The sequence below is a fragment of the Leucopleurus acutus genome (genome assembly GCF_964270905.1).
Source record: "Leucopleurus acutus genome assembly, chromosome: X".
Lineage (NCBI taxonomy): Eukaryota > Metazoa > Chordata > Mammalia > Artiodactyla > Delphinidae > Leucopleurus > Leucopleurus acutus.
The window spans coordinates 12,235,869-12,307,957 of record NC_139148.1 but is presented as its reverse complement, the minus strand read 5'-3'; the positions used below and the strand labels follow the sequence as shown (position 1 = coordinate 12,307,957).

Sequence of the window (72,089 nt, the reverse complement as noted above, 5' to 3'; positions counted from 1 at the left end):
TAAGTGCCCACCTGTGGGAATTGGAATTTCAGAACAAGGTAAAGCACCAGGGGGCAGAGGCCTGGAGCACAGCAATAAGATGGGAACCCCAAATACGTGCACATCAAAAATTTCATCTCACTAAAAAGAAGAATATTTCATCATTCTTGGACTAGTTTTGCTAGCAATTTCATTGAATACAAGGTAGACAAAAAAATGGGACAGACAATTCTTAACAGCTGAGAACTGGTTAAACAGAAGTGTGAAGAACCTTTGAAGAAAGAGATAGCATTATCTAAAAATCCAAAAGGCGAGGAAGGTAAAACTGGATGTAGACTTTAAAGAAACACATTTCTACTGATTCACAGAAAAGACAGAATCACAGAAGAGATAGTATCAGGGGACTCAAATTCAAGCTAGAAGCTCTAAAAATACAGTTCTGTATATGTAATAAGAATACTGTAATACCACAAGTCTTAAGTGAAGAATTAAAGAAACAAATTTTGCTATGAGCTCAGATGTTTAAAAGGTTAAGAAATGGTCACACAACCTCTTCCAATTCACTGTGACTCCAGCGAGGATTTCGGGCATCGAGAACAAAGTGAAGGTAGCACAGTCCTTGCAGTCAAAGTTCCAAATTGGAGGGCTGAAGGGCTCTCCTGGTTCTCTCTTGTGCTCCCCGCCAGAGTGCCTCAGTCATAGTTTGAGAGATCCCCATGGCAGTTATGAAAAGGTCCAGCAGAAAGAAATGGGAGACGGCAGCTCAGTGGTCACTGGTGTCTAGGTCTTAAGTCAAAAGAGAAAAGGGAGTTCTTGACTTTTCTACATGACCCAACGCAGGTAAGCAGTTAGGGATGCAGAATATGCTAGGGAAAGGACTATGCTTTTACCATCCAGGGTCCTGCTACGAAACAAACGGCGGGGGAGCAGAACAGGCTACCCCACAATGTGCCACTTTGGCGTGTGAACTGTTTTGAGCTGCAGGCAATCAAGACCCAGTAGATTCAAGAAAAACTTTTACCTCTCCCTTAACTACCTAAAAGAATTTAAATAGGGGGCCTGGCCCAGAAAGAGAGCTACTACCAGAGATAACTTTTTATCTGAATGACCTATCTGTATGGCAGAGCAAACATCTGCCCTTCTTATCATCCTGTGAATTACACCCCTCCCCTTTTATCAACTTTTTTTTTTTTTTTTTTTTTTTTGCCATACCTCGTAGCTTGCGGGATCTTAGTTCCCGGCTCAGGGATTGAACACGGGTCCTCCACAATGAAAGCACAGAGTCCTAACCACTGGACTGCCAGGGAATTCCCGGCCCCCCTCCCCTTTGAAGCCTCAGGCTCCTATCCCGTTCCTTAGCTTGGGATGGGCTATAAGCCTCAATTGCCTGACTTACCCTTGGGTCTCATTTTTTATATGGTGCTCCCTTTACGTACAAAATTAAATTTGTTTTTCTCCTGTTAGTCTGTCATATGTCAATTTGATTCTTAGACCAGTCAAAGAACCTAGAAGGGAAGAAAGGAAAATTTTTCCATCCCTACAGCCATGGGGTAAGTGAGAGGGTTTAATGAAGAACTCTCTACGGCAAGGTTAAGGTAAACCAAGAAGAAATGGTGCAGTGTCATGGTGTGAGCAACTCCCTGAAAACTGAGCTCTGGGAGAAGGGCGCCCAGGCACAAAAGCCATCATCAATGCAAGAAGGTAGCTAATGACAATCCATAAGGAGGGAAGGCGTGAGTCAGAATATATCACCCATCTCTCTCTACTACCCTCCTCCAATGTCCTGCTTGTGCTTCCCATTGCCAGAGGGTAAATGAGCCCAGTGATGAGGGCCACATAGCAAGGCAAAGAAGCATGGGGAGTAAACCCAGAGGGGCAAACAGTAGCCAACGCAATCATTCAAAAATTATGAGTATATGCAAAGATTTAGCTACAAGGAAATTCATCACAGCGTTTGTAAAAGCAAAAATATGGAAATGACCTAAATATTACATAGAGAAAATAATTATGTTACCCACATGAGGGCAGAGACAATCTTGCCTATTTTTGTATATAAAGTGCAGCAATTGGAATAATGCCTTGCATAGAAAATATTCCTTAAACATTAAAAATGCTAGTGTAGGGATATATTTATGGACATGGAAAGATGTTCATAATTCAATATTAAAAAACAGGTTACAAAATAATGTGGTAATGATCCCATTTTGTTTGATAGCTAGCTACATAGATAGATACGGGATGCAGGTTTGGAAAAACATACAAGGAGATGGTTATAATAATTAACGATGCTCTGAGGGAGATTGTGTTTCGTTTTGTTTGATTTGTTTTTATGCTTCATTTTCTGATATTCCTGTAATGAATACAAATTGCTTTTATAATAAGAAAATACAGCTTTTTTCAGTTTTATTTATAAAACAGTGTTCATTTTCCTGGTGTTTTCCTTTCTCTTCCCTGTGTCATCTCTTGCTCCATAACCTTGAGAGTGGCAGCAGATGGCTGGGCAGGCATGTAGATCGAGGGGAAGGGAGGGAATCCCACCATATGGGAGTCATGACTCACAGCTTTCCCAGCTTGCGGAGCACCGAGGACCAAAATACAGAAGAGTGGTAGGGGCCTAGGAAAGCCTCCTGTTCCCAAGGCTTAAACCCTAGGAAGCTGAGAATTATAGTACATGCTGAAGATGACTAAAAAGTATTTTTAAGCTGCATTGGAAGCAAGATGAACAAGCTGGGAAGAGCATCACTGCTAAGGAAAGATGTCACATTACCAGAGAGCAGGGAGAGGAAGCAGTCAACTCCAATTTTGCTTTCGTGTCAACCATAAATAAGGCTTTCTTCTCCTTTTCTCTTTCTTGGCCATCGTCATCATCACCGTCACCATCGACACCCCCATTATTCTTGTAACCTCCTCCAAAATCACTACCATTATCATCGTCCCCATTCCAGATAGTAAACTTCCTAAGAGCAGTAAAATATGCCTTATGCTTATATATACACTGGAACATTTGGCACATGATTCTACATAGGATAAACACAAATTGAATTGACAAGGATGAGGGCACTCTTATCAAGTAAGCAGAAAACGTGACACTGGTAGGAAGACTTGATATACTGCATGAAAATCTTACAAACTTTAGTGAGCCAGTATCGCAAAGGGCCAGAACTTTTTAATCACGTACGCTCCCCCCAGTATATTTACATGTGTTTAGTTATAAATTTTATACATGGTCTACCTTATTAAATATTTACATATAAAATAAAAATTTTAATGAAACCGGTAATATTTGTTTTCCACATCCCAGTGGATCATTTTGGGGTTTACACACCCCGCATGGGAGACCACTGTCTTAGACAACAGAATCAGAATCAAAAGTTTCTGAAGCAAATCTATGATGGTGGCTGTAACCAATAACAGGAGATTAAATACAGATGAAGGTCAAATGTTGCATTTGAGTTCCCAAATTGAGCCCAAGTTGAGGAATTTAATATGCAAGGACACTCTTGTAATACTAAGACATCACCACCAGACGACTTCTAGGTCTAGTAATTGAAGATGGGTGGACTGAGCAATAAGCAGCATTTAAAGAAAAGCCAACCTTGACAATTAATCAAATGCACCAGATGGTGCCCCACTCTCGCTACTATCACTATTTAACATTGCTGTATTAAATTAGTGTGTTTTCTTTCTAGGGCTTTCTTGAAACAAAATAAGGTTTCAGAGGATAGGAGCAATATGTGCCTGCTTCCATCACTTTTGGAAACTGCTTTGATACCAAGGCAACCAGAAATTCTCATTTACCTGGGAGAGCCCTGCTTTTCATCCCTTTGGGACCAGCATCCCAGCTCTGGGTTGCTGGTTATTAACTGCAGCAGGAGGAGGCATCCTTACGAGTTCATCAGCGAGCGTGGTTTCCTTGAACAACTCCACCCAAATCTGAACGCTTATGTCATAACTTCAGGTCAAGTTATAGAAACTCTGTAGAAACTGCCACCCCCCAAAAGTGGGGTTGGGGCAACCAGAGTGTGTTCTGGGTAGAATAACCTTTGGGCCACAGTGGCTTTGTATAAGGTTATGGTAGGACAGAGTAGAGAGAACAAAGGCTTTGGAGTCAGACAGATCTGGGATGGAATCCATCCACACTGCCTGTGTGACAATGGGCAATCTACTGAACTTCTCTGTCACAAAAGGCAGTTAGTAAAATGCCGTAAGATTTTCTAGGCTTATTGTGAGCGCTGGAAAGAATATTTATAGAGCATCAGGCACAGGATCCAAGCTCTCCATTCACTCAGCCATGCCTGTGGATGTGAATACCTGAGGCACTTATTTAAAATACAGATACTTCTCCCCTAGAGTTTCAGATGTCACAAGCCCAGAGTGAACAAAGGATAAACCAGGGTGAATATTCCATAATTCCCTGCCTCTAGAGGAAACTTTATGTTTTAAGAAGTCCCCCTCATCCCCCAGGTGATTATTATTGTCAAACAAGCTTAGGAATCCCCTCCCCAACAGTTATTTACCATTGTTGTGCCCACTGCTGTGTCACTGCTATTTTGTTCCTTCCTGCCACCCCGCAGCACTACTCCAGTGTGCCGTCGTTATGGACTCTGCCTACTTTCTTCCACCAAGGAAAATTCCCTGCATTTTCTACTCCACTTCCCTCCTCCCGCCCTCACTCCTCAGTCAACCTACTCTCTGCCATCTGTCGAGTTGGAAAGGTGTGAGTGGATGTATTCACGTGAAGGCTTTGAACTGAAAATGACTGACTTAGTTACGCAGGCCAGGGAGTTTTTCATAATAAGTGGCTTAAACTCGAGAGATTCATCCTAAATAATAGCAGTACTGGCCCGGTGGCAGACGTTTTGAGAAGAAGGATTTCTCAATTCCTGCCATGGCCTACTTGCTGATTCATCTGCATGTATGTAAGAATCACTGGAGAGCTCGTTAAAATGCAGATTCTGTTATTAGATACTGGATCTAAGGTGGGGCCCCAGACTTTGCATTTCTAACAAGCTCCTGGGTAAGCCGATGCTGGTGGTCTAAGGACATTCTGAATGTCAAGGGGTGGGTAATGGTGAAGAAAAGACCTACATCCCCAAAGGCTTGGAAATATACCAACACCTAGAGACTAATGTGATCATGAACGTCTAGAGTCTCTTAACTTAGGTAAGCACCAAGAGATAGGCCTGTTACCCATATACACACACACAACCCACAAACAACAAGTCAGAACTTTTCAACACCTTCAACAACTTAAAAATCATTACTTTCCACGAGGGAATATTTCCGCAGAGAAATGACAACTAAGAGCTCCAAAGTTTATTGTAAAAGCATTTTATGCAGTTATTTTCAAAATTACATCTCAACATTCATAAAAGGTAAGTAGAGGTAAATGTGTTTGTTTTACACATGACAGACAATACAAGAGCACCAAGATAACTGTTGAAAGAGCCAGCCCTCCTGGAACAAAGAAATTTCCATTCACCTGTGTGGCACAGTCAGCTCCACAAACGTTAAGTAAAAGGTTTTCAACATGTTCAGCTGGCTTCTGCTGTTAACCTCCTGGAGGAAGTTAAAGCACAATGTGAAACAATAAAATACTGAATGTGAGAGCTGGGGACAATGGAGCACAGTCCTGGTGTTCTGGAATTTGAGCAGTAACCCATTTGTAAACCTTGAAGGTTTCTGCAAAGCGGCCACAGGCTGATCTAAAAGGTCACACGGTGCAAACTCCTTAACTGCAATCGTCTTTCGAGAAGACAAGCTCCACCTTGGGTGTGTGAGAGTGATGCTTCTAAGGACACTGACATCCATACAAACATATCATTTGACTCTGAAGCTCCATACATTATCTTTTTTTAATTAATTAATTAATTGATTGATTTTTGACTGCGTTGTGTCTTGCTGCTGCACGCGGGCTTTCTCTAGTTGCAGCGAGCAGGAGCTACTCTTCGTTGCGGTGCGCAGGCTTCTCTTGTTGTGGAGCACGGGCTTCAGTAGTTGTGGCGTGTGGGCTCAGTAGTTGTGGCTCACGGGCTCTAGAGCACAGGCTCAGTAGTTGTAGCGCATGCACTTAGTTGCTCCTTGGCATGTGGGATCTTCCCGGAACAGGGCTCAAACCCATGTCCCCTGCATTGGCAGACAGATTCTTAACCACTGCGCCACCAGGGAAGTCCCCATACATTATCTTGAAAAGCCAGCTTTGGCACTTGCGCAGATCCAAAGCCTCTTCCTAGGGCAGCTGGAACTTTCTAGATCAACATGAAAACGTTGGTTTACAACCTGTTTAAAACGGCCACCACTTACAAGAGGACCCCGGCTATGCCCCTGATCTGGAGCCCATATTGCCCCTTCCGCAGAAAGCTTTCCTCCTCCCCGGAAACCTGGATTTTTAGCCTGCAGCTGCTGAGCTACCAGGCGGAGAAAAACAACATCAAGCAATGTCAGGCAGAAATTTTCACTGTGTCTGCAGTTCTGGTGGTACTGGTGGGAAGATAATACTATGTCAACCTTACACAGGGATAATCTTCTTTGTATGCTCCCACTCATTAGATTTTAACCTCTAGTGACTTTCTGAACTAGAAAAGACAAAGGAGGAGTAGCCTCTTTGCTGTTTAGGTTGGGACAAAATGGGATAATTGTATAGTTTACCTCTGGTACTAAATGCATGACTCAGATTTATTTTTCTTTTGTGTTTTAGTTTTTGGTTGACCTATAACACACATACAGATAAGTGCACAAATCATTATGTATGAACAGCTCAGCAAGTATTCACAAACTGATCACATCCTTTGATTCAGCACCCAAACAGGAACTGGAGCACTGGAGCAACCCAGAAGTCCCCTTTGTGCCCTCTTTCGGTCACTATATCCTCCCCCTCCCCAGGAATGGCTATCCTGACTTTTAATACTCTATAGTTTGGTGTATTTTCGAACTTTAAATAAAATTCTAAAAACTAACTTATTTTTGAAACATGAAATTAAAAGGTAATAATATTAATACCAAATTTGTTTAAGTTGGTTGTTTTCATGGTAATTTGAGAGTCCGAAAATTAAAGTGTCTCCTTTAGTCCAATCCAATTGCTATGGACTGGACTGTATCCCCCCAAATTCATATGTTGAAGTCCTAACAACCAAACTGACTGTATTTATAGATAGGGCTTTTAGAAGATAATTACCGTTAAATGAGGTCATAAGGGTAGAGCTCTGTATAGGACTGTGGCCTTATAAGAAGGGGAAGATCTCTTTCCCTTTCCCCTGTTAGAATACAGCAAGAAAACTACAAAAGGCTACCATCAACAAGCCAGGAAGAGAGGGCTCACAGGGATCCGAATCACCCGGCACCTTGATCTTGGACTTCCCACCCTCCAGAACTGTAAGAAATTAATTATTATTGTTTAAGCACCCAGTCTGTGATGTTTTGTTATGGCAGTCTGACCTAATACATCCATTTTTCTAAAAATGTATTTCACTTTTTTGAGTAGTAAGTTTATCATTGAAGACCAGCCTCTACATTTCAAATTAATGCATTTTTTTTTTTTTTTAGTTTTAAAAGAAGTTGGCACACAAAATTAAATTGCTACTGCCCAGTAAGAAAACAAGGATTTATTAGATAAACATAAGGAGATCTACACGCTAAGTGCTGGGGTGCAAAGACAAAAAGGCAAGATCTCTCTCGTCTAGGAAATTCACACTTTACTTGGGAAATTCAATCATTCCAAGCCAACGGCAGATATTAATGGCATCGCTGACATAGGTTTAGGTGCCCTGACTTTGAAGTAATGTAATAAAACCCTGTCCTTGCCACCACCTTTGAAATCAGGGTGGTAGCTGCAGTGCCTCACACTAAAAGTAGACATCCAACACATGTTGTTGATTAAAGAGGTGGCTGGAGGACTCTGAAGTGTAGCTGGAGCAAGAGAGGTGCCAAGAGGTGGCTCTCTTTAATTAACACTCTGTTGGGAAGAATCAGGCTCCCGGTGGAATCACCCATAGTACCCAAAGGGAGTGCAGTGATCCTATTTGCAAGCCAGTGTGACGAGAAGTGTTTCCACTGAGTCATATTTTCAAAAGCCATCGTTTTCCCCTCCTGTAAACAAATGCCAATTAATGTGTAGGATGCGACTTTCTTAGAGTCGAATAAAAGTAACACAGCAACCAGGTGGTATGCAATGTGCCACTTGTGCTTTTTATTTACAAACCTATTGCATGCCACTTGTGTCGTCAAAGAAACAAGAAATAATTAGAAAGGTAGACTAATAGGGAAAATAAGATGTTTGTGATATCTGGGTCCTCCTCATAGCTCAAAAGGCACTGTTTGTTATACTGCATCCAAATATAAAACAAATGATCTGTCTCCAACATAAACTATTTAGACTGAACACCAGCCAAATGAAAGCAGCTGCCACTAGATTAAAAAGTCATTTTCTCAGCCAACTCAGATTAAAAAAGAAATATTTTATGAACATATTTCTTCAACTCAAGCAGATTTTTATTATTCTGTGTTTCAGCTGCACATAAAAATAAAAACAGCATCTCCTGGCATGACCATTTGTCAGAAATTTAATTTCAGATAAACAGATGGTGCTAAACTAAAAATATTAGTAGGGTATCATCTGTAAAATTCAAATCATTTTAGTATGTGTTGTCTTTAGTCTTTTTTTTAAACAAAGAAGTTTCTTTTTCTAAATTGATCACACCAAAATATAGCTCATATTCATTTTCAAGGATCTTGAACAAGGGTCTCTTATGTCCCCATCTCTAGGGGCTCTTGACAAGAAATAAACTTAGAATATACTGTTCCTTCTTCACTTCACTGCCTGGAGATAAATCTGGATAAAATTTTAAAGGCTACAAATTGAAGTTAGAATTCTCTTTACTGGTTGATTTACTTGCTATTCAAGACTTGGGCACATTTTGTGCAGCTGGGGGTCCAAGTTCTACAAGACCAATGTCAGTGAAATGAAAGGAAACAGATAAAGGAGAAAAGGACTGGCACAGCAAACAGCTGAAAGACGACTTTCCCAACTTCCATTAGTTATTAAAACAAAAAATTAAAACAGTCTCTCCAACGGCTCAGTGAAAGTTCTACCCCAGGACCAATAGGCACAGCAACTCTGGGGACCAACCAAAGCTCTCACCGATTCGAAGCACAGATTGGATTAGAGTGCATTTCATTATGTACAGTCTTACTGCACAGCACATATCAGGTCGAACCGCGTGAAATTGCCCATAGTCAACCAGTTTTGACCAACATATATTTCAACCTAATATGGAGACTGCTTCCAAAGACCACTTCATTTCTAACCCTACCCATAGAACAAATCAAGAACATTATTCAATATGTACCAAATCGTATAGGAGGTGCTTGGCCATTTTTGGCTGCTTCCTTGCCCTTAGAAACCAATTCTTTTCCTCACTGGTCTAATCATATCTAATTCTCTAACACAACAGAGCTTTTTCACCAAGGCTGTGGACACCTTTGGAGTTTGTGCATAGGCTTCAGGGTGTCAGTGAAAACTTAGATATCGTATACATAATTGCGTGTGCATTTTGGAGTCGGGATTGGGCAAGAGAAGTGAGTCCACAATATTTACCAGCTTTAAGAGAAGTGAGTCGGTCAAAATTGTTAGGTAGCTGCTCAAAAATCCTGCCTTGTCCCTGAAAACTCTAGCTTATGTTGATCTCACTCTGGAAGCAGTTCTGAAAGACTTAATGTATTTAAACATAAATTGGCTCACATGCTACTTGCTGGTTTGAAAAATAAATGTCTTCTCTTACAGATCAGATAGAAAGTTCCAAGAGGCATAGTTCTTTTATGCCTCTTGTATCTCCCCTTAGTTTCTAGCACAAGGGTTTAATCTTACAGGTTAATTAAGGTTTTTTGTTAACAAGTAACATGTATCATTGCTCCTTAAAATTATTAAAAAATTGAGTTTTCTAGTGAAAATTCATCTACCAACACATACTTCTACATTTCTATAGTTTACATTTGGACTTGCTTATTGTTCACAGGAATTATTTTATTTGTAAAAATAACAATAAAAATATATAAAAAATCATTATTCAGAAAAACATAATTAAGAGTGCAAATCTGATATCAAAAGTCGATTGTAATACATGGTAAAGTATGTAAAAATTTGAGTCTACTCCTGCTGCCACCAGCATCCATAATTATCAGTTAGCTGGTTCACATAAATAAACGGCTGTGATATTGTTTTTCTGAGAAATAGAAGAAGGCCAAGCCCTATTTGGAAATACATTGGTAGCCTTAAAAGGATTTAAAATACATATATATATATATAATTTTCCTGGATTTATACTACCTTAGATGAGTGATTCTTTAAGGCAAGTTTTCTCAAGCTTGGTACTACTGGCATTTTGGACCAGATACTTGTTTGTGGTGGGGCTGTCCTGTGCACTGTAGGGTATTTCACAGCATCCCTGGCCTCTACCCATGAAATGCCAGTGGTAAGCCCTCCTCCAGTTAGGACAACAGAACATATCTCCACTTACTGCTAAATGTTGGGAGGGGGCAAAATCGCCCACAGTTAGGACTTCAGAAGATTTCCTTAAGGTTTTACTCAGTAGCCAACCTACCCCATGTGTTTCTCCTTACCTAATGAAGAGGAGAGCCTCGCTAAAAATAAGGTTTTTCCTCAAAGGTTTTGGGTTAGGGTTGCCGGATTTAGCAATTAAAAATAGAAGATGCCCAGTTAAATCTGAATTTTGGATAACAACGAATAAGTTTTTAGTATACATATGTCCCAAATATTGCATAGTGTTTAATCTGGCAACCTTATTCCCAGTGAAGTACTAATATAAATAAATTGCTAGCTCCTGACAGGGGAAAAACAGTATTAAATAGTTACTGTGACTCTTTTCTACTCCAATGCTGTATTAAAGTGATGGGAACTAGGTTGTGTTGCAAATAAGTCGTTTAGTCGTTGTTTTTGTTGTTGTTGTCCTTTAAAAAAAAAGGATAACATACCTCACAGTCAGCGAGTGACAGTGAAAACAGCCCATACTTTGGAACCAGGCAGCTTTGAGTTGGAAATTGACAATGTCATTTTTGAAGGTGTGACCTTCGACAAGTTAACTTCTGAGTCTTCACTTCCTCTTTTACGAAAAAAGAAGTCCGGGGTGGGTGAGGGGATTATAATTCTGTTACTGAGTAGTTGTGTGAGTGTATGATGAAGTGAGGTAGCTTTTTAAAGCTGAAGTGAATATACATAATGTTGCTGGCACTGGGCACTCCCTGGATGTGTGGGGCTGATGACCTAGGACTCTAGGAGGCTGTGGACAGGATGTTCTTCTGGCGCTGCACCTACCCCAGATGTAACCGCATAGGCTCCAGGCAGCACCTGCCCAGGGCAAAAGAGGAAGCCGAGGTCGCCCCGCATAGCCACCCATCACACCTGACCCATAATAGCTCAACGACCCACTGGAGCGGGGTCCCGTGAATAGGGCCGGGAGCAACACTGAGCAGACAGGTGTGCAAAACCGAGAAAAAGAGAACCACAGCCTGACATTTGTAGGGCTATGGGCTATGGTGTTCAACTCCTAAAATGCTCTCCTCAAAAGAGCGTTTCACTCAAATTTTCCCCCTTGCAATTGGTCTGACAATGTAGAAAATATATTGAGCTTTTTTTTTTTTTTTAAAGATACTTCCCTATATCTCTATTTCTTCATCTGCAAAAGGAAGGGGTGGGGCAAGTGAACTCTAACATTCATTCCAAGTTTGAAAAATTATGTGATTCCTCCCTCCAAAGGCCCAGCTGAAGTCTCGGCTCCTCCTGAAGGGTTCTGCTCTGAGAATCCTGCCAGCACTAACCTCTCTCCCTTAGCTTTTACTGTCTCTACCATTCATTAAAGCAAACAATCTATCACAAGCTACTTCATATTTTAAAAGATTATATTACCTATATAATGTACACAGAATAATAAAACAAATATCTATGTATCCACTGCTCAATCTAAGAAATAATGTTACCAATGTTTTCAAGGCCCCATCTGCATCCCTTTCACTCCCAGCAGTAACCACTACCTTGAATTTTGTTAATTACGTATCCCCTTTTTACTACTCCCTTGCTTTTCTTAATAATATTACAACATATATATCTATCCCTAAAGAATATTTATTTAGAGTTGCTTGCTTCTGAATGTTATATCTGTGTTTTCATACTTTATATTCTATATTCTGTGACTTCTTTTACTCACTAGTATATTTGTGAGACAGCCATGTTGATGGGTGAAATTGTAGTTCAACCATGATCACTGCTCTACCATATTCTATTCTGTGAATATATTACCATTTACTTATTCATTATTCTGTCAGTGGACTATTGGGTTGTTTTCAGTTTGCTGCTGTTTTGAATAATGCTGTGGTGGCCATTTTTTTCATGTTTCTTGGTGCACATAGACCACGGTTTCTTTAGTATAGCAATAAGGCCATGGGGTAGGTGTATCTTGTCTTTTCTAGATGATGCCAAACTGTTTTCCAAAGGGGTTTACCAAGTCACATCCTCACCAGCAGCCTATCAGTTCTCCTTGCTGCATGTCTTCCGCACTGGTTATTGTGAGAGCAAAAAAATTATTTTCTCTGCTTACAGTGGGCAAAGAGACCATTCTCCCACCCACCCCTTTTCTTAGAGTACTTCGGAAAACTTAGGGACAGAGTGAATCTGAGCCCTTACTCTAACCTTTCGAACAGAGATAAATCTCTCTAGGGATTAATCCGAGTCTCCAGGTTTTTTTTTGTTTTTTTTTTTGCGGTACGTGGGCCTCTCACTGTTGTGGCCTCTCCCGTTGCGGAGCACAGGCTCTGGACGCACAGGCTCAGCGGCCATGGCTCACGGGCCCAGCCGCTCCACGGCATATGGGATCCTCCCGGACCGGGGCACGAACCCGTGTCCCCTGCATCAGCAGGTGGACTCTCAACCACTGCACCACCAGGGAAGCCCCGAGTCTCCAGTTTTTACAACAAGAGTTATCTCCAAGGCCAGGACCAAACAGTCTCTAGATGTGTAAATAGGTGTACCTCCGGAATTAGCTAAGGGCTCTCTTGAGGGGTGGGTAGGAGACTTTCAGAAGGCACAGTCCTTTGTCTCTCTCGGAGATAAGAGAAGTCATTGTTCTTTCTTCTGATGTGCTCTTTAAATTACATGAGATTTTGTCCTAACTTGTCGTCTCTTGCCTGGACCACCTGTGTCATGTGTTTTCTCTCTTCTATACTGGTACGGAGGTGATCTTGCTGGCAGGATTGTTTTGCTTCTCCAACATATTATTCTTCCATCCATTATTAAAATAATTAAAAAATTTTTGGAATAAATTTAGATTTGCAGAAAAATTATAAGGATAGCATAGAGAGTTCCCATGCACCCCTGATTTCCACTCATTGGAAATTTTTATTTAGTTTAATATCTAGTATCTTGTATTGCTTGCATATCATGTATATTATACATATATTATATTATATATTTGCTTATATGTATTTTTGTCTCTATAAGGGTCTGGGCAAGGTGTTGCTCTATGTTTCAGTACTTACTATAAGACCTTAGCTATGAGAAGAAAGGCCCTAGCTGAATTTGAAGGCAGAGGTGGGAGAGGGCCAACTGTTCCCCTAAGAAAATGAAAGGAACTTCCAATATTTGTCTCCTGAGAGGAACAAAGCAGAGAAGGGGAAGAAGAGGAGAGCTTAACAAGGACACAAGCTGATACAGAGCTGCAGAGGGGGCCAAGGAATTGTTTTAATAGGATATCGAATGTTAATTTTAAGTTGTGTCCACTGTAAAGCAGGGATGCACAAAATACACATTTCAGTCACATGCCCAATGGCCCGAGCAAGGCCAGAAACAAATATTCTATCCTAGAATGAACTTCCATACATAAAATTTTATTTTAAAATATTACAGGGCTTCCCTGGTGGCGCAGTGGTTGAGAGTCCGCCTGCCAATGCAGGGGACACGGGTTCGTGCCCCGGTCCGGGAAAATCCCACATGCCGCGGAGCGGCTGGGCCCGTGAGCCATGGCCGCTGAGCCTGCGCGTCCGGAGCCTGTGCTCCGCAACGGGAGAGGCCACAACAGTGAGAGGCCCGCGTACCGCAAAAAAATTACAGTTTTATTATTAAAAGCTATCATAGTCATTTTTTAAAGTGTGAGGGTTTACTGTAGCTACAGAAACATCTGGGCTCAGACAGCTGCTGGCCTGCTCTTTCAACCACTGCACCACCGTCTGTAATTTTGTACCAAATGGATATTCACTTTCAAGTGAAGTCAGAACGGGCACACCGTGGTTTTGGCCAGCACCGCCAGCATGGAGTTCTGCCCCTGGTGATGCTGTCACCGATTTAATTAAGTTTCTTTCCTAATAGTAACTGACCAAGGTAAAAATTTACCTCCTGAAGTCCAACGTTAGGTCGATGGTGATAGTGCAATTTCACTGAAGCAGGGTCACCAACCGAGCTTTGTGTGCAGTTTAAATAAGATAAGTTCTGAATATTTTCAGGAGCAGCCTTAAGATTGTTTTTCTTGCTCTGGTTTTTTATTCCTAATATGTGTACAGCACTTACAATGCTTCACATGCTCACAGGAGATAAATTTGTCCTCAAACCTTGGACGTGGAAATGTGGCATTGGAGCAAATAATTGGCTTTCAAGATGACAAAACTATCTCTGAATCTCCACCTGCATCTCAGCTTTCATTGAATTCACACCAATTTCAGCATCTTCACTGGAGAAAAATGATGGAGGTATCTCTCCGTCAGGTCATGGAGAAAATACTTGCAGCTTCAAGGCACATCAGTCTGGTTAACTGCTTCAGTAACTTTCAGCAAATAACTACCTTCTCTGCAAATAACCATTGGCTGCTAATAAGCCCTGCTATGTTGGTAACGTTACCTGCAAAATACAGAATTAAGGTTCCTTTGTCCAAGTAACATTTTTTAAAAATTCGTTAATGCTGCTTTTATATCTTGTTTGGCTCGCAGTTTGGAAAGCACCTTGCACACTGTTAGGGGAGGAGTTCTTATTTATTAAAAGCAACAATGAGTTAAATTAATACTTCCTCAACTTTAGTGATGCCCAAGGATTCTGATTTGGTAATTTGGGGTAGGACCCAAGAATTCACATTTCTATTGAGTTCCCAGGAGATGCAGCTGCTGGTGAGGGGCCCACACTTGGAACAGCTCTGAGTTAAATCACGACCTTGTCCCCACCCACTGTCTTCAGCTGGGGGTCTGGTTTGCTGCAGGGGTGTCCGTCTGCTTTTCTTATTTTGCCAGTTTCTAAACTTCTTTCCAAGGAAACCATTCAGTCCTCTATTTTTTTTAAACAGCTTCATTGACATATAATTCACATACCATATAATTCATCCACTTAAAGTGTACAATCCAACGGTTTTTAGTATATCCACAAAGTTATGCAACCATCATCATAATTTTAGAATATCTGCATCACCTCCAAAAGAAACTCTATATTCTTTAACTCTCATCTCCAACTCCCCCCAGCCCATGGTAACCACTAATCTACCTAATGTCTCTATGAATGTGCCCATTCTAGCCATGCCACAGAAACAGAACCATACAGTCACCCTCTGTACTTAAGTGTTTTCTTGTCAGCAACACAGCAATATTTGTCACGACTAAACATGATTAGAAAAACAACTCCGTCGGGCACCATTCTTTAAGAGATGAGGCCCTGGGGACTTCCCTGGTGGTCCAGTGGTTAAGACTCCATGCTTTCAATGCAGGGGGCCCGGGTTCGATCCCTGGTCAGGGAACTAGATCCCGCACGCATGCCAAAACTAAGATCCCGCATGCCACAACTAAGACCCGGCACAGCCAAATAAATAAATAAATATTTTTTTAAAAAAGAGAGAGAGATGAGGCCCTTGCGTTCAGGCCCTTCTTCCTGAACGGTTATTTGGATTTTGAAGGTTTACTGCTGTGGTGGGATCTACTTATCTTACGTGGCCACCACCCCACCTTGTGAGAACGACTCATTCTTTCTCTTGGAGGATTCATCTTCACTGCTCCAACTGTGTGGTTTTAATGCCACTGCTAGTCATAATACCCTCCTCCCAGCTCCCATCACCCTGCCTCCTTAACCCATGTTATGGACTGAATTGAATGTTTGTGTCTGCCCAAAATTCATATGTTGAAACACTAACCCCCAATGTGAGGGCATTAGGAGGCAGGGGCTTTCAGAGGTGATTAAGCCATGAGGTGGAGCCCTCATGAATGGGATTAGTGCTCTCATAGTAGACGAGAGAGCTTGCTTCCTCTCTCTGCTCTGCACTACGTAAGGACACAGCAAGAAGGTGGCCATCTGTAAAGCAGAAAGAAGGCTCTCACCAGAACCCGACCATGACGGCACCCCAATCTCAGACCTCCCAGCCTTTAGAACTGTGAGGAATAAATGTTGCTTGAGCCACCCAGTATATAATATTGTTATAGCTGCTTGAGCTAAGACAACTCAATTCATAGGAGAGGGTACATGACCCAAGCTTGCTCTGTCAGAGGCCTTCCCTGGACATTTTCAAATCAATCCTAAGGGAAGGGAACTGTGCTGGGAGGGTATGAGCCCTTGGGCTGCCAACAACCAGTTTCAACATCCTGGCTGAGATGGGGAGGGAGTCAGAATCTTGAGGAGGGGGGGATCCAATCTTGTCCCAGAGGTTCCCAGGGCCACCGTGGTTCTTCTTGCTTCCCTAAGACTTGGCTTGTTCGTTCAGCCTCTATTCTAGAAGTATGGAATGGACCCCAGTCAGGCCTGAAGGCTCAGACCTAGAAACTCGTGGTAAATTCACCTTTAATGTCACCAGTCTCATGGCAAATGAGGGATGTACCTACTTCTTATATCTTCTATCCTCTTATATCTCTGTGTCTACTTCTTATATCTGGTGAGCAGGCAAGCAGGTACCCAGGCTCTCTCCAGTATGATTGAAAGGGACTAAGAGAGTAAAAAGACCCCAAGAGAAGAGAAGAGCAAAGTTCTCACTCTGTGCTCACTGTCCTTAAAGGGATCTTGGAGGAATCAGGATGCGAGCTGCGCCGTCTCCTGCTTTGTGAGGCTGTTGGGTGCAGCTCAGTTTCTGTATCTTTTGACATCAGAGGAAACATATTCCCTTAACTGTGTCTATGGGCATCTTTCCACCAATCACATCACTGTCTCACTGAGACTCACTGTGCAATGAATTATCCCAAGATCCTTCCAATAAATCCCTTTTAATCTAAAGTCCTTTTTGTTTGCTTTACCACCTGTTTTGAAAAGTTCCAACTATACAACTACTGATGCTAAGAAATTTAGTCATCACCCTGCTTATCTAAAGATAAGGCATTCATTATACTTTTGTGTAAAACGTGACTGTATGTAACTGTCAAGCTGAACACCAGGTACCAGCTACCAACCCCAGAGGAGGACTCCAAACACTTCTGCCTGTTGCGTGTTGGGGCTGGGGTCGCCAAGTGAAACACAACACAGTCAAGCCCCAGATGGAATGGTGCTTTACCTATGTAGAGAGGGGACAGAGCAAGATCAGCTTCGATGTGGGTGTTGGTCCCTCGTGGCCAGCAGGTCCCCAGGGCGGCCAACACGGTGCAACTGGCCTATGCACACCCCTCTTATGCTGCAAGAGAAGGACCCTGACCCTTCCCTGTGGAGCCTGAAATATTGAAAGCTGGGTGCATGCCTGTGGGCCGTTGACATGCACACGTAAGCAGAATGAAGGAACACTCAGTGAGCATGAAACAGGGAAAGATATTCCACACAATGCAGAAAGCCCAACACAGGCTGTGTGCGCTCTTTACCTCTTGGTGAGGAAGTGTTCCAGGCCCAAGGCCGTTTCTTATCTGGCTGAGCAGAGGGTCAGAAGATTGCCTCTTGACCCTGTCTTTCCCAACAACAACCATGTCCACTTGGAAACTGGCTTGCAAGGTATAGACACCCCAACTCAAATAGAATTGGTTCACAGAACTGATAAAGTCCACTAGTAAGAGTCCCAGCTCCATTTATTTGTGACTCTTTCCTCTGCCTTCCTACACAATACTGTCACCATTTTAAGACTGGCATTCTTTATGGAAGCAAAATGGGTGCACACTTTGTCTCTCCTGACATTCAACTCTTCTCTACTTGGACAAACTCAGCAAAAAGGGGAAGGGATTAAGGCTGCCACTTGTGAGAAACAATCTCAAAGTCTGCCATGTTGATCTGCGCTCTGTTTTGACTTAGATAATGGTTGAACTTCAAATGTACCAAGTATTGTCAATGAATGAACACAGCCCTGCCCCAAAGAAACTCAGTCTTCTAGTCAACACACAAATAGTTACTCTGAATATAATATTGAATGCTAATTTAAAGGTAACCCAGGAAACCCAGAAGAGCGTACTTAGCCTAACCTAGAGTGCCGTAAAGGCTCCCTAGTAAATATTCTACCTGCACTTTGAAGGTATTTCCACTTGGGACTTTAACTCCATGCAGACATTCCATGAGGGTAAGGCCTGACCCCACAGTATCCACTTATCCTGGCAGGGACTAGCTCTCATGCCATCCTAAATCTGTTCCAGAAGAAGCCTTTGCATAATTGTATTTCAACTGGTTAGTGGTTTTCTTGTTTCCATTTTCAGCCAGTTGTTTGTTCTCTTCTTATATTCTCTTTCTTTAACTTCTGACAGTGTAACAATCCTATCCTGCCCTCCTCCATTTGTTCTAACAGCTCTTCACCCTCTCCACCTACATGTGAAAACTTAATTTTCATTTTCCAATGTATGGAGACACAGAAGTACTTTTCAGAGCAAGTCTGACAATACTGGGAAGGTGAGAACTGACATTTATTAAGCACCAACTATGTGCCAGAAACAAGAGTAGGCTTTTTTACACCCATTTAATTCTCAAAGAAGTCTGTGAGACAGATATAGTATCCCTGTTTTACAAATGAGGAAACCGAGGCCCAGAGAAGATATGTTACTCATAGAATGTTATACAGCTGCTTAGTGGAGTGGCCGAAATCTCTACTCAAGGCTATCTGATTCCAAAGTTTTTCCAAAGCTACGTTCTCTTCATTACCCAGTGATTTCAATTTTGGCTGCAAGAAAAATCATCTGGAGAGTTAACACACACACACGCGCGTGCGCACACACACACACACGCACACGCACACCCCAAGACCTTGGACCCACTCCTAGAGATTCTTATTTTAAATGGGGGGGGGGGCTCAGTATTTTCCTTCAAAGTTTCTTGGATGATTCTAATGAAAACCCAAGCTTAGAACAAATTGTACTAGAACGTACTGCCTCCCAAACCATATCAATAAATTTCATGAAACCTAGCAGAGGCTGGACAGCACTTCAATCTCAACAACTAAAAATAGCTAATAGTGGCACCAATACACAGTATTAAAGGAAACTCAGGGTAATCTCACCTAGGATGCTTCACCCATGCAAAGTGCTTATGATAGGCCTGGGACCAAGATAGACAGCACAAATCAGATCCCGGAAGCCTGCTCTTGACTTTGCTTCTGAGACTCTGTATGATGGTTGTGTTCTCAGTACACACTGCAAATGCCCTGCCCCATGTGCCCTTGGCTGGGCCTGGGTTCACCTGCAGCTGCTGGGAAAGACAGCCTTGTACCTGCTGACAGCTCCGTACCTCCAGCAGCCACCCGTCTCTCTCCATCTCTGACCCAAGGCTTCACTAGCACCTTCAGAGCTGGCTCAGCTGTGCAGGGCGTCTAGGAAGTGTCACGGATTTATCATCCCCAGGGAGGAGCCCTTAACCAATGAGGGACAGAAGCCTGTGGCTAAACACCTCTGCTTCCCATCCTCAGTGGGACGATTCAGAGGATGCTCAGTTCCCTTGAGCTTCATGTGCACACAGTTATAATTACTCACAACTCACCCTTTTTGCTGACTTCTCCCTCGCCTGCCTAAAGGTCCCCCACTCCCTCACTTTATGCTTCCTGGTGATCCTGGGATCACCCCCCTAGTTTACTCCCTGTACCTGAATCCTAGTCTCAGGATCTGCTTTGGGAGAATCAGACTAGAATAACCTCTAGGCGCTTCATTTTAGCCTCAGATATAAATAAGCATTAGGCCGACAATGATACTAACTTATATTTGAATATTACTTTATAGCTTACAAAGAGCTTTCACAAACACTCTCATTTTGATCACTAAAGGAGAATATTTCCTAACACCATCACAAGGGGGGTTGGAGATAGATACAATTCTCTTTCATTTCTTAAGAGAAAAGTACGCCATTATCATAATAAAGACAGGCATAGATTAATTTTTCCCTGTATGCATGCACTCTGCTGATTCTGAGTCTGCTAGTGGGTTCTTCATAAGAAAAATGGCCAATTCAAGCAAATATTAGAAAGAATTCTATTGTTTTATACAGCAGATGCTCAAGCAATTAGTGCAACAATGTTAGTGTTTTTTTTAACTTTTATTGTGAATAGTCATTCATGCTCCATCATGTAAAATTATATGTTAAAAATGTGTGTTGTGGAAACATTTTTCACTGAGATAAATACAATTTAACATGGGTCACAGACTAGGGATAATGGAGAAGTTCAACATTTTTTCTGTCTTCCTGTAAGTGAAATAAAAATGAGACAGAAAGGGGGAGATCATTGGGATTGCACCACAAAATGTAATACACCTTTGCCATTTCTTTGCAACATACAAAAGATTCTGCTGGGTATTAGAGCTTACAGCAGTCTTAGCTATAGAAAACTTTAAATAAAATTGACTGGCTCAAGGAAAGGATATTATTATTTTGAGAATAAGAATGAGCAAAAATGCACAGCTCTCTCTCTGAGTCTAAATCCTTAATGAAATGGATAATCCTGCAGTAGAAGAATTCAATTTAAGCTATTATTGTCCCATCTGTGCTGAGTCAGGGCTGGCTACCTTGTACTTTTCTTCACAGAAAGTAGGTCTCCTTTTCAGTAGAACTGCAATCTTTTTCTCTACAATTTGGACCTTTTTACTGCTGGTTGGATTTCTATTATTAGTATTTTAAGGAATTTTAAAGCATTTCCTTAAAAACAAGATTAGAGGTTTTAAGTTTATATGAGAGGTACCACATAAACCATGTAGGTAAGGTTCTTTTAGTTTTATACTTACCTTTACTTTTAGGTTTATATTTACTTTTCAAGAAAATCTAGAAGATTGCTTAAAACGTCTAAGCTCTAACATCCACAACTGAAGCCTTGAACTTACAGAGTTTTTTTTTCTTAATCCATTGGACTCCAAAGAGAAGCTGGATTTGCTAGTGACTGCATATTTGACCTCCTCAGTATAGTCATAGTTCCCCAAATACATAACAATTCCTGTTTTAGCCACCAATCCCTACTGGAACATTCCGTGTCAAAATGGGGAGACCAGTGGGTTGGGCTCAGTCTGTAGTCTAACATTTTTATTTTTGATAATAATAGTAGGGACATGTTCACATATTAATTAAGACAGTAGTAGTGTTCCTGATCATGACGCTAATTATTACTGCATGCTTAGGATAGACTGCAAAATAGTAAAATGTAAAAAGTACATATATTCTTCCGTTTTCCTGTGCTAAATTAATATGACATTTATCTTGGGGAAGTGGGAAGATGTAACGCTTTTGTTTTTGTTTTTTTTTTGGCTGTGCTGTGAAGCATGTGGGATCTTAGTCCCCCGACCAGGGATTGAACCCGCGCCCCCTGCATTGGAAGTATAGAGTCTTAACCACTGGACTACCAGGGAAGTGCCTGTAATGATCTTTTCAACATTTTTGGGGGGGACTTTTCCTCTTTACCATTGGCTTTTGGATTGTAAATGGAAATCAGTTTTCTGGAAAAACTTGAAATGCATTCACATCTTCTTTGAGGCAGATTTTTATCTCAGAGGTGATTATTTATTAGCAGCATTCCAAAAATGCTATCTATTGGGAATGACTGCCCTCATATGCACTTATTTTTATAACTTACCAAACACTAACATGCTAGTCTGCAAGTGACTTCAAGAGAAAAAAAAAAGTGTTTGAAATGGATTGTACTGAAATTAATAGAGACTGCAATTTTGGTGTTTCCTATCTGAGGACTGTCTGAGACTCAGTTTAGTTGTTTTAGAATCATCCAACGGCCCCACACTGACTTGCATTTTATGATTGTTGTTCATGAGGATGTCATCTTATCCAGATGAGGCATTTACATTTTACTCTGGGTTTTGGAACAATTCCTGCTTTTCTCTTTGCTAGGGTAGACATATTTTTGATACATGAATTTGTGAGTCTGAAAAGTTTTGAGTAATCAGTTAACTTAAGTTTAAACACTACCACATAACACAGAATACTTGTTTGTGTTTTCAAACAGCAAATATTACTTTAAAATCACGTCTGCTGTAACGTTCAGATGAGTTTTCTTTCAACACTTGGAAACTATAATATTCTCGGATGTTTTATTTATCAGCTCCCTTTCTCCTACTGCTGTTTGCATGTTGAAGGAACAGTGCAAGACAAAAGATTTAAGTTTAAATCTGGTGAATGTTATAAATGGTGGTGACTGGAACTGGACCGGGGCACGGATATTCCTATGTCACTTCATGTAGTTTTTTCTGCGTCTGGCTAAGAGTTAGGTCCTTCAATATCAGCTAAAACTGTCAAAATTAAGTCAGTTGTGAAAAGTCAAGCCTTAGGAGGCATTCTTTATCTGAAAATCTGTAAGTATTATGCCCAGGCCCCCAGGAGAAAATCTGGTGAACAAGACTTTGCAAGAGTAGATTCGAATTTTCTAATGCATGTTTCCCAGCTGGAAACAAATCACTTTTATTACCTTTTTCTTATTTTTCATCTGCAATTTGTGGACTCATAAATATTATACGCAGTTGAAAATTGAATGGAATTCTATGATTTACTTTTTCATAAATTTTTTAGAAAGTAATTGGCTTGTTCTTTGGTTCTCTCATGATATTGAAGATGAAAAATATTATATAAGCATTTTGATGGATTTTGAGGTTTTAAAAAATTAATGGTGTGGAAGTTGACTCTGGAATAATACGGTTTCTGATTTGGTGTCTAAATTGTACTTTTTCTACCCCCACTCCCACCCTCATGTACTCCGTTCCTTTTTTTTTTTATTTTTTTAATTTTTGGGGTATAATTGCTTTACAATGGTGTGTTAGTTTCTGCTTTATAACAAAGTGAATCAGTTATACATATACATATGTTCCTATATCTCTTCCCTCTTGCGTCTCCCTCCCTCCCACCCTCCCTATCCCACCCCTCCAGGCGGTCACAAAGCTGATCTCCCTGTGCTATGCGGCTGCTTCCCACTAGCTATCTGCCTCACTCCGTTCCTTAACTGCATTATGTGTGGCACCTGGAGGGGAAGGTGCTCAGTGAAAGCTGCTCCTAACAGAGGAGGAGAGAGATCAGTACATCAAGCAAAATATTTGGTAACCAGTGGTTTTTGAGTTTGCCGATTTAAATAGGAGATGTATTATTAAAATTTTAACATTGATCTGTTATGGGATGTTGGAAATACATCCAGGCAATTTTAGTGCATTCCTTAGCAGGCTACCTGGGTAGCCTCTGGTTTCTTGTTAAGAGCACTAGTAGCTATTTTCATGTTGATTTTCCTTAAGCAGGCATTTATTCTTTCTAGCTCTTGTTACTCTTTGAAGGAAAAACTAAATCCTTAAAATTAATCCCGGGTTAAAAAAATATATATATATTAATGTGTTAACCGGCCTAGAAAATCTCTGGTTTTTTTCCACAGGTGACCCATCTGACTCACTGATGTTACTCACACACACACAAAAAAATCACAAATATTATCTGGTTAGGTTTTAACTCATCTTTCTGGTTTGCTTCAATCTTTTAAAACCCTGATTCTAAATTTGGTATCCCTTCCACTTGGGTGTCATCTGAAAATTTGATCAGTTTGCCATCTCAAGAGAGACGGATGGTCTGCTGGACGGGCCTGGGCCTTCCCTCAGGGAGCCTAGCGACAGGCTGTCTCACAGGAAGAACCTCAAGGTATTCAGCTAAGAAAGATTTATGGTGTGCAAATTCCAGGTGCCTCACGTCCTAGATAAGGATGAGCCTCGCTTCAGCAAGGCCATTCCACTGACCATTAATCCAAGTTCTCCTAATTCCTGATGATGTGCTCCCGATCCAGTGCCTCTTGCCCTTCTCAACTTCTCTAGAGGCACAGTGGAGCAGAGTCCTCCTGGAGCCAACCCTTGGTGCTTCCAACTGTACCCTGCCCCCAACACTTCCCATGGAAAGAGCAGCTGCTGTGGAAAACAGTTCAGTAGTTCCTCAAAAGGGTAAGGACAGAATTACCATATGGCCCAGCAATTCCACTCCTAGGTATATACCCAAAAGAATTAAGAACAGGTCTTCAAACAAAAATTGTTCACAAATGTTCAGAGTAGTACTATTCACAATAGCCCAATGGTGGAAACAACCCTAATTTCCATCAACTGATGAATGGGTGAACAAAATCTGGTATATCCATAAAATGAAACATTAGGCAGCTATAAAAAGGAATGAAGAACATTACTGGTGGTCCAGTGGTTAACACTCCACACTTCCACTGCAGGGGGCACAGGTTCGAGCCCTGGTTGGGGAACTAAGATCCTGCATGCCGCATGGTGCAGCCAAAAAGTAGGAAAAAAAGAAAAAAAAAAAAAAAAGGAATGAAGTACTGATACAGGCCACAACATGGATGAACTTTGAAAACATTATGCTAGGTAAAAGAAGGCAGACAAAAAAGGCTGCATATTATATGATTCCATTTATACAAAACAACCAGAATAAGCAAATCCACAGACACAGAAAGCAGATTAGTGATTGCCCAGGAATGGGGGTAGGGTAAAATGGAGAATGAGAATGGGGGTTTCCTTTTGGGGTGATGAAAAAGTTCTGGAACTAGATAGTGGTGACAGTTGCACAAGATTGTGAATGTACTTAATACCCCTGAACTGTATACTTCAAAATGATTAAAATAGTAAATTTTATATGATGTGTATTTTACCACAAAAAATAATAATAAAAAAGAACAAAGTGTATTTTACCACCACAATAAAAAATAATAATAATAAAAAAGAACAAAGCCATCTAACAGGGTGACCATTCAGAGCATGTCCATCCATCTTGTCTAGGAGGGTACAAGACCTTGCCAAATACTTTGCAGAAATCTCTGTACACTATTTGTACCACATTACTTTGATCAACCGGCCTAATATCATTCGTGAAGGTACGAGTAAAAGGAAATCTGATAACTTATGTGATATTCTTTGTGACCCCCACTATCCTAGCTCCTACAGCTCACTAAGTTCCTGTGTGGGTGCTTACAAATCATTCTTTGAGTACTGTAATCACCCGGGAGTAACATCAAGTACACTAGGCTGTTATTTTTGGCACTGTCTCCTTTTTCAGAATTAGGACACCCCCCCCCCACGCCCCTCCATTCCTCTGGTTTTTCTCCTCCTTCCCAACCACAGGCATTCAGGGTCTCATTTGTAAGTTTTCTCTGATGGTTTATCACATTCACCTGGGCCCAAATTCTAGCACTTACAGCCAATCCACGCTGTACCTTGTGTGGTGGTGGTGGTCTTCTTCTTGTTTTTATCTCACCTCTCACTACTCTCCTCTTCACTCACTTTACTCCAGTCACACTAGTCTCCTTCCAATTCCTTACATCAGATATGGCACGCGTCCTCATGCCAAGCTCTAAGATTTGGCACTCTCTGCCCTCTCTGCCTGGAAAGCTTATGCCCCAGGTTCCACTGGTTCATTCCCTCACTTTCTTCAACTCTGTGCTCAAATATCACTTTGTCAGAGAGGCCTCCCCTGACCAGTCTATCTGAAATAGCGACCCCCAAGACCCCTCTCTCATTTTTCTCTCTCACTGTTTACCACCTTCTGACCTATTTGTTTATCTGCTTATTGTGTGTCTCCCACTGTCACTCTCTTCCCCCACCTCGCCACCTGACAGATTTATGTGTTTATATTTGGGTTGTCTGCCTCTCCTGCGATATCATGGGGGCTCAGTATTATTTATTTAATAAATCAAGATTGGCCTTCAACTCTCCCCTGACCTGTTCAGTCCATCAACCAGGAGTTATTGAGCAATCTTTATAAGCCAGGCACTGTGTTAAGTCTCTGAGCTACGTAAAATGAAAAGACATGGTTTCTGCTTGTAAGTGGCCTCCGGACTAGTCAGAGTAGGTCATAGGAGAGGCCACGATCTAGGGAATGTCAAGGAGTCCTCACTGAAGAGGTGAAAAAGGCTGAGGTTTTCTGAAGGCCAAGGAAGGTTTCTACAGGTGTTCGAAGTCATCATTGAGGTGGGAGAGAACACAGCTCATTCAAAGAACTTGAATATTCTGAGGCTGGAGCCCCAGAGGCAGGGGAGACAAGGGTAGCACTTATCATCACCTGATTATTTGTTTATTGTTCATCTGCCCCCACTCTCTTCCCCTTAGTTCTTGGGCTTATCACCTCCTGAGCAAGCCCCAAGGGCCTGACCCTGAAAGGCCACTGCACACAGTTTGACACCTGCAGGTGATGGAGCATGTGGTCAAGAAGACAGAAAGGGGAAAGGAGGCCTGGAGCCCAGCAGCTATGCTGTTTGTACAAAGCCCTCATTATTCCTGCTTGCAGACGGCTGTAGTACTTAAGAAAGCTGCCAAGTCAGATTAAACTCAATCAAGAATGTAGAATACGGGTCTTAGGTTCAACAGACAGCACTACTGGTGAGGGAGTCATTGCTATACAAAAGCCTCCGTGTTTCAGTGTAGGCTGGAGCAGGGCAGTGTTCAGGGAAAGGCTGGGTAACCAACCCAGCAGGTAATTGAGTCTGTTCTTTTCTCTGTTCTACTAATGATTCATTAAGCAGAGTGTACTGCTCACTGTGATCCAGACTCATGACTTCAAATCAAACAGAGGAGGCCAATTTTTCTGCAAAGTACAGGAAGGAAACAATCAGTGCCCTGGGCTTGGTTAGGACAGGCTACAGAGGCAGGAACCCTGCAACTGCTTTGCTCTGGGCAAGGCATTTTGGGAAAACTATAGCTTCTTCCTACAGAATGGGTTGTGGAAAAAGTTGAGGCTAATAATAAAGACATGCCTTGGACTTGGTTACCATCACACAAATTTTTTTTCCACAAACCTATAAATAATTAGGAAGTTAGGACATTTTAGCTATAGTTAAATGATTATGTTAGGGAAAGAAACAGACAACTGGCACTAAATTTTTTAAAATAGAAACATTATAGTGTTAAGAAATTAAATTTGATCATTACTTTAAGGGAAGCTGAGGATTATCGGAAAATTACTGTGTGATGAATTAATAATAATATTCACATTCCATGGTATACCTACTATGAACTAAGCATTATGATAGGTTATTAGCATACTTTATTTCATCTTCAAAATAACTTCCTGAAATATACATATATTAATAACCTCATTTAAGAGATGAGGAAACTACCGTTCTGAAAGATTAAGCAAGCTGACTATGGTACCCAGAAAAGCCAGGATTTAAAGCCTGAGTCTGTCTGGCTTGGAAGGGCAAGTTTTATGGTTTGTATGTTGCCCTGAAAAGCTCTTCCAGCTTTTGTGGCAAACATCAAGTACCTTCCAAATCAAAGTCCTATTGGAGAGAGACTAGGATAAGAATTAGGAAAGTATTTTTACTTAATGTGAATTTGCAATGATGGAAATCATAGTAGGGAGGTGCAGTTTCCTTAGCAGTAAAAACACATGATTCTTCACTCTTAACTTAGGAGATATCCAAAAGCAAAAAGAAAGCACTTGAAGGAGAGAAATCGCCTCAATTCAAGGCTAAATCATGAATATAAATGAGATATAAAATAAGAAAGCATCTTCATGAGAAACACAGAGAAGCTTCAAGAAAAGACCCTCTTCGTTGAGTCCCTGTGTGTTGGGCATTATGGGGTAGATCCAAAGCAAATTCCAGACACTGGCCTTCTAGCCCATTTGTGCCTGACTATTCTAGACTTCTGACATATAAATCAGGAAACATTTCACTTCTGTTTAAGATGGAGAGAAACAACACCAATACGCATACCCACAAATCCCAGAACAACAGCTGCCCTTGAAGTGGAGTTTTCTGGATCCCCAAATTGAAAAAAGCCTTAAGGTTCTGAGTGTCCAGCCCTTCACATAGCAAAGGAGTCCCCACTGCCATGTCATTTGTTTGAACATCTCCAACAACTGGGCGCTCACCTACTTTGATTCGACTCCTAATTATTAGTAGTTACTTGTTTATATTTTATCTGAAATCTACCACCCCAGTAACTTTCATCCGTTGATGCTCATTTTCCTCTTGGAACGAAACAGAATTCTGTCTTATGTCCCATCTCTTTCGATGCTGTAAGAGAGCCATCCTTTTGCCCCTAAATATTTTACTCCCAAGCTAACCATCCTCACTCATTTCAGCTGTTGCTCATATGCCATGATTTATAGCACTCTATGATATGACTCCTTATGAAGGAGTTGAAGTTGGTCTATGTCCCTCATGAAATATATTTCCCAGAATTGAACATAATAAATCAAAGTATAGTAAGATTGATTATCAAAAGCAAAGAACAGTCAGAATACTATGGATATATTTCTAATTAAACAGCCCAAGATTCCTTTGGGTTCTTTTTTCTTCTTTTGTTTTATAGCCTTATCATGCTCTTGGCTCTTATTGCCTTCAGGCTACTAACATCCCCAAGTCTTCTTTTCTACATGCTGCTATTTAGCAAGTTCTCCTTATATCCTTAACTTTGGTTCCAAGGATAGAACACTAAAACTTGTCCTATTTAAATTTCATTTTAACAGAGATGACCACTTCTGCATTTATTTACATATTTATCCTGCCTTTTTGCAAAAGATACTAGCTGATACATCATCCCTGGGCCAATGCCAGTTTGGAATCTGCTTTGTCATCTGATTTATTCACACTCCCTCCCAGACTCTTGTTCTCTATACACCGATACCCAGGTCCACTTATCCCATATCCAGGTTACTTAAAAAGGACCATGCTAGGAAAGCAACCCTGGTTGAAACAGATCTTCAACAAAATTTGCCAGATTTGACAGAGATCCATTAATCAGCATTCTTAGGATAGAATGATTATGCTGCTAAATTATCCTATCACCCATCCAGTTTCTCCATCTTCTCAGCAAGGATGTCATGAAAGTGTTTGAAAAATGCCTTGCAGAAGCACAGAAACGCTATGTCTGCAGGATTCCTTTGATCTACTAGCCTAATAAACATATAACAAAAGAAACCAAAGCCTGTCTGTCAGGCTGTCTCTTCTCAGTGAATTCGTGCTGGCTTCTTTAAGGATCACCTCCCCTCTCTCCGGGAGTTCACACACCACCCATTTGATATTCTTAATAGAGAATCAATATTGAAATCCCCGTTAACATTTGCATCATCTACCTTCTCCCCATTTTTGAAAACCAAGACATTTGCCCATCTCCTGTCTTCAGGAAGCACTTCTATTTCTAATCTATGGGAAAAATAGATTACAAATGATATTTTAAGGATCTCTTTAAAAAATTGTTTTCATATTCTCAGATATGATTTGTCCCAACCTGAAGACTTGCATTCTTTTAGCTTACATCCTTGGAATGGGAGTGATGGTGGTAGGGGGAGAGAACAGTTTCCCTGAAGAATGGGGGTACTGTTTTTAGAAGGAGTGAGGGATGCTGGGCAAACAAAAGAGATTCCACTGCAGCAGTGAACCTTCAAATTCAAATATACTTCAGCAAGCCTTGGTTCTCTCTAGCTGGTCTTTCTTGCATTAGTGTTACAGCTCTGTGCTGTTCTTGTGGTTTGAGTCTTTGATTGCTACCTCCCTCTTCCCAGGTTTTTATGTGTCCTTTACATTCTGAGCTCCTTAGAGAGACTTAGCCTCTCTCACCAGCACATTTAGTCTCTTGGATTACTTCCTCCACTATTATTAATAAGAGGCTCTAGTCCCTTCATACAGACAACAGTCCCTTCTGCTTATTTGTAATTGACATTTCCTGGAAGTTGATGCATTTATTCGGTTTTATTGCTTTTAGTAGGCCCTGATCCCATTTTCGCAGTTTCTGTTACTAACATGGATGAAAAAAAATTAGCCAAAGACCAGAGAAGATAAAGCCGTCGAGGGCTTCTGAGGTTAATAGGCTAGAAAATAAATTATTCCATTATCAGGATGAAAACTGAATCCTCACATTAACCTTCCTAATTGCTGGCTTACCTTGTTTTCATACTTTCTAAGTGAACAGGAACAAAGCCACTTGCTAATGTTCTCATTAACACTAACGATCAATAAGTAGAAAAAAATTTTTTTGCTGATTCTTATATTTTGTTCAACATTATGTAGGCTTAATTTAGAGCTTATTAGGGCATTGCCAGTTTTGCTCATTATCTCCTCTATAAGATGAATATGTTTCTTAGGCAAGTAGTTAACATGAAGCAACAATGACTGACTCGGTTTTTGTCATTAAGCAAGGCTTTCAGTTATGTTTACTGCTGGGGGTGGGGAGGGAAGAAGCAAGCATGAGCATTTAATATTGACTTATTTTAGATACTCCCAAGAAAAGGACAAGACGTACTTTACAACAATTTTGGCACTGAATGTCAATGACCAGAGCTGACTTGGTGTACAAAGGAAGTGTTTGCCTTGCATCCTCCCCTAAACTCTTCTGAGGTTCTTTCCAGCCATTAAAATAGTGCTCTGAAATGAAATTCCGATGCCTGCTACAACATGGATGATGAACCTTGAAAGCACTATGCTAAGTGAAGGAAGCCACATACAAAGGACCACCTATGATATGCTTCCATTTATACAGAATGACCAGAATAGGTAAATCTATAGACAGAAAGCAGATCAGTGGGGGAATTCCCTGGTGGTCCAGTGGTTAGGACTCGGCGCTTTCCCTGCCGTGGCCCAGGTTCAGTCCCTGGTCTGGGAACTAAGATCCCTCAAGCTTTACCCTGCGGCCAAAGAAAATCCACCCCCCCCCCAAAAAAAAACAAACAAAAAAGAAAGCGTATCAGTGGCTGCCAGGGGCTGGGGGATGGGGGGAGTGTTCGGGAGATTGGAAGTGATGACTAAGGTGTGTGGGGTTTCTTTCTGGAGTGAGGAAAATGTTCTGAAATTGACTGTGGTGATGGTTGCACAACTCTGTGAATACACTAAAAGCCATTGAACCGTACACTATAAATGGGTGAACTGTGTGGCATGTGAATTATATCTCAATAAACCTTTTTTTTTTTTAAATCACACCCTACTCCTCCTGCTGCCATTATATACCACTCCCTCTTTCTTTGGAGTCTTTAGCAACTGAGTCACTGTCACCTTTTCCATCAGGTCCTGCTACCATCCCGAATGACTCTGACATCCACATAGATGACCCACTATTCAACACCCAAGCAAGTCCCTTCCTGGGTCTTCTCTGCTCCAGTGACCTTCCCCTCCTTTCTACTAGGCCATCACTCCGCCCTTATTTGTTGCATTCCCCACCCAACCTCCCACTTCCCCACCTCTGAAACAATGTCGTCACAGGTCCCTCTCAGAACACGACTCCCAACACTTCCAGCTGGCTCTAATTCTAATCTGGCCCTGGTGGGCGTAGGGTTCTCCTCTTCCTCGACCTCATCACTTTGCCTCCTTCTGCTCTATCATATCAGCATCCACCACCTCCCTCCTGCCCTGAAACTCCCCGCTTTCACCACCACAGCTCTCCTTGTCTGGCTTGAATTCCACTACTTTGGTGTCTCATCCTTCTATCTCAGCCGTCTGGCAAATCTCAACCCTCCACCAATGCACCTAATTCCAGAACGACCCAGCCACATTTCTAGTCTCCACTGTACACTCAGTGCCCTCAGTGATCCGTTCATATTGCGCCAGAAGCCTCTCTCCAGTTCTCCAAGGTTTCTAGGAGAAACCTGCTTCATGTTTCTCAACCCATCTCCACCTCCCTCTTCACGCCCAGCAGATAATCTTCCCTCTGCCTCTATGTCAGAGAGGAAGAAGCTGCTTCCCTAGCACCAAACTATGTGCTTGCCTACATCCTTTCTTCCTCCCCCACCATTCACTGGTCTGAGCAAAATGAAAGAAATGCCCCTTTTCTTATTTAGCCTCTAGTGTGTCTGGCTTACATCACCTCCTCACTACTCAGTATCCTTGTAGGACTGAGTATTTAACTCCTTTCCCCCATATCTTCAACCTCTTCCTCTCTACTGACTCCTAGCTTGTCTCTCCCTCCTTAAGCAACAGCAGCACCTCCAACTTGATGCCACACACCCCTCTCCAGCTCTCTCTCTTTCCGCCTCTTTAAATACAAACCTCGGGACACCCCGGTGGCAGAGTGGTTAAGAACCCACCTGCCAATGCGGGGGACACAGGTTCGAGCCCTGGTCTGGGAAGATCCCACGTGCAGCGGAGCAACTAAGCCTGTGCGCCACAACTACTGAGCCTGCGCTCTAGAGCCTGTGAGCCACCACTACTGAGCCTGCAAGCCACAACTACTGAAGCCCGCGCGCCTAGAGCCCATGCTCCGCAGCAAGAGAAGCCACCGCAATGAGAAGCCCGCGCACCGCGACAAAGAGTAGCTCCCGCTCGCTGCAACGAGAGAAAGCCCACATGCAGCAACAAAGACCCAATGCAGACAAAAATAAATAAATAAATAAGTAAATTTAGTAAAAATATATAAATACATTCCAACCTGCTGCAGTGTTCCTCCCAGAAAACAAAAAACTACATTCCATAGCCAGGCTTCTGGTTGTGATGTAGATTCCAACAATCAGGTGTACCTATGCGAGATTTGGAAGGGGGAAGTGATAGATCATGAAGAGGGGGCCTCACCTCTCCTATTTCTGCTGAGCATGGTTATGGAAGCATCTGGCTTTCAGTGGCAGTTGTAGAGGGAGTCCAATGTCCAGTCTCTAGCCACATGAGTGAAAAGAAGGAGCACCCATGGCATCCACTTTGCTGGCAGCAGATTCCTGATTTCTTGATCACAGCAGAGGATGTATAGGCTTGAAGCCAGCAGTTATGAAGACAGCTTCTTAGCATTCCAGCTCACTGATCATGGCAGACACAGTGGCTCCCTGGCAGTCAAGTTCTGCAGTGTTATTCTGGAAGGTTTTCCTGGAAACTCAGCCTAGATTTTGCTCCTCCAATCATATTTAGACTGCTTTTGTTCATATTAGTTAGAATGGTTTATTTTATCTTCAACTAAACTCGGACTACAGTATATCCTGCAGTTAACCACATTTCACCCTGAGTGATTTTTCTGAAACTCTAAAACTCAAATCCAATAATGGCACTGCCTTTGCTTAAAATCCTTCAGTGTCTCCCAATATCTTTATATAAAGCCCAAATGTTTTAATCTTGTTAAAAGGTCCTGTATAACCTGGTCCTCTTCTTCTCTGCAGACTTATCTTTACCCAGGTACTCTCTGACCACACTGACCTTCTATTCAGGTCCTTAAGAGAGTCACACACTCATCTCTTTATCTTTGTACATGCTACTCTCCCTGTGCGGAACACTCTTGCCCAACTCACTTGTTTTGTTTTGTTTTTCAATTTTGGCCTAAAGTCTGTGTCCTCCAGGAACCCTTCTCAGACTCTACCACCTATCACGATCACCGAAACTCTGGATTAGGCCCTCTCCTATATGGTCCCTTAGCACCCTGGCCTTCCCCCTTTTGAAACACTTACGTTACTGTATTGGGATTGCCAGTTGTAAACTGTGCCCTCCTGCCCTAATACCATATGCACCTGGCAGAAGGTTCCATGTCTAAGTTGTTCTCTATTTTATCCCCAGTACCCAATGAGTACCTGGCCCAGACATAGGCATACAAATTGAAGTAATAAAGAAACTGAAACATTCTAAGCAGAGGGTCTAATCTCTATTGGATTTATGTTTCAGAAAAAACACTCAGGTGGCCACATGCAGAAGGAATTGTAGTAACGGGATCAGATGGAGGGGAGGGGCTGAGACAGAAAGTCCAGTTTGTTGGTCTGACCTAGGGCAACATTAGTGGGGATGGAAAGGAGGAGATTACTTCGTATGCTATGGTAGGGGGAGGGGAGCAGAAAAACTGCTAACACTCAAGAAGCAATGAGACAGGGGCTTATTAATTTTTCTTTTGGCGTCAAAGTAATTAACATTTCAAAGTAACATTTTCTGAGCGTCTACTCTATGCCAAGTATTGGATTAGATTCTGTGATAGAAAGATTAGTAAAATACTATCCCAATCCTGGAGATCACAAGGGTTTCAGTCCACTAGTGGAGACACAAATACTTTAGTACCAGGCTGAGAGATAAGAGAAAGAAATGAAGAATTTATGTTTTGAGGGGCTGTGGGTGTGTGGTTTTTCAGTTTATTTGTTTGTTTTTGTCTAAAGATAATGGGCTAGTAGTTTATGGGCAACAGACAGTGGACTATGGTGGGAAAACACTGGCTGGAGACAGAACACAGGGCTCTTAGTTCCTCATCTACCACTAATGAAGTAGAATGATATTGAGCAATTTGTTTACTTCTCTGGGGCTTAATTTCCTTATTTGTAAAATGAAGTTTTTGAGTGAAATCACTTTTAAACATCTATTATTTTATGTATTTGTTATATTTAAAATGTGTGCATTATTTCTAAAAGTTTTTCAAATCATTCAATTAAAATGTCTGTGTATTCTAAATAGTGCTTTAGGATAAATGTTTTAACTTTGTCCTATATTATTTAGAAGACAAGGATATAATCTGATCATAAATCAACTGTCATCTTTGGTTTCTTGGTTCTAAGAAACTGACAACATCATGCACTTTTGACAGTTAGGGATAGTTAGTCAGACTATGCTCCCCCCGTAACCCCCATTTCCTTGGCTCTTTCATCCACATGATTTTTAAAATTTTGCATTATCTACTGCCTGGTACAAATGCTATGTTTTGCCACAGGAATGTAAAGCTAATGAAAAATCTCAAATCAGTCTTTCCTGCCCCTTTGATAGATGAGTAGTTTTAAATTCTGGACTCAGACCGTATGAGGATTCTCTTTAAATTTCAACAGAAAGGAGACACATGGAGGAGCACAAAAAGCAGGTTTAGAATCGAGACAAAGAGCTAGCCACTTGAAAATGCACTGCTCTACCCATCACTATGGCTCCTTCTCTTCGTAAGGAAGTGTGTAACAGCTTGCAAGGATGGCTAGTAATACTAGCAGTTTTAACAGATGAACCCGGAAAAATGACTGGCTTAATACAAAGTTATTTCTCAGTCACTTAAAGTAAAATTGGTGGTAGGAATGATGATGGTGGTAGTGGTATGTGCGTCTGCTCCACACAGTCATTCAGGAACCCAGGCTGACAGACTCAGCCATCCTCAAAACCCTACTTCCAAGGACATCTCGAAGTGTCAACATCCAGAGAGCAAAAGCAGTGTTGAGGAGGGAGGGAGGGAAGAGGCTTTCCTGTGGAGGGTTTTCTGGGCCCAGACTGACAGCACTTCCATCCACACTTCATAGCCTGATCTCAGCTCCATGGGCACGCCTAACCGCACGGGTTGCTGAGGAACAGGGTCTAGCCGCATGTCATGGAAGAGAAAGGGCAGATTTTGATTACTACGTAGTGGTTTCTGCTTTATCCAGGGATATGGATTCTGTCTACCTGGTCCCTCTCAACTCTCTCCTTTCCACCTCATGTCTATAATCGCTAACAAAGTATTCAGAGGTGATTCCTACTTGGCATAAGTAGTTGGAAAAAATTTTAGAGTAGTGATATTCATCACGTAAGCATCTGACTTTTATGGTGTAAACTTCAAGTTTCTCTAAGTAGTCTAATCTCTAACTTAGACTACTACAGTACATTAGTTTGTACAGGGCACACCATGATCAGAAGCCACTATGGGTTGTGCATATAGACTGAACTTCAGGTTCATATAACTGAGACTATTACTCTCCCAATGGTATCAGACTTAACGAGGTCAGCAATAAAAAAATTCATATCTCAAGTTTCCTCTAGATCATTTGTCTGGGAAAGTTATATATCACAATTACTGGCTTTGAGAACTTTCCTGTTATATGTCATAGCTTTTTTTGGTATAGAGCAGTGGTTCTCAAAGTGTGGTCTCAAGACCAGCAACATCAGCACCACCTGGGAACTTCTTAGAAATACAACTCTCACCACAAAACTCCTAGAAGAAAACATAGGCAAAACATTCTCTGACATAAACCATAGCAATGTTTTTTTAGGTCAGTCTCCCGATGGAAAAGAAATAAGAGCAAAAATAAACAAATGGGGCCTAATTAAACTTAGAAGCTTTTGCACAGTAAAGGAAACCATCAACAAAATGAAAAGAAAACCTATGGAAATGGAGAAAATATTTGCAAAAGATGTGACAAACAAGAGATTAATTTCCAAAATATACAAACAGCTCATATAGCTCAATATCAAAAAAAACAAACAACCCAATAAAAAAATGGGCAGAAGACGTAAATAAACATTTCTCCAAAGAAGCCATACAGATGGACAACAGGCACATGAAAAGATGCTCAACATCGCTAATTATTAGAGAAATGCAAATCAAAACTACAATGAGCTACCACCTCACACTGGTCAGAATGGCCATCATTAAAAAGTCTACAAATGACAAATGCTGGAGAAGGTGTGCAGAAAAGGGAACCCTCTTACACTGTTAGTGGGAATGTAAGTTGGTGCAGCCACTATGGAGAACAGTATGGAGGTTCCTTAAAAAACTAAAAGTAGAGCTACCATATGATCAGCAATCCCACTCCTGGGCATATATCCAGAAAAGACAAAAACTCTAATTTGAAAAGATACATGCACCCTTATGTTCATAGCAGCACTATTAACAATAGCCAAGACACGGAAATAACCTGTGTCCGTTGATAGACAAATGGATAAAGAAGATGTGGTGTATATGTATATAAATACACATACACATACACATACATACACACACACACACACACACACACACTAGAATATTACTCAGCCATAAGAAAGAATGAAATAATGCCATTTGCAGCAACATGGATGGACCTAGAGATTATCATGCTAAGTGAAGTAAGTCTGACAGAGAAACACAAATATCATATATCATATATATGTGGAATCTAGAAAAATGATACAAATGAACTTATTTACAAAACAGAAACAGGCTCACAGGTATAGAAAACAAATTTATGGTTACCAAAGGGGAAAAGTGGGGGAAGGGATAAATTAGGAACTCGGGATTAACAGATAGGCACTACTATGTATAAAACAGATAAACAATACCTACAATGAAAAAGAATCTGAAAAAGAATGTATATATTCTGAATCACTTTGTTGTATACCAGAAACTAACACAACATTGTAAAACAACTATATCTCAATTAAAAAAAAGAAGAAAAAAGAAATGCAATTATCAGGCCTCATGTCAGACGTGCTAAATCAGAAACTCTGGTGGTGGGGCCCAGCCATCTTGTGTTTTCACAAGTCCCCTAAAGAATATCCTAGAACCACTAGTCTAGTTGAGTTAGATTACTGCTGAAACATCTCATTTTAAGGACCAGGTCAAAAGATAATTATTTGAAACTGTTTTGTTGAAAACATAGCAAATCTCTCTGTAATACTGCTGTGAATTAAGAGTATTGTGGAAAACTGACAGAATGAAAAGACTGCTAAGAGCCCTGGGAGGTCATTAGGGCAAATAGTTTCCAAAGGGGTCAGTCACAGACATCTAAGGTTCTATGAAGCATCTCTAGGGGTTTCCTAAAAGAAAATGTATTCATATGTTTGGTGACTGCTCCCCTGATCATCCAGAGTTTGTTGCCAAAAGACATGGAATTTTGTGTCAGGAGAAATAGTTTTGGAGCTTTAGGACAGAGTCAACATCTTACTCATCTTTGTATCACCATTACCTACCACAGTGCCCAGCAGAGAGCAAACACATAATAAACATTTATGTTAATAAATGAATGAATTGGGACTTCCCTGGTGGCGCAGTGGTTAAGAATCCGCCTGCCAATGCAGGGGACACGGATTTGAGTCCTGGTCCAGGAAGATCCCACATGCCGCAGAGCAACTAAGCCCGTGCACCACAACTACTGAGCCTGCGCTCTAGACCCTGAGGCCACAACTACTGAAGCCCATGTGCCCAGAGCCCGTGCTCCACAATGAGAGAAGCCACCGCAATGAGAAGCCCACACACCGCAACAAAGAGGAGCCCCCGCTCGCCCCCGCTCGCCCCAACTAGAGAAAGCCCACACGCAGCAACGAAGACCCAAAACAGCCCCAAAAAAGTGAATGAATGAATGGATGGAATAGTCATCTCATGGATCCCGGTTTTAAATAACTTCCACTAATATTCCAGAATCACTTTGAAAAAAAATCCCGTTTGGATAGTTTATTCTAGTTACTTTGATGAATACTGACTGCCTCATGTATGTGGCCAGTCTTTTCAGCAGTTAAGGATTTTACCTATCAAACATTAAGAATGCCTCCAACTCCAACCCCTCCGAGAGAAAAACAAACATATGAAGATAAGTGCTTGTTCCATTTCTTGAAATGTCTATAAAATATCTCCATTGCTGCATGTTAACCTTTTCAGTGACTAACTCAGGGTTTCTCAATCTCGGCACTATTGACATTTTGGGCTGGATAATTCTCTGTCATGGAAGCTATTCTGTACATTGTAGCCCCATCACCAACTCTTCCCCCACCCCCGCCCCCCTGCCCCACTGTGACAACCCAAATGTCTCCAGACACTGCCAAGTGTTCCCTGGTGGGGGATAAAATTGCCCAGCTTAAGAATCACTGCTTTAACCCAATATTAAAAGGAGAAGAGTCATTCTCCTGCATTTTATTCAAAGCTATGGAAACAGGCGTCAAGAAAGAACGTATGTTCCACATTTCCCTTTAGCTCATTGTTGAGGACTTCAGCAGTGACAGCTCTATCTATTTGAAATGATTTGGTTCACAAATCCTCATTATTTTAGGCCAGTTTTCTCCTTGGAACAACTTTATCTTAGAAGATGCAAATTCACAAACTCTGAGCATCTTTTTTACACTTACTGTGATCTTCTACAATGATTCAGCACTGAATTTCATTACAAGACATTTTTATTTAATAAATTTTATATAATATATAGACTGGCTAAAGGAACACTGTACAAATCCTTAATACAGTGTTAGCACTAACAGAAGAATTTTTATCTACGTCATTACAATATTTTTAAAAATTATCTAAGTAAAACCTACAGTAAAATAAAATGTAATAATAACCTTTATTACATCCTACCTCAAGATTCTGTCTCTGGAAAGAAAGTCTTCATTGCATCTGGAATTTACTACTTGGTATTGAAAGAATATGCTAATAATTCTATTTCTTTTTTTTTTTTTTTTTTTTATAATTCTATTTCTTGATTCACGTTGGATCGTATCTATTTTCTTCCTGTTACCGCATGAGGATTTAGCATTATTTCAACATCCCCTCACGTCTGTCCTCCATATTCTCAAGATAAATATACTACAATTTTTTCTTAAATCGTCAGTGTTTAATCATGAGCCAAGAGTGTACCCTGACATCCTCGTTGACATCCTCACACTACTGTCCCCTCCCTTATTGTCCATGTGGGTCTATACTTTAAACATTCCTCTTCTTTTTTTTCATTTAATGTCATTTTGAGAGGGAGAGGAGATAAAACATATAGCCATCACACATTTAACAGGAAACTAAAATTATTTTTGAAAACTTATAAAAGACTACATATAAAGTCTCAAAATTTTACTGTTAAAAGGTAGAATCTCTACTTTACCGTCACCTCTTGCATTTAGCACAAATAAAAGCTAGGCACTTTTTTTGTTGTTGTTTAAGAAACAAGTGATGTTAAATAGACTTACTCTGATCATTTTGTAATATATATATAAATATCGAACCATTATGTTGTACACCTGAAACTAGTGTTATATGTCAATTATATCTCTATAAAAACATAAATAAAAGCAAAGGCAGGTTACCAGAAAGACTTCAATTCTTCCCCTTCTGTACACTTGGGACACAGTTACCATTCCTATTTCATGATAAATCTGTTCTTCTCTCTTCTGACCTTGCCGAATTTTCCTTTATCTACCTGGGACATTGAAACCTGGGAAACATCTGGCAGCCGTGCACCATGAAACTACGTGTTCTTGCTCCATGAGAAACGGTACTGTAATAAATGTTTCCTGTATCAAAAAAAAAAGTATAAAATCTGATTTTTAGTTTTTCATAAAAAATAATTTTTGCACCATCAATCAATAACAACCAAGAAATCAGGACCACCCAGATAACAAAAGCAAAGGACTAAAAAAAGAGACCCTATTAACATGACAGATGAAGAAGATACCAGGTGAGAAGAATCAGCTATATAACAAAGCCCACAATTTGGAAATTGTGGGAATCAAAGTCAAACAGTTAATTACCAACAAAGACAATAAGAGTGCTTCTTTTGTCTTTCACGGTGAATGCACAATAAGCTCTTAATACTAAGACTGGGAAATAAACCATCTATAATCTACTGAAAAAGACCATCTGCTTCTATAAATTTTGTTCTTATACACTTGCCAAAAGAAGAGAACATATTAACAAAATAATGGGCCCTGCACTGTTAATTGCTAGGTTGTTTGCAGTTGTGCTGTTGCTATTAGAATTTAATAAGCCATTCCTTCTGCTAAATTAATAAGCAGCCAAGATTATGTAATAGCTGCTTTCAGCTGCTAATTATTTTTCCCATAATTCCCTTCCCTCCCTCCCCCCAACCTCCACCTTTTCTTGGCTAGGAATACCAGAGACTGCCAATATGTCATCAGCAAGTCTCCCGTCCTCGTTTTCAGAACCACAGACCAACATCAGGAGCATAACCAATGAGCTTAAACTTGGAGGTAGTTATCTCAGGAACCTTGAGGACATGAGTTTTGTACAGAAAAAGAGAAAAGCAGCATTTGGATTCAGAGGGCGAGTTTTCATTACATCGTATTAGATATATCTTTGACTGGCTAATGGCATCTGTTTTGTGTAGTAAGGGAGAAATGGGGCATTAACATGTGCCTCTGGGGCAGGATTGGTCCCGTTGCTGAAATTTGGGCAGGGGGCCTAAAGACCTACAGAAAGCCAGCTCTGTGCTTTTTGTCGACCACTTCTTTAATACTACAGTATACGTTTAGCATACACGTTGATAGGAAATTTTCCAAGCAGCATAGCAGCGTTTAAAAGGGAAGGTATTCCAGAAAAAAAAAAAAAAAGAAGGTATTGTATATTTTTATTTTGCCAAAGAAGGGCATTAAAAAAATGCCCCCAAATTCCTATTATATACTATCTTAGTTTTATAGACATTTTAACACACACAAAAAGAACACAATCTCTAATAAAGGATTCCTTTAGATGGATTAAATTTAGCTTCCTGTAAAACTTAGCATCTCTTTTTCCCTTTGGGCCGTTAAAAAATTCGGGCGACTATGTTTGGGAACCTCTGCAAAAAGGGCATAGCTTAACAAAAGCAATTTTCTAGCTTTCTTTGTAAGAACCGAGGTGACTGGGGTAATGAATAGCAGTCGACATGAGAAACCCGTGGCTGTTCAAGCAAGGTCACTTAATCCCGTGGGGCTCCCCTTTCCTCATCTGTAAAAGATGAGTCGGACTGGATGATTCATCCATTCTTTCATTCAAAAAAATATGTACATCCATTATGTGCCAGACACAATGCTCAGCACTATGGTTCTAAACAAATCTACAATTTTATAATCCTTATCAGTCAGCTCACATTTACTAGTGGTGTTATATACTAGGCAGTGAACTAGGTTGGGATGCAAAATGAAGAAAATTCAAGATGTGCTAATGGGCATATGGATGAAAGAGGGATTCCTTCTTACAGGGTTTGAGGGTAAGGCTTCATAGGAGCTGTGACATTTGAGAGCAAGGGCATGCCAGGCAGAGCAAGTCGTCGACAAGACTAACTGGAACCCAGGTGGATGTGGGGGAGGAGAGGGGAGACTCCGTGTGAAAGAAGCGGGATCTTGAAATGAGGTGCTGTCTAGGCTTTTCAGCTGAGAACGGACAGTAACTCCTCAGGTCCGCAGCACTGAGGACGGACGAGGCAAGCCCCGGGAAGAGACACTTGCACAGCTTGGGGCGAAAAGGTGTCTAGGGCTGTAGCAGTGCGATGGGAAGCAGGGGTCGGATTCCGGACGGTTTTGAGGCAAAGTAATTGTAAAGAGCACTCTAAACGCGTGCACGAGCTCCAAGAAAGAGCTGACTTGTTTTCCTCAGAGTTGCAGCACCCCCTCTCTCCCCTCACCAACATCACCAGGCATTACACCGCCCCGTCCCACCCTCTTGGGGCACGGAAAGTTATCCGAGCTCGAATGTGGTTCTTGGCAGTCCAGATCTTCCCTGCCCCGCATAGCAGGGTCAACAAAGGGCACCGCGAAACACTACCTTCGCACCACAAAACAGCCGAGACAGCTGCGCGCGCGTCCCGGTGGCACACTCAGGAGTGCGCAGGCGCGCCGGCCCCGGCAGCGGCCGCTTCCGGGTCACGTGGCCTGGCTTCCGGTTCGGACCACCCCTCTTGGTAAAGACGCGGCCAATCGGCTTCCTCGGACTGGGCGGTCACCTGAGCTGTCTCCGGTGCCGTTGGCAACAGCCGAGCTGCGTCCCGCGCACCGCCCAGCCCGCCCCTCTGCTCGCCGCAGCCCTGGCTCCTCCCTCGTCCGGCCCCCGGGGCGGGGTCTGTCGGCTCGCCCTCCCCTAGCCGCCTAAGCCTTCACTCCGCGAACCGGGTCCTCTCCCCACAGCAACACGGCTTCTCTTCCTCAGCTCAGCGACAGGGGCTTCCCCTCAGCCGCCGCCGCTGCCGGCCGAGCCCCGCCGCGCCTGCGGCCCGCGGCCGCCGTAAGTCCCGGGAGGCGATCGGGGGCGCTGGGGACGGGGAGCGGGGAGGGAGGGTCGGGCGAGCCCCCCGCTGCCCCACGAGCGCCCCGACGACCCCACCCTGCGTCCGCCCGCCCGGCCCGCCACTGGGGCACCGCGCCTCGAAACTCACTTCTCTTCGCGTCCGCGCCCCTCTCCACTCGGCGCCGCGCCCCAGGATGCGGGGGCCAGTCTCGGACGCTGCGGCGGCCCCGCGGCACCTGTGGTTCGGAAATCGCCTCAAGTTTTGCGGGGCATTTGCGGGCGGGGTCGGCGGCCGGGGGCGGCGGCGACCAAGGACCCTTGGCGCCCCCTGCGCGGCGGCGGTTGCCATTGTCTGCCCCGCTCCTTGCCTGTCACCTCGCCCGGGCTCGATCGGTCAGTGATGGAGTGCGGCCCCCCGTGGGGCGGCGGGCAGGCATCGGAGACGGCCGGACCGAGGAACGCTGGCCCCGAGCCCGTTCCGCGGCCGAGCCCATTGTTTTTAATACCAATCTCCAGGAATTGAGGTGCTCTGTGATTTGTGGCAGAATCAGAGCGTTGGTTTTTAACTAGAGGAAAGGAATACTTGTGCCTTGCGACCGGGCACCGTCCCATGTTAACATATAATTTATTTTCAAGAGAGTGAATTATCTATTCGTCATAAAAAGTGGTGGTGGGGGAGATGGGGGAGCCTGCTATAGACTCCCTTGAGTCCTTGAGTTCCGAAAGCAAACCCCCAGCCCTCCTGGTCATCGAGATCCTGGAATACGGGTCTGTTCTTTTCCAAGTTCTGCTAACGGGTTTGCATGAAACGTCCAGTTGATGCTTTACTTGCTGTCCCTTTCTAATGCCGCTATCTTAACAGGACTTCTATGTGAGACACTTCGACATCAATAAACAAATATTGTTCGTTTACTTCGTGCCAGGCATCCTTTTTAAGTGAGGTGTTTTCAGCCAATTTTAACTTTAATAAAGTTAAATTGTTGCATCGTAAATTTCTAAATATCTTGATGCCCGTTTGGATTATTACAAAAAGCGGCAATGATTTCTTAGCGAAATTTAGGGCCCATTTTATTCAAATTGATTGTATAAATTCCCCCACCCCATGTTCATGGTGTGGTGAATATTAAGAGTCAGGCTGAATCTTACTTGCAGTAACTAGTACTGGAACATACAATAGTTAAAAGAAAAAATATATATATATCTGAATTCTACCTTTAAATTACCTTTGTAGAAACAGTGCTTATCTGTTTGCAGTTGAGAAGACCAGTTGAATTATACAAGAAGGTTTCCTTAAAAACTAAACATGTAGACTAATCATCATTTGCAGATTCCAAATAAATATATACAAAATAGTTTGTGTAAAATACACTAGAATTCAGCATCCACTCCATCTGTAGATGCTGTGTTTTTTATCGTTTTAAATGAAGTATTTCATGTAATGTGTGTAGCTCTTATTTTGGCTTTTTAAAGGTTTTATTGTCTTAGGTAAAATTATATTAACTCACTTTATTGTGTGTATATTTATGGTGGGATTTTTAAAATGAGATAAGATACTTAAATCAGGCTTTTATTAAGAAAAATGCATTTATGGGATTTTTTTGGTTTATATTTTAGATTTTTTGTTTTGCTTAAAATATGTAAGCATAAACTGAAGAGAGCATTCTAAGTTATAGCAGTCTGTCTACAAGTAATTCGGTCTGGAACCAGGACGGCTTGTTCTGTTTAGGGTGAAAAATAGTAGATCTGTTTCTTTCAAATGCATCTAAACCAGTTGATGTCAACAATTCTCTTTTGATGCATATACATGCATTCCTATAGCACAGGTACACAATAGTTTCTTAAATTGCAAGAATTATCTTTTTCATCAGAATTTTCACTTCGCCTGTTTTTGTCCTCCCGTCCCGCCCCCCCAAACTTACGTGGAACCAGGTGGGGTGGGAGGATTTGCATCTGGTGGGAAGATCTTTCTATAAGAATTTCCTGCTATTTTAACTGGCATAGAAATATTGATGGCTACTCATCATTTGTTAGCTAAACGCCCTGTCCCCCAAAGCTTCTCTGTGCAGCATGTCATCTTAACCTTAACTTTATTGAATCAAAGTATTGTCTGTAATCTTGGTTCTGTTTATCTTAACAGATGCAGTTTATGTTGCTTTTTAGTCGTCAGGGAAAGCTTCGACTGCAGAAATGGTACGTCCCATTATCAGACAAAGAGAAGAAAAAGATCACAAGAGAACTTGTTCAAACCGTTTTAGCACGGAAACCTAAAATGTGCAGCTTTCTTGAGTGGCGAGATCTGAAGATTGTTTACAAAAGGTATATTTTGATTTATCAGGAAGGTGAAATAGAATCAAATGTTAGATCATTTATAATATGGAAACTGCAGACTTTTGAGGGATGACATTTATAAATAATGATTAATAAAGATATAGATGAAATAGTCTTAAGGTAAAGCTTTGTATTTTTAAGATAACTGCTGTTTTGATTTATTACCCAGGCTAAAATGTTAAAATTATGGAAATCTTTTTACACGAAATTATGTGACTGAAGGCATAAATGATACTTCATGCTTAATCATCTTTTTAGGAAATTTGAAAGAATTCATTTCTTTGCAGGGGAAAATAAGATCAGTATTTTAAATTGTGTGAGTAATTCTCTGAATTTAGATAAGCATTTACCCTCCACCACCACCTTCTCCCCACAAATCTGTAAAGTAATGACTGATATTTGACATGCCTTTTAATCTGACTTTTAGGATCTCTTACTCACTTATAAACACCTTGGATACATAGACCATTTTAGTCACAGATGTAAAAACTGGATATATACAGGATTTGTTCTTTAGGGCTTATTAATTTGAAGTACACTTGTTGCTGTGGTGGAGGTGTGATTATATCTGGTAGATAGATAATTTTGCCAAGAACAGACTTTTAAAATTTTGATGTTGCAAAATGACTCATAGGTTGGCCTTGAACACTAAGCTTTTTAAAAAATGCTATACATCTTTATTAATATCTGAAACTTTTTATACCTTAAAATAAACTTCTCAAGATTGTTCTCATAAGGTTAAAAGAAATATAATTACTTTGTTTCTTCCCCATTTCTGTTCCCTTACAAATAATTTACTGAATTTAAGATAAGAACATTCATGCATATAAAAATTCTTTCCTGAGGGGGATGTGCAGGGAACTGACTGTATGGGCTTCGAGGAGGGTCAAAGAGAAGCCTGGGTTTTCTCTCAGTTTTCCTTTATTCCACTACAATATGAGTGGGGTTTGTAGGGGAGATGGTAGAGAAAGTCATGAAGGTTATAGGACATCTAGAACTTTAAAAATACCATAGACTTCTCTTTAGAATAGAATGAATATTAGTCATCTTTGGGTGATTTTGTATCCAGTGTTTGGTTTAGTATTTGTTGAGAAAAATCATAGCATTTTAGAGCTGGGAGATGTTTTAGAGTAATCTAGTCAAGTGATTTTTTTTTTTTAAAAAAAGCTTTTTGCCCCAAGGATAGAACTTTAAATGAAACAAGTGGAAGTGGAGGTGCTCGTGTGAAATCAGGACTGTGTCTCAACTCATTTGGCTTCCACCCTCTCTGTAGATGGTTCCTGAGTTTGAAAACCACTACTGTTGATCAAACTTCAGCTTTATAAAAAATGAGAATTTGGGAGAAGTGACTTGTCCAAGGTCAGTTGCTAGTGACTGCCATAGTGGCCAGAACTCAAATCTTAAGCCTGGAGGCAAAGGTTTTAAACTGGGATGAATAGAAAATTTGCATTTCTTTAAAGATCCTGTAGTTGGAGAATGGGTGGGGGGAGGGCTGAGACTGGCACCTGAGGGATCTGTTAGGAGACTGCCTCATCCGGCAGTCCTGAAGGAAGACCTCTGCTGTGGGCTCAGCAGGTGGAAGAGCTGTTCCGAGGTAAGTTTGGTAAGACTTGGTCACCGCTAGAAGCAGGGAGGGCAGTGAAAGAAGAGGAGGAGTGGTGTTATTCCACATTTCTGATTCAGTTGATGGGGTAAATGGTGAAGTAGAAGGTTGGCTTTGAGGGGCCTGTGTGACTTCCATTTGGAGATGCCTAGTTTTCTCAGGGTGGGCATAGGCATGGAAGTCTGGGGGAAAATTAGGCATAAAGCGTTAGATCACCAGCATTCAAACAGCAGGCAAAGGATAAGTATAAGGTCAGTCACATTGGGGAAGGGGAGAGAGTTTCAAAAATAAAGCCACCAGTGCCAAAGGTCGCATAAAGGTCAACTAAAGTGAAGAATATTAGATTTTACAGTGAGCATTTCACAAAATGCCCTTCATCAGAACATTTTCAGTGGAATAGTAGAGACAGAACTCTCGAAGAAATGGGGCAAAGTGTGAAGAGGTGGAGACAATAAAACAGCAGGTGTAGAGTATTTGGGGGAGCTTTGCTATGAAGGACAGAAGAGGTGATAACCACCTGTAGACAGGATTGGGGGACAGGGTTAAAAAATGGCATAAGAGACTTAAGCTTATTTCTAGATAGGGGAAGGAGTCCCCCGTGTGGAGGAGGAAAATACAAGCAAGGGAATCAGTCCCAGGAATCAAGATTCCTGTAGCTGAAGGGAGATGGCCTGTCAAAAGAAAAGAAGGCACTACTTGGTGCTCCGTGCACAGCATTCAGCCCATCCATGTTGGGCCACCGCTTTTTCCGTTAAAGGCTGTAAAGGGTAATCTCACCTGACTCTGATATTTACATCAAGCGCCTATAAATAAAGGTGCACTAAAAAAACCCCCAGCTTTACTGAGATGAAATTCACATATAAAAGTTAGAATTTATAATCAGTTTTCCTCTGCATTTCCCCATTTCATACTGAAAACTCATCTAGAGTACTTAAGGACATATTTTTTTGTAGCTATGAACAGGTGATTTTTTTTAAGAAGATGTTGGGGGTAGGAGTTTATTAATTTTTACTTTATTTATTTTTGCTGTGTTGGGTCCTCGTTTCTGTGCGAGGGCTTTCTCTAGTTGTGGCGAGCGGGGGCCACTCTTCATCGCGGTGCGCGGGCCTCTCACTATCGCGGCCTCTCGTTGCGGAGCACAGGCAGCAGATGTGCAGGCTTAGTAGTTGTGGCCCACGGGCCCAGCTGCTCCGCGGCATGTGGGATCCTCCCAGACCAGGGCTCGAACCCCCGTCCCCTGCATTAGCAGGCAGACTCCCAACCACTGCGCCACCAGGGAAGCCCCAGGTGATTTTTTTTTCCCTAGACCAGCTGGAAGAGGAGACCTTTTAAGCAAAGGAATTACCACTTAGCTGCTGAGAAATTCTGAACTAGCACTTTCGCTGTTCATACCACCAAGTGATCTTTATGTCTGCCTTCCTCAAGTTGCCTCATCCACATTCTTCATCCCTGAGCCTTTCTTTACAGTTGCCCCTCTTGGGGAGGGAGAGGTGAGAGGGGAGTAAGGTTAATATAGCTGAAAAATTAGACTGAAAGTCTGGTGACTTGAGTTCTTTTCCTTTGGCCATTAGCTAGTTTTGTGACTTTGAACAAGTCATTTTGCCTTTGTTTCCTCATCTCTAAAATAAACGCTCTTGAAGATCCCGTGAACACAGAAGACGCTGTATGCGTTTTTTATTCCTATTTTGTGCAGCATGTTATGGATTAAAGTCTTAATATTAATTAAAAAATACACACCTACCAATTACGAGCTTCAGAATTTGTTGAAGAGTACTGTATTGATTTTCTTTACTAACAAAAGAATTTTTAATGACATAGCAGTAGAATATTGAGAACGGTTTGGTTACAGTCACCCACAGTCAGCTGATATTTAGCTGACTGGGGAGAAGTCATGTGTTGTGAATATAAGAATAGGCACCTTCAGATGTTCTCTGAGTGCCAGTAATTAGAGTAAGCCGTAATCTACTCTGCTAAAAATAACCAAACATACCTTTCTTCTTACTAGTCTATTATTAATTTTACTTCAAATTTAGACTTACAAATATATACTAAGAGAACAAAATGAGCTCATTATTGAATTTTTTAAAACCACTTGCTTCTGCAAATAGGGAGTATACCTCAGGTTCTCCTGGTAATCTTTTACTAAATCAAGATAACAATTTTTATTTCTCTCTTCAAAGCATGTAAAATATTGCTTTGAATATGTTTTAATTTTTGCCAGTTGCAGGATTACTTTATTTAGCACAGTTCTGGGCCATAGTTTTTAATATACAACTCAGGCTCTGGAGTCAAATCACTGTTCTGGGAAGATTACTCAATTAAGCCTGAGTCTCCTGTAAATGCAAATAATAACGGTATCTCTCTGGAAGGGTTTTTTTGAGGATTAAAATGGTAAATTATGCCAAGGCCTTAGGTAACATTTAGTGCCTTACTCGGAGTGAGGACTCAGTAAATGTTACCTGTTATTATGCTTCTGTTTCTTTCTTCCTTAAGCCTTCTGGAAAGAGGTGCCTTCTTATCATCCTGATAACTGGATGCTCACCTACAGTGAAGAATTCATTTAATTTGATATTAAAGTAATATTTCCGAATGACTCGTATAATCTAGGACCTTTGACTAGTGTTTAAATGCTGTTTACTTATAAGTAAAAAGCGGTACTGTGGATAAGGAGCAAGGATGGTGTAAGCATTAGATTGCTTAACAGTAGCATTGAAGAAATCTTGAAATTTAAAAAACAAATTAAATTTACCTGACGTTGCCTATTAGTAAATTCTTTCTAATGGAATTATTTAGCACTCTGTTCATAGCAGCTAGTTATGTCTGGTTTTTATCTACCATTTTTAATGTCAGCCCCTTTAATCTTTAGTTTTCTTAATTCAGAGAATCTTATGTGTCAATTGTATCACTTTTCCCAAATTTAAGACTATTTGAGGAGCATGGGTTAGGGAGGATGGAAGGTTGGAATATCCCATTGCCTTTTAAAGCAATAAACAAAACATAGGATAGTGCTGGGAAAGATAGGAAGCGCTTTGTTAGTAAGGTTGGAGGTGGTGCCTGTTATGTCCTTCATGATAATAAATGAACGTGTGTGAATGCCTTCTCTCTAAGACTGCAGGGGACCCTTTTTTTTTTTTCCGGTACGCGGGCCTCTCACTGTTGTGGCCTCTCCCGTTGCAGAGCACAGGCTCCGGACGCGCACGCTCAGCAGCGTGTCCCCTGCATCGGCAGGCGGACTCTCAACCACTGCGCCACCAGGGAAGCCCCAAACCACCATTTAAAATAACTTAGTGAAGGACTTACCTGGTGGCACAGTGGTTAAGAATCCGCCTGCCAATGGAGGAGACACGGGTTCGAGCCCTGGTCTGGGAAGATCCCATATGCCACGGAGCAACTAAGCCCGTGTGCCACAACTACAGAGCCTGCGCTCTAGAGCCCGCGAGCCACAACTACTGAGCCTGCGTGCTGCAACTACTGAAGCCCGTGCGCCTAGAGCCCGTGCTCCGCAATAAGAGAAACCACTGCAATGAGAAGCCTGCGCACCGCAACGAAGAGTAGCCCCCTCCCCTTTCACCCCAACTAAAGAAAGCCCACGCATAGCAACGAAGACCCAACACAGCCAAAATAAATTAATAAAGAAATAAATTTATTTTTAAAAATAAATAAAATAACTTAGTGAATGTAGAAATCAGGTAGAATGGACGTGGCAAAAAGTGTATGTGTATGACAAGGGAGTCAGTGTGGTAGAGTGGAAAAGGCCTGGAGTTAAGGTATGAAGATCAGATTTCTTGTCACAGTACAACCACTTGGCAGGCCCTTGTACTCTTGGGCCTCTTTTTTTTCCTTCCGTAATCAAGGATGCTGCTGCTTACTGTTGGAAAAATCAAATAAGAGGAAATGTTTTTAATAATATTGAAATTAATAGTGTTATGAAAATACTCATACTGAAGTTATTCTCATACTGAAGAGCAGGAATTCCTTGAATTTCAAAACTGAGATTGTGTGTGTATGTGTTTGTATGTTATTTTACATTAATGCTATGAGCAGTAATTTCCCATTGTGTTTTCTAAAAATCACTTAAATGCTCCTCTGTGAAAATTACAATGGCAACTGAGACTTGTTTAGAATGTCTTAGGTTTTCATTTTGTTTCTTTTCAAAAGCCTTAAATACATTTAAACCATTTGAAAATACTCTTTGAACCCTCCTCAAAGGACTTGGTTAGGTCATCCTTCCTTATGTATGCCTCAAGGTTGTGTTAATAACTTTTGGCTTCCTTGGATCAAGTATAACCTAGTCCCATGTGCTAGAATCCTAGTTTGGAGAATATGAGTTTTCCAACCTTATTATACCTTCTTCAAGGGTAAATAACCCGAGCTTTAATTTAACAGGGTAGAACTTGGAAATTTTGAGGACATGTCTCAGTTTCCCCTGTTCTCTTTTTCTGACTTCTATGATTACTTGGAACTGTTGTTTTTTTCTTGAGGTTTATTCCATAATCCTATAAAACTCCTTTAAAAATAATTCTGTGCTGTTAGAAGTCAAGATAGTAGTTACCTTTGGGGGTGGGAGGCTGTGACCAGGAGAGATTAGAGGGGCTTCAGGGGTTCAGTAATAATTCTGTTTCTTGGTGCAGGTGCTGGTACACAAGTATGTTCACTTTGAAACTCATCAGGCTGTACATTTATGACTTGTGTTCTGCTCTGTGTGTATATTACACTTCAGTAAAATGTTCCAGAACATTGACTTAACGTTGACGGCATCTTCAATAAGTCCTTCAGTTGGAGAGTTTATTTTCTTCCCTGTTTACTTGTGGTTTGAAATAGGCAACAGTGCACTTTGTTTTAAGTAAACTTGAGAACAACCTGGGTCAGTTGTGTTTTAGAATATTCTAGAAAGGAACCTGAATGGAAGAAGAGCAAAATAAGTAACTCTTTCTTTTTTTTTTTTTTGCTTGCCTGTACTTTTCAAAATTTCTTTTTGTACATTTATTACTTTTATAGTCTAGGAGAAAAATAATCTACTGTTGTAAAGAGGAAATAAACTGTATAAGCATGACATATTTCACAATAGGATATGAAAATGTATTTTAGAAAACATGATTATAGGGTAAATTTTTTTCTACATCTGTTTTTTGTTACAGATATGCCAGTCTGTATTTTTGCTGTGCTATTGAGGATCAGGACAATGAACTAATTACCCTGGAAATAATTCATCGTTATGTGGAATTACTTGACAAGTATTTTGGCAGTGTGAGTAGTATTTTGTTTTAGGAAATTGAATGCCATAGTGCTTTTTTTTTTTAACCTTTTCTGTAACAAGTTTATTATTTGATTATCTTGGGGATTCTGACTATTTGATAGTAACTGTGGGAGAGGGAAGGAATGACTATTTCTTGTCAGTGTGCCTAGTGAGTTAACTGCCAGAATTGCTTGACCCCACAGACCTACTCATTTAATTATGCTGCTGAGAACAAGGTTTAAAATAGTGAAATAGAAAGGGGTCCAACTGCAAAGATTAATATACTGGAAGTGCTTAGTATAGAATTTAGATTTGGTTAGCAGTTACAATCATATTACCCAGAAATATGTATTTCAAAAGATCAGTCTTTATGAGTAGAAAATTATTAAGTTGCCCATGTTAGGAGCTTGCAGAGTCTGGTCTTCCTTAGCTTGTAGGCATTAAGATTGATTCCCTATGGTCAGATTTTACTGACTACCTGATAGTAGGTAAGTATCTTTTACTTTCTTCGGTTTTATTTATTTATTTATTTATTTATTTTTGCTTTTCAGGTGTGTGAACTTGATATCATCTTTAATTTTGAGAAGGCTTATTTTATTTTGGATGAGTTTCTTTTGGGAGGAGAAGTTCAGGAAACATCCAAGAAAAATGTCCTTAAAGCAATTGAGCAGGCTGATCTACTACAGGAGGTAAGCTACTCAGAGTTCTCTTGACTGGACACTAGCATGTTTTGCTCTTGCTAGGGAAGTCTCAGTCATCTTCCCGCATTCTTACAGTTTCAGAAATTACTCTGAAGCATGCTTGGCATGTAGTGTCCATGTGCAGTTTATTGATTGGAATATGTGTCAGCCACATCGACTCAGTTATCTGTGGATGGATTGTTTACTTTGGAGATGATCTGGAGATGGCCCATTTTGGGACCCCAAAACACCAGAGTCCAAACATTTAGAGGATGGACTACTTTAAGATGGGAAAAGTAACAGTAATTTGAGAACTCTCTGTCCATTGTTCTGAATTACTTAAGATAAGCCCTTTTCTCACTAGTGTGTACAATGAGGAGTTGACTGTGAGATTATGGCATTTTCATTCCAAGTTGGTTCATATTTTCACCTCATGTCCATTAAGTGCAAATGTAGCCAAGCAAATGATAGTGTTATAATTATACTTTTTGTAGAATCCTCTAGTTTTGTGTTAGCAAAACTAACTAAAAAGTATTTCTACTTCTCTATGCTTTTCTTAAATAACAAACCATGTTCTGTTAAACAGCTACATTCTTGTCTTGCCTTGATATCACAAGAACCATTGATAAAACCCCTTTCCCTTTCTAACTTCCACAGTTGTCTTGGGTTAATTGTATATTTGATGCTTCTGTACCTTCAATTTCTGAAGTTAAAAATTTCGTAGATAAGGCTACCTTTTCCTAAAAACTTAATGATACATTAATTCAGGTACCTAGTTGAATTATGCTTTAGTCATAATTGTGGTTTTATTCAAATAGAAAGTTTATAGCATGAGGAGAAGAAACTAGTCAATATAAAAAAATTAATTTTTTCATTATGGTAATTGTCTTTTTTATTATTAAAGGAAGCTTTAAATCAGAGTAAATCTTTTTCTTCATTATAACTTCTTTTTTTTTTTTTTTTTTTTTTTTGCGGTACGCGGGCCTCTCACTGTTGTGGCCTCACCCGTTGCGGAGCACAGGCTCCGGACGCGCAGGCTCAGCGGCCATGGCTCACGGGCCCAGCCGCTCCGCGGCATGTGGGATCTTCCCGGACCGGGGCACGAACCCGTGTCCCCTGCATCGGCAGGCAGACTCTCAACCACTGCGCCACCAGGGAAGCCCCCATTATAACTTCTTAACTGTTGGCCTCAGTCAGGAGAGTGGGGAGCTCTCGGTAATCCCTCTGCATCAGTCACTGACTAGGTCAGTTGTGGGGATTGTTTGAAGTTGGGATGACATCATCTGGAACATTCATAAGTTAAATATGAGACAATGCTTTGTACATTTAATTATCTTGAGTTACCAAAACAGGGGTTAAGGTGCCTGCACAAGTGAAGTATTTTGTTGACAGCCCTAATGGCATCTGCTGTTCAGTAGTGAAATGAGCACAGCCCTTTTTCCATGTGTGTATGGTTTGCCACAGTTGTTTATTAATTGATTGTATACATGTCATTCGAAGATTTTCTTTTTAAATGTCAGATGTGCCGACTACAAGTTCATATTCTACTGTTGTAAAATTGCTTTAAAGTTAGCACCTCCTTATTTTGCTGTTCACTAACCAGACTTTTCTAAAAATTAGGTCAAGACCAGGGTCAGAAATTGGGAATTTTTCTTTCTTTTTTTTTTTTGGCCGTGCCTTGCAGCATGTGGGATCTTAGTTCCCTGACCAGGGATCAAACCCATGTCCCCTGCATTGAAAGCGCAGGGTCTTAACCCCTGGATTGCCAGTGCAGTCTGGGAGTTTTTCATATTTGTTCCTTCCCTTGATCACTTTTATATTTCATTATTATGGAACTATATTCGGTTCTATCAGATCCTGGTCCAAGTTCTTTGTCATTTCCTGATTAATTACGTATGCCTTGAAACATTTCTAAAGTTGTTGAAGTTCAGCTTTTAATTTTAATATTTTTTTCTGGAGAGTAATGTTTAGGGCATTGACGTCTCTTGTGTCTGGATTGTTTTTTAAACCCTACTGGGAAATCGCTATACACTTTACAATATGACAAATATGCTAAGTTTACTTTATAGCATGTATTGAGTAATATACTAGAGGATCCAGAAGTTATTACAGGTACATGTTTGTTTGTAAATGTGTACATGTGTGTGTATCTCCCCTATAAAAGTATTTTAATAAGAAGTAATGTCTCTTTTTTTGAAGTAGTATTTTTATATCTCTAATTGGGAAAAGTAGGAATGGAGAGAGAAGCATAGGATGTCCTTAGTTCCATGGAAACTTCTCCTTACCCCATCTCACCCTAGTTTAAAAAAAAAAAAACCTGACTACTGTTAATTACAGTTCCTTGTCTTTAGAAGTGAGCTTTGGCCCTATTTCTCATCTGTGACTACATTGTTTTGTACATAAACCAAATTGATACTATATTAAGACATTTTCTATTCAATGGTCCAGGTGAACCATCTTTCTTAATTTAGCCATTCAGGTCTTGAGGAGGCAGAACGTGGCTGGTCCATTCTGAATTTAGAGTGAGGTTAAGGCCTTTATGAAACCAAGCTAAAGTCTGTATGGGGCAGTTAAGCTTCATTCAGGTTATTCTGTTCAGGTTAACTTGTTTATTCAGGTTATTCACCAATACTGTCATAAGAAATCCAGGATGATAAGATGTTTGTTTCCTACAATAGAGTCATTTATATGTTGATACATGATACAAGTTTACATCTCTGGGAGAGTATTTGAATATTATGTTCATAAAATAGGTGATAGAATAAGATGAGAAAAAGCATTCTACAAACTGCTGAAAAAGATTTGTCTGGGCACCATGATAGCAAAAAAGAACTATGATGATAGCTAATGCTTATTGAGCAGTTAGATGTGAGGCATCCTATGCTAATCATCAGGATTTCCTGAGAAGGTCACAAGAGCCTTTTGTTTTTGTTTTTGTTTTTTTGTGGTACGCGGGCCTCTCACTGTTGTGGCCTCTCCCGTTGCGGAGCACAGGCTCCGGACGCGCAGGCTCAGCGGCCATGGCTCACGGGCCCAGCCGCTCCGCGGCATGTGGGACTGGAACACGAACCCGTGTCCCCTGCATCGGCAGGCAGACTCTCAACCACTGCGCCACCAGGGAAGCCCCCACGAGGAGCCTTTTTAACCAAAGAAGAAACAGAGGCTCTAGAGGCTCGGTGAAGTTCCAATAACTGGTCCTAGGTAGCAGTTGGCAAAACCAGGATTGTAAACCCAGATCTGCTAGACTCCAGAGCTGTATGAAATCTTAACCACTGTGCTCTGTCCGTCCCAACCCCCATTTGTGTATTTTCTTGGTATGTTTTAAACATTCTGTTTTAGACACCAACTGCTGTATGTCTCAGTAATATAGTAAAGAAATTCATAATTCTCCTGGAGGTTTCTCTATGTTGAACAAAGTAGGTTTCCTAAGACTGATGCTATCCTTTACTTTTTAGACTGGAAATTTTCATTGTCCAAGTTATCAATAGTTGGAATTTATTAATTGGATATATAGATATAAATAGTATTTTTCAAATCATTTCTTGTTGGATTTATCAAAATGCCTAGATCTATAGTAGCTTTTTTGGTCTTATAATTTAGGGTATAATATTCACTTAGTCTATGTCATGAAATGATTTTGCTTCCAAAATTGTAAATATAGCTGTAAAGACACTTACCTAAATGCAGTCTTAAATTTGTAGAAGTCCTAATTAATTGATTTTAATCTAGTTTTTCATATATTGTGATTTTTTTTTTCTTTTTCTATTTAGTGTCAGGTCTTTTACTTGAATTGATTTTTTTCTAAACACCAAAGATGACTTTGAATTTATATTGAAAATATCTGTTGGCTTAGAGATATATGCAAAGCACAAAATAATTTTGGTTTTAATCCTTTTTTAATCTGTGAAATACACATTTCTATCCTTAAGAATGTTATTTTCTTTAGAAAAATTTCTTTAAAATGTCCTTTTTACTCAATTTGTGTAAATGTCATATAGTTTGTTTAGGTAGTCCTTCATTTTATAGGCAAACAGGGTTAGAAAGTCAGTGCATAAAGTAGATTTTCTATTAGCATTTTATAGTCAGTAATGAGAACATAACATAAATGTGTATCTGAATAATAATTACTAAAATATCAGATATTATGATTAAATAATAAAGATGTCTTATTTTACTTAATTACTTGGTAAGGAAGGGTTACAATTTTGATATTTCTAGACCAAACTCTATGTTAATTCCTTTTGGTATTCTGTTGTATTAGATTTGGGGGTAAAGCCCAGAATAATTGGTCTGTTATCCAATTTTTAACGTTTGACCGTTGGAATTTAAAACATATTTTCTTAACATGCCACTCGTACTTAACTTGATTCTTAAATTATTAAAGTGCAACATGCTGAGATTACTAAATTGACATTTTTTATTTGCAATACTTGGAACATTTTCCCCAGCACCAATTAAATACCTATTTTAAGCTAGATTTTTTTGGAGGGAGGGCATGGGGTAGCAGTACAGTTGGATTTATTTTATAAACATTACATATAATGACAAAGGAAATAATAGAGTGCATTTTCTTTGTGAAGTCAGGCACTTACCAGTTTTTCTCTGCTCCTTAATTTTATAGAGCCAGAATGAAGAATGGGGAGGTTTGTCTGAGGATATCTTATGATAAAGAGCAGTCTAAGGCTTTAGTCCCTTTGACCCCCACCTTACTTATTGGTAACTACTAAATTTACCATTTTCGTGGCATGGATAAAATGGGGTGTTATGCCAAAACTGTTGCACGTGAGATGATTTCAAGTCCTTGCTTGATCTGTGAAGATCAAATAGTTAAATACTGAGTGTTGGGCTTTAACCCTCAGCGGTAGATGCATGATGGTGTTGATCAGCGCTTTGAGATGTGTCAACCTTTTTTTTTATACTAACAGCATCATTTTCAAATTCGTGGGGGTTTTCCTTTTGAGCTTTGTGTGCTGTTGGTATTGTTTCTCACTAAAGTAATCTGAGAAATGAAAAATAAATGAGGTACCAAAAGCAAGCATTACACTCATGAATTTGCTTCTACTTCAAGGTGGTCCACTTTATGAATAGATTTATTGGATTTACAGTTGTTAATTTGCCTCATCTAGAAAGTGGTGCTCTATGGAGAATTAGTGCTGCTAAAATTGATTTGTTTTAGTGCTGGGCCTGCATGATACATCTTAGTACTATACAACATCTTTGTGGAAGTAGTAATTAATAAATCTCTTGGACTGCATAAAAATGGAAAGGTAAGAATCTTAAGAGAAAAAGTGATTTCTTTAAAAATGAATCTTTTGTAACTTAAAAGTATTTTAAGTAAGTAAGTACTTATTGAAGTATTTAATAACATGCCTTTTAATAAGTGGGTTTTTTTAAATTAAAATCTTGCTAATTAAGAATATTTGGGCTTTGGGCAAGGTAGTCAAACTCAAGAATAAAGAATATCTTAACATTGTTTTAAAACAGATGCTTTAAAATATATACAGTAATATAACAGCAAAAAGCATTTTGATAAAAATCCTCTTAGGATTGGCTTTAATAAGACAAGCTCCTGTAATTCCTTTGTAATTACCACTGTTTGTTTGTATTAAAACCTTTAAGCCTAAACCTTCTTCTTTTCAATTGGGTAAAAGTTAACAAGGCTATATATATAATCTTTTACGCCAGCATATTTTAACTTTTTTTTTTTTTTTTTTTTTTTTTTTCGGTACGCGGGCCTCTCACTGCTGTGGCCTCTCCCGTTGCGGAGCACAGGCTCCAGACTCACAGGCTCAGCGGCCATGGCTCACGGGCCCAGCCGCTCCGCGGCTTGTGGGATCTTCCCGGACCGGGGCACGAACCCGTGTCCCCTGCATCGGCAGGCAGACTCTCAACCACTGCGCCACCAGGGAAGCCCTATTTTATCTTTTTATGAGTAAACTTGATTGGGGTCTGCTAGAACAAATTCTGGATAAGTGAGATTTAGTTACATTAATGCTTGAAATAGAAAATACAGAAGGGTAGATACAGAGAAAACAGAAGGTGGAACAAACCTTGCCTTTCACTTTGCATTTAATAAGAAACAATTTGGCCAATGCCCTTGGTCACTGGTTTTTAGGTTGTAATCATTTTGCTGTATGTTTGTTTTTTGAACTCTTTTTCTTTGTTTGCTTTTCAGAATTTTGAGGATTTCCCCCTTGCTGTTTCATTTTAATTCATTTTGAGTCCACTGTTGCTACTCTGGTCTGTTTGTAATAATGAAAAGTTGGAATAACTTAAAATATTCAGTAACTATAAATGTGATTTTCAAAAGTATTTGACAAGAAGCCACAGTAATAAATGCAATTTTATATCACAATAGTTACATAAACCAAAAAATTTTTTGGTTAAATAATATATACTTACTTATATTTCTTATTTTATAGTCTCATGTTTTCTATTCTATTCTTTTTTTCAATGCTGGTCCTGATCCACTAAGTTGATTGCATGAGCCCTAGGATTGGGACCTGCACAGGGACCTGCAAAGATCATATTCCTAGCTGCTGGTGGTGGTTTTATGTGTTTATTTATTTATTTATTGAAGTAAGTTGACGTGATTTTTTTCTTTAAAAAGTACTTCCTGAAAAATTGCAGGGTTTGAGTTCTTTTTTCCCCTATTGAGATATTCTTTTTTCTTTTATTGTTTCCTCTGCTGTCTTTTTTTTTTTTTAATAAAAATTCCCATTATAGGAAAATTAACACATACAGGCAAGCACACGAGAACATAATTTTACCCACCAGCCAGAGACAATTTATTCTGGTTCTCAACTAGGGTTGGGGGTGGGGAAGTTGTGCCTCCTCAGGGGACATTGGGCAATGTCTGAACACATTTTTGATTGTCACTGCTAGCCGTGAGGCGCTACTGGCATCTAGTAGGTAAAGATCAAGGATGCACTGTTACAGAACCAGCAGTGCCCATAACGGCCCTCTCAGAATAAGAAATTATCCGGCCTCAAGTGTCAACAGTGCCAAGGTCCAGAAACCCTGGTTTAATTTAACATCATGTAATATATAAAATTTTCATTTATAGATTCCATTTACATTTATGGACTGCTACATCTTTTCAATATAATGTATAGTCCAGATTATACATGACTGGCTGAATCAAAAGTAGAAGGGGAAAAAAACCCCTAAAAATTGTGAAAGAAGGAGAAATGTGCTCAAGTAAATGGCTATAAAAATCACCTCTGCGATCCACCAAAATTACTTTTACTTGATAACCAGAGATAGCCTGTAGCAAAACTTATGGGATGTCACTATATAATTTAATTTCCTCAACAACAACCAAATCTGTTAACATCTATTAAGGTAATTGAGTTTTTGCCTGAAAACAGAATTGAGCATACCCTGCGGGCAGTTAGAACACTTGAATTTTCTGCTGATTTCCCTATCCACCTTAGGGATTTGATAATTCCTTAAGAGAGGAATAGTTTAAATGACCAGAATTTACATATATAGACTTATGTTGTACCTGTAGACATTTTTGTTGTTTTTCTTTTATACCCTATTAGCGTTAAAGAATTTACTTAGTAAAGATATTTAGAGTTTGAATATTTGAAATTCAGTGATTCCAAGAAATCTTTTCTATTTTGAAAATCCTGATTAAGTTTAGGGCATTTCAAGTTATGATCCTAATGGAAGAACAGGGCAAATACAATACAACTACCCTAAAATGTGCTTAAAACTATTTCTTTATAGTTTAAAGTTATATTAGCTAGGTTAATTATTCTGCTTTATTAAAAAAGTACAATTAACTGCCAGAGAAAGTAATTTCTCTTTACTATTTTATCACTAACGGGTTTTAGAGCAGGGTTTTAGGAAATGTAGTTAAGTTTTCCTCATTATTATTTTTAAGACAAATGTAATAGAAGTAGACCAACAGCACAACAGAATAAGACAGCAGGAGATATGAATAAGTAATCCACAGATGAAAGAAAAAACACATGGTCCTTTGACTAAGGGAATGTAAATTAAAATATCAGTTAGCTTTTTTTTTTTGGTTTCTTGGATTGGCAAAGAATAATTGTTTGCTTCTTATGAACGCATAAATTTGTATTCCATTTTGAAGGATTAGTTTAGTGATATCTATTAACAGTTAAATGTGTACACCTTTGCCCCATTAGTTATACTGGAAGGAATTTTATCCAACAGAAATATACAAATGCAGCAAGACACATGCTCAGTATAATATTGAGCCATTGGAACCTAACCAAATGTCCATCAATGGGAAATAGGTTAAGAAAATTACAGTACAACCATACATGAAACTGTTAACCTGGCTTTGAAAGAAATGAGATCAATTTCTATGTAATGATATGGAAAGATACGCATCAAGTAAGAAAAGATCTAGGAGCAGGACATTAACAGTATTACCTCTGAAGATATTTGAGGTCCCTCCCTCCTGTTTTCTAGAAGTGTAAAACATGTACTTTAAGTATAATTTTTTTTAATTTATAAATTTTTTAAAAAGACAAAATGCTGCTCTGTGAATGGAAGACTACATTGTGTTGTTCCTTTAGTTGAAACTAGAGTAGAATTTGCTAAAAAGGAAGTTTCAGCAGGTAAAGTGAAGCACTTATGTTCTTTTGGCCATTTTAACACTAACCATCTGGAACAACCATATTGCTCTTGCCACATTGCTAACTTAATGTAATAAAATCGCTCGATTTTCCTAGTGCCTCACAAGTGCTTTTGTAATAAGACACCGTAAGCCCTTTCATCTAAAAGGTACCTTATAAAGTGCTCTCATTTCTTCTCTTTTTATTCATTGCTAAAAAGAGATCTTAGTGCATTTGGATACTCTGCAGCCCTTTGGTCTTTAGCTCAAGGATTAGAGTTCCAGAGTTGAGAATAAGGACTTTGCCACAGTATTCAGTGAGGGGCAATAAAAAGGACCATTGTATTCTAGAACATGAAGGACAAAGGATACAGTTCAAGGAATAAGTGAAGCCCCTTCAAGAAAAACTGAAGTAGAGCAGTAACTACAAATTACACTTTCTTATATATATTTTTAATTAAATGTACATTATTTCTCTTTGACTACATAGTGTACCAGAAAGAAAAATCAGGACACTAGGTTTTCAGTTTTGGATCCAATACCACTAGTTTATTTAAGCACTTCTCATTTCAACAAGACTTAAGCCTTCAGATAATTACTTGCTTACCAGTTTTCATTATAGTTTATCAGATCATTTTACTTTTGAGTCATTGGCCTAGTATAGTGAATATCTGGGAATTTTTAAGGTAATGAGGTTTGTCTTAGGAACGTAGGTGGTTTTGAGAACAGGTGTAACTTAATTCCTTTCTGCTGTGTTTGTTGTCCTATACTTCCCACTACATCTGGTCCTTTTTGTAGGGGATTAAGAAAAAGATTATTCTTAGTATGGAGGAAAGTTGAACATGCATGTATACTGAGAAGAGGAGCTAATGGAGAGAGCGATGAAAAACAGGAATGGAATAATGGGAAAAGTATATGCGGAGGGTGAATAGGAATGGAATCAAAAGCATTGGTCTTGAGTAAGGTGAGTCTTCTCCCTCCTCTGTTTTGAGGAGATGAACGGGTTAAAGATGTAAATTTTTTTCTTTTTCCTCATGAGTTGGATGAGTTGAGAAACTACATCTAGAGGAGAGCTGCAGGGACTGAGGAGAAAGAAGAGGTAGATAACTTGAGGAAAATGTTGAGGGTTTGGAATAGGTTTGCCCAGGATTAAAGGCCCATTTCAGACTGAAAATAGTAAATATCTAATCTTTATTTAAAAAAATAGGTCACCAAAGAATCTGTACTAAGGGCACTTGTGGTTTATGTTTGTGTAATACAACTTGGTTAAATTTTTTTTCTCACTATTTTCATTCTGGTCTTTATTCCCACACAATCTAAATCACTGACATTTCAGTGTATTAAACTCAGTTTGCTAGGTAATAGAAGACAGTAGGTCTAATTCTGCACAGGACTATAAATATAAAGTCTGTGTATTGTAACAGACTTCATTCTCACCCTCCCCAATTCTTAATTAATATAATTATTACATGACTCATAAAATGTACTGGTGGTAAGAAGGCCCAGAATACTGGAGTTATATTTAATCCACTATAATGTTTTCCTCGTATATAAGAGAAAAAATAACTTGGTTAATTATGGGCATATCTGTCATTTAGCTAAAAATCAGCCTTAAATGCTCATTAAGGCATTTATTTATAGCACAACTTTCTCAGCCCCTAGCAGTTTAAACTGGGCAAGTACTTAAAACGTGTTATAGCAACTTAAAAGTGGTTAAAAGAATACATTTATTTTTTTTAATTTAAAAAAAAATTATTTTTTACTTTTGGCTGTGTTGGGTCTTTGCTGCGCACGGGCTTTCTCTAGATGCGACGAGCGGGGGCTCTCTTTGTTGCGGTGCGCGGGCTTCTCATTGCCGGTGGCTTCTCTCATTGCGGAGCACGGGCTCTAGGTGCGTGGGCTTCAGTAGTTGTGGCTCGCGGGCTCAGTAGTTGTGGCTCACGGGCTCTAGAGCTCAGGCTCAGTAGTTGTGGCGCACGGGCTTAGTTGCTCTGCGGCATGTGGAATCTTCCCGGACCAGGGCTTGAACCTGTGTCCCCTGCATTGACAGGCGGATTCTTAACCACTGCGCTACCAGGGAAGCCCAATACACTTATTTTTGTGGGTTTTAGAGTTTGTTTTCTTCTTGAAGAATGTTTTTCCGGTGAGGAGGTTTTTGCCCTTTGAAGAGTATTCTTCTCAATTGACTGGATGATAATTTCTTAAGTACAGTAATATGGATCACTGTTATAAAGAATAGTTTGGCTTTATCAACTCTTTTCTTTCCTAAAGGGTAGTAAAGGTCTGTCAGAAATGCCTGGGGGGCTTCCCTGGTGGCGCAGTGGTTAAGAGTCCGCTTGCTGAAGCAGGAGACACGGGTTCGTGCCCTGGTCCGGGAAGATCCCACATGCCGCGGAGCGGCTGGGCCCGTGAGCCATGGCCACTGAGCCTGCACGTTTGGAGCCTGTGCTCCGCGATGGGAGAGGCCACAACAGTGGGAGGCCCGCATACGGGGCGGGGTGGGGGGGGCAGTCAGGGTTGAGAATTGCTTCTATAGAATTGTTCTCTTTCATAGTTAAGTCTCCTCTGGGGAGGAACCGCTGTGTACTCAGCCCTATTTGAGAAACTACCTTTTTCTTTTCTTTTAATTGTTGGTTTTTACATGGTGTGATATAAAATTAAGAGAGAGGGCTTCCCTGGTGGTGCAGTGGTCGACAGTCTGCCTGCTGATGCAGGGGACACGGGTTCGTGTCCCAGTCCCACATGCCACGGAGCGGCTGGGCCCGTGAGCCATGGCCGCTGAGCCTGCGCGTCCGGAGCCTGTGCTCCAAAATGGGAGAGGCCACAGCAGTGAGAGACCCGCGTACTGCAAAAAAATAAATAAATAAAATTAAGAGAGAAAACAAAAAGATGAAAAGCTGTAATATAAAAGCTCAAAGTACTGGTATTATTTAGGTGAAAAGTTCTTTGATAGACAAATTTTTCTTGTTCTCTGTCCAGAAAACGGAACATGTATCACAGCAAGAGTTTCATTGGGTGTAAGAAAGCATAGTAGAATATGTGCTGGAGTACTTACATGTATCAAAATGTAGTAGGATATATAAATTCCGTTTGTAATTATAATTTTGTCAAGTTCGTTGTTTATAGTTTAGCATTACCTGAAAAGTTTAATTACATTAAATCCCAAGGGATAGTCCCAATTATTTCATTTAACTGATATTTTCATAGGGAATTTTGCTCTGATAATGATCTATCATTGGGGCTTATAATTTATATTTTTTACACAGAGAATATTGAAATAGGTTCAGAGTTCATTGACCAAAATACTATTATTAATACCATTGATACCGAAATCGAATTCCCTCATGAAAATGAAGCATTTAGGGGTTCAATTTATTATTAGTATTATTTTAGCTTGCTGCTTCATTCCACAATATTCTGAGTGGGAGAAAAAAAGCAATTATATCTTTAAACTGTTTAGGAATTATCTGAGGATTAAAATTTAACTGGCTTTTTTCCTCACTTTTGTATTTAATGGTTATTATTTAAGTATAAGGTATCTGTTACATATTTTATTGAAACAGTTTACATGAGTTTGTAGCCTAATATTTCAAAGTGCCAAGTTGAATAAATATTAAATTGAGGATATCTTAAAAGCACTCAAATAAGCAGTTTTAAACTTTTTTGAGTCACAAGCCTTTTGGAGGGGTATAATCGCTTTGAGAGTCTGATGGGCCATGGGCCCTCTTCTCAGGAAAATCTGTACCTAATTTTGTCTCTAGTTTCAGGGAGGTTTTGGAGTCCCTAGACATTCATCTCTTCTGTGCACTCTAGGGTCAGTTTAAAACCTCACCTCAGGTTACCTTGTTGATGTGAGAAACATCCTTTTAGGTACATTTATAGAGAGAAGGCATAGACATTTAACACATCTATTTGGAGAGTCCTTTAAAATCTTTCTCCAGGATTATTTTAAAAGTAATATCCTTAGTCGCAAGGGTATAGTCTTGGGAATTTTTTTTTTAAGCTAAGCAAACCATTGAAAACCTCTATTGCTACCAAATGGGTGACTACTTTTCTCCTTTTTTCTTGGGAAAGATTTTCCTTTAGGATCTGTAAAAGTTCATGGTCATTCTAGGATGTAATGATTTTCATTAAGGGATTAAATTCCTTTGCTTCGTGTGGTAAAATCCTGATGAACTTGAACACTGGTGGGAGGGAGTATTCTAACTGGATTTTGAGTTAACTCAGTATTTACCAGATGACTTATACTGAAAAATCTTTTCAGAGTATTTTTAGTAAATACAGTGCTTTCGGATTTTGTAGGACATATAGGTCATCATATAGATTATCATTATATACAGTAAAATTATAAAAGATGAATCTGAACTCCTGGGCTTTGTTTAGAAGTTAAATATTCATCCATGAACCAAAATTCTAAAAACAAACAAATTCTAAGTTTCAATTAAAATTTCTTTACTGTGCACTAAACATTCTAGAAATCTGATTGTGTCTATGTCAGTTTGTATACTGTGTGTAAGAATATATGCATTTCTTTTGTAGCCACGTCATGAATATTTTAATGTCCCTGTGTACTAAATGACTACTCATCATCGTGTATGCAGAATTTCACAGAGGAAATAGAGAGCTGATATGCTCATGAAAGAAAATACCCTCAGCTTGGTGACTGATTATCTTGTATAATAATAATAGAACATTTCAGAACCATTACCTTTATAATTGTAATAATTTTCCTGTTTTCATCCTCTTTTCTGTTTTATTTTCATTCGATATGTGATCTTGATATAGCTTTTCCTGCTTGCAGCTGGTTTAATTTCTTCTTGAAAAAATATGACCTATGACCATTTTGAGTAGTGCTTCATCTTAAACACATACATGTCATCATTTATGAACCATCTGTGATTAATCGTGTAAGAGGAATACCTAGCAATTGTTAAAATGTTTACCAAAGAAAACATAGCTGAAATGCTAGGGCAGAATAAGCAATGCATAATATAGTGTGGTTTCATCTTCAAATGTTGGTGGGGGGCGGGGGGAGCTATATTTAGGGTGATTATATTATAGTCTATATGAGCAAACGTTTTCTAATGTATCACATAAAAGTGTATTTGGAAATAATACAAGAAAGTAAAATCTACTCTTATATAATATTTAAGGTAAAACATTCAGTTTCTAAGAAATTTATAATGCCACATTTATTGAATCACATTTGTGCTATACGGTATCAAACAGTCCCTTTAAGAACTATTAGAAAGCTGTATCAGAAAAGTCTCTTCTGCAATATCTGTTGTTCAATAGTAAGTAATCCTTTCAAAGTATTAATACCTGCTTTATTTTATATAGTTAAGATTCTAATATTGCTTAAATACTAATATTTTACTAGTTATGGTTTTATAATTGTCTGCATTTACTTAATGATTTGTTAAATATGGTTTTATATTTCTGAATATGAAAACCTTTAATATTGATCATTTTTGTGTATATTTTTAATAAAACATGCAACATATATTATTATAAAGGGGAAATTACCAAATAATTCATTGTTTATGTCTAGAGAGTTTAAAGCCCGAGTTAAGTAACCTATCATTAAACAATACATTCAAAAGATGCTCAAACTGATTTACCATTGAAAGAAGACCTGTGAAAATGTGTATAAGGGAGGTATGCAGATCAGTTGTTTCCATTCTTACCATTCTCACTGTACCACATGACATTTGAAGCAACCTGGGTGGGCGGTCAAATGAGAAATTTAGCATTATATACATTGATAGCATTGGGAAACATTGGTCTTTTCGTTTCCATTTTTTTCCTCTATCCCTCCCCCAGCCCTGCAACATGTCATTCATGTGGTTTTAATGCTGCATAAATATGCATTGTCTCATGCCTGTTTGCTTTGGATGCTGTGTGCCCAGCTGTAACAAGATGTTGCTTCTTTTGTTATTTGTATACAGCTGCTTGCTTTAAACTAGTAGATTCTGAAATACCTTTCCTTGCATGTCTAAAATAAAAGTATTGCATGTACTTTGTCTCATGTGAATGACTTTTTTCTTCTCCATCCTTTTGATAAATAATATATTTCATATTTTAATTTTTCCAGGTAATTTTTTTAAATTGTCTTCTAAAAATAACAAAATTTACTAGTTTAACCATTTTTAAGTGTACAGTTCAGCAGTGTTCAGTATGTTCACATTGTTGTGCAACAGATCTCCAGAAGTTTTTTATCTTGCAAAACTGAAACTCTACCCATTATAGACAACTATTCCCCACTTCCCCTCCCCTCAGCCCTTGGTAACCAACCACCTTTCTACTTTCTGTTTCTATGGATATTACTAATTCAGATAATAGTTTTTCTAGGTAATTTTGAGCTACAATTTCAGTGTGAACATGTGAAAATTAATTTTATATTATAAATACAACTGATTAAAAAACTCTAATATACTCTTTGTATAAGTCTCAAAGGAAGAAAATGTGTAAATGATTCTTTGAAGTTAGGCCTTTCAGAAAGGACAGATACTTTAAATAATGCATATTTGAGAAGTAACGTGGTTCTCTTCAAGAAATGCTGTATAAGATTGCAAGCAGTGAACACATAGGGGAAGTCTGACCAGCTCCAGGGAATAGGATAGGGGGACATTTTTACATGGATAAGCTAAGAATGTTAACTATAGAATTCAATGTAGGCACCCTTTAATAAATACATTAAAGGTTATATGATGTTTTAAAAATTATTTAACATTAAATGGAAATGATTCTTTTTAAATTGTCCCCTTTATTTAATACGTATGTGATTCAGATGTCAGTCTTGCAGTGTATTTAATGTTTAAGGCTAAACATTATTATAAATGAAAGAGATTGGCTTACATCATTCTTGGGAGTGTTGCATCACTTCCATTAAACTTTCTTTTAAAGCTATATCATGAAAACTCTGAGACATACAAATAGAATAGTATAAGGAACTGTCATGTACACATCACTCAGCTCCAACAACCATCAACTCAATGCTAGTTTCATAAATCACCACCCCACCCTGCCTTTTTTTTCCACCCCACCTTTTTTGCCTATTTTACAGCAAGCCCTAGACATCCTACCATTTCATCTTTACTACTTAAGTACGTATCCCTAAGAGATGAGTACCACACCCCCCAAAATTAATAGTAATTCCTAATGTCTTATTCCTGGTTGGGTTTTTTTTCCTAATTGTCTGAAAAATGCATTTTTATAATCGGTTTGTAAGAGCCAGATTCCAAACAAGGCTCACACTTTATCTGGTCTCTTTAAGTCTCTCTTAATCTTTAACAACTCCTCTGCTTTTACCCTCCTTTGCCTATTTTTGTTAAACTGAGTCCCCTATGCTGTAGAATTTCCTCCATTCTGTATCTGGCAGATTATAATGGTGATGTTTAACTTGTTTTCTTATCCTCCATGTATATTTAGGTCTGTAGCCTGGTTAGGTTGAGGTTCAATTTGGAGGCGGGGAGGGGGGCAAGAATACTTCATAAAAAATAGCCTTTTTTCACCAAAGCTGACTTTTACCCATTTTTCATTAATACACAAACATACTAAAAGGTCATCATATGAACTTTATATAGAGAGCTGGTTTATAGTAAGGCTAAATACCTTCATTTAGATTTCAGTTGAGTAATGTATCAGCTAACATTTTTTGAGCACTTTCTGTGAATCAGGCACTAAGCCTTATCTCCCTTAATCTCTACATATGAAGGTAAGTACTATGATCCTTGTTTTCATAGTATAAGGAATAAGGAAACAGACCAAAGAGTTTAAATAATTAACTTAAGATTATTTCATGTAGTGCTTTACATACAATTAAATCTAATGTATGGATTTATGGTTTAATTAATTTTTCTTTTCCTTGTTTTGTGCTGTACCACAATTAGGATGCAAAAGTAAGTTATTTGGGTACAAAAATTGTTTTCCTCTGTTAAAATCTAGTATGCCTTTTAATTACAAACTTGTTGTTAGTAATACCTGAAATTTGACCTACTTGATCCTTTTTTATTTTGTGCCGTGCAAAATTAGACACTTGGGAAAAACTTTTAATTTTTTTCTAGTATGCCTACTTTGTTTAGTCTTCTTTTGACATTTAAAAATGAGTATTGGTTGTTCCATAGAACAAAAGGCACTTTTGTCCCAGATCCCAGAGCACTCTTTCTGTATGTTACTTCCACTGAAACCATTGGTTGCTCTGGGGAGGTCTGGGAAGGTGAGTTTCTGCAGCCTTGCTGCTGGGGACATTTAAGTCCAAAACTGAGTAAAAACTCAGAGAAGAATAAATACATATGACTTGAAAAAAGAGCAGGGAAAACAAAATATGTGAAGAATGGGGAGAACTCAGGGGGGGTTCCCTGGTCTTTATTTAGGGGAGGTTTTGAATTTTAACACTAAGGCAACTTACCTTTCCTGTAGAAATGTCGGGTAGCTGTGGGTTTGCACTGCGTTTGCAGTGGGCTTGACTGCTTTTTGTGTTACAGCAATGGAGCCCAGCACAATTGGTAGGTAGTCAGTAGGTATTTAATGCATGCTGAAAATATCCTCCTGTGGTCTCTGATGTTTGGGGCAAAAGTCGCTAAATAAGCACTGGCTCTCCATAGAAGTGCCCATACTGCTGAACTGCTTGCGTTCAGCTTCTCTGAAACTTGCACGCCCTTCCGTGTCAATTTCACATTCTCAAGCCTCCCCGGATCTGCTTACCAGAGTCTCACATTTTCCCTCCACAGGAAGCTGAAACCCCACGTAGCGTTCTTGAAGAAATTGGACTGACATAACTCTCCTCCCCTGTTGATGACTTCTTGTGGCATTTCACACACTGTAGATGGTCACTGCCTTCATGTCCGTGTTAGCTAATGGTGTAAGATGACGTCTTGTCAGTATTACTGTTCTGCTAAGCTGCTTCATTCAGGCCTACACAATCTTTTTTTAAAGGGAACTTTGGTTAATCAAGTGATAACAAGGGACTTAAATATGAATTAGAATGAATGCAGGAAAAGAAAGGTACTTTTTCTGGCTATTTTAAAGTTTATAGGTCTGTTTCTCTTGAATAGATTATTATCATTACCTTGATTATGTGTATCTATGAATATGACACAGTCAGGCAATATACATTTATTAATTACTGTCTTTGGCAAAAAAGTTAAATTATGTGAAACCTGGTTTTATGAAACCAAAGACTAGTTCATTTTATTATATATGCGAATAAAGGGAATTGACATGTCACATATCAAATGAATAAAAATTTCACTCTATGTTGAAACTTTAGAAAAAAACAAATGTATACCAAAGACCCTTATTAGAAACTAAACACCTTAAAACAAAGGGAATACGCAAAAGACTAATGGAATGATGCTGTTTTACACTAAAAATTATTTCTTAGGCATTCCAGACCTGGGACGAGGAACAGAGATCAGCTGTTTCATAATAGTAAGCACGTTATTTTTAAGGCCAAGGAACATTTGACTCCTGAGATAAGTTTCTTGTTGTCATAATCATTTAGTCACTTAGTTGTATTCTTTTTGATGCCCCCAAAATAAAATGGAAATGTTGACTTACCAGGGATTCTTAATAACAGTATGTTACGGAAAATGTTTTACTCCCTTCACAAAGTGTTGCATAAGTCATTGTTTAACGCAGGAATATTCCTTCGGGTGCTTGTTACAGCCAAATTTATTTTACTCCCCTATTGCTTCCCTCCACTTAGAAGTGCAGCAAACTTTAGGGCAGCTTCCTTCCCTTCTATGGCACTGCCTAGTTATTGGAAGTCATAAATATAAAAACAGATACCACCTCTCATATGAAAGTGTGAGTTGAATGAGGTAAAATGGCACTAGTGGGCTCTATATTTTTTAAGGATATACAGTTGTTTCAATGTCACTTTTATACATACTTCTATGTATGTAAACATGTCTTCACAGTTTACACTTTCATTTTATCTGCTGGGCTGGATTAAGCTTTGTTGTGATTGTGACCAGTATTCAGGCCACGTGAGCACGTCTTATCACATCGCCAATTAGTTGTAATAAATGTTCAATGTACACCACTGTCGTGTGTTTTTATCTGTCTCTTTCCAAAAGTTTGTCAAATTATGAAGAGCTGCTGAAGGAAGAATTTAAAGAAAAAATTTTTTGAGTAAAATGTTGAAAATTCACCCACATTTGAATGTGGTGGTGGTTAAAAGCACACACAAGATAAATGGCGGAAGACTTAAGGAGTCTTCATGTACTTCAAGCTCATTAAAAAATAATGTGGAGTCCATGCTACTGAGAGCTTATCTACACATATATTTTCAATCAATAAATACTGCTTTTAAAACCTTGATGCAGTTGACTTTCTCTTTCTGAATGAGCAACTCAGATCACTCCAGGTAATAAGAGGTATTCCAAATCAACTGGAGTCCACACACACACACACACACACACTAACTGGAGGTGCTAGCACACTTGCTGAAATGGACGGGTATGTGCCAAGTACTGCCTAGTATGAGTAGCAAATCAAAATTTTGGTTATCATGATAGTTAAGGGACTGCCTATTAACTACAGATAGGAAATGTTACATACAAAATTGTGGATTTTTTTTTAAGTATACTCGTTGATTTCTAGAAAAAATAGGAAAACAATGAAATGAGGATATTTAAGATAAAGGAAACAACTACCATCAAACGAATTTGCTAGTCTGCTAAAAATAGATATGTGTGCAATTAAAAGAAAAGGATACGTGTAGATTTAAAGAGGCTCCAA

General features: G+C 39.7%; 1 protein-coding gene across 2 annotated transcripts; it reads left to right on the top strand.

Annotated features, from left to right (window-relative positions):
* The first annotated feature begins 42,812 nt into the window (after nucleotides 1-42,812).
* AP1S2 (adaptor related protein complex 1 subunit sigma 2) lies at nucleotides 42,813-71,610 on the top strand. 2 transcript variants are annotated; one of them, XM_082865283.1, is made up of 5 exons: nucleotides 42,813-42,900; nucleotides 45,041-45,219; nucleotides 51,973-52,081; nucleotides 52,622-52,759; nucleotides 70,076-71,610. In XM_082865283.1, the coding sequence occupies exons 2-5, from the start codon at nucleotides 45,041-45,043 to the stop codon at nucleotides 70,121-70,123; spliced, it is 474 nt and encodes a 157-aa protein (XP_082721409.1). In that variant the 5' UTR covers nucleotides 42,813-42,900; the 3' UTR covers nucleotides 70,124-71,610. The 2 variants fall into 2 exon arrangements, with proteins under 2 accessions (XP_082721409.1, XP_082721410.1); XM_082865284.1 differs by lacking the exon at nucleotides 70,076-71,610 and adding an exon at nucleotides 65,883-66,045.
* Nucleotides 71,611-72,089: the final 479 nt, after the last annotated feature.

Excerpts from the sequence above, each read along its gene's own strand:
- AP1S2 (XM_082865283.1), top strand. The coding sequence starts at position 45,041 with ATGCAGTTTATGTTGCTTTTTAGTCGTCAGGGAAAGCTTCGACTGCAG. Across the intron at positions 52,082-52,621 it reads TTGACAAGTATTTTGGCAGT|GTGTGTGAACTTGATATCAT; the intron begins GTGAGTAGTATT and ends TTTGCTTTTCAG. Across the intron at positions 52,760-70,075 it reads AGGCTGATCTACTACAGGAG|GAAGCTGAAACCCCACGTAG; the intron begins GTAAGCTACTCA and ends TTCCCTCCACAG.